Genomic DNA, 60,948 nt, shown 5'->3' with positions numbered 1-60,948 from the left:
TACATACAATAAACTTGCACAGCCATTCACAATTTAGTGCACTCCACTAGTACCCACAGCCGTTTTCTCCTTATATGAGAACCTTGAGACGAGACAGCTATGATGCCAAGCTCACACCATGAGTAAGTTGCGAACATTTTGAACCCCTCTGTAAGTACAGGTTAAAAAGGTTTTATGTAGCTGTTCGAACATTTTGATCCCCTCAGCCATGGGTTTTACTTTACTCCTAAATAGGTTTGCTTACATGGACATGCACATCCCACGTCACTGAGGCTTGGTCTCACTTGTCAAATGACTCCTTCCACGTCTGACATCATCCCTGTCAGAAAAAAACTTGGACACGTTCAAACATTAATAACACCACGAAACCGGCCACTTCTTAGTTGAAAATCACTACGGAAGTAGCCAATCTTTACTTTTGTCATCTTCCAATGGTATTTAATTATTCCCATTATTAATTTCCATTGACTTGCTCTCCTTCAAGTATTTCAATGTCCTCCCCCCTATGTTCCCCTTATAATTTACAGCACAACAATAATGCTTTTGTCCTCCTCCTCCTCCTCAGTACCATCATCCCAATCTCCTTTTGTTCCTTCTTGTTCACCATTCAGGACTCAGCATGGATTCATCAGACTTCCCTATCAGTAGATCACCAAGAAAAGAATTGCAAGGTCCTAGACCTCCAGCTTTGAAAATCCGCAAAGATTCACACAAGATCAGAAAACCACCTGTAGCACCGCAACCATTCCAACGGCAACCACAGAATCAACCACCAACACAGCCACGCCCTCCCGTGATAATCTATACAGTGTCACCTAAGGTGATTCATACAAACCCTAATGAATTCATGACCCTAGTTCAACGTCTCACAGGCTCCTCATCAACATCAACCTCCTCCAATCCCTTTAATGATGATTGTGGTGCAATATCGCCTGCAGCAAGGTATGCTACAATTGAGAAGGCCAATTCACCCAAAGATCAGCAAAAGCAGCAGCAGCTAGGCGGAGATTTGGGTTATGTTGAAGGGATCATGGAGATTGATCGAGTAATGGAGAGACCAAGTTTGGGTCCTGGAATTCTGTCTCCTGGGCCAGCTTCACTTCCTCCAATACCACCAAACTTCTTCTCTCCTGATCAAAACTCGGTTAGCTTCTTCCATGATTTGAGTCCTATTCTTTATGGTAACAGGAATTTTATTGAGGGTAGTTTCATGCCTAGTCCTTCAACCTTCGTTTCGCCACGCATAAATTCTCCAAGCACTCCATCTATAGACCTTTTCAATAATTTCAATGCTTACAATAATTTCTTTGACTTTTGATAGTTTCAAGGTAGGGAGAGATACAAACGAAGGGAAAGGTTTCGCTCTTTTTTTTTTTTTCTTTTTCTAAAGCTTATTTTGCTTTGATGATAGAAACGTGGGGCAATAGTAGAAATCTGATCTTTCTTTTGGTGGGTTAGCAAGTTGGAGACTTCTTGATGGCTTTATCTATTCACATTTGTAATCTATTCGATGCTGAGCTAGATGGTTTTTTTTTCCTTGGTCGACAGCTAAATCAATACAGTAGTTGAATCAGATTATAAAACCATAAAAATGCATCATGCAATGCAGCACCGGTACCCTTGAAATAGGTGTTAATTAACATCAGATCCAGACACTGATTATAGAGCAAGAGAGTATGTATGATTTTCATTGATTACCATCAAATTACTCTATGTATGATGTTCAAGGGGAAAATAAGAGAGGAAGAAAAGATAAATAATATTCTTCCTTTTCTTTTCTTTTTCCAAATATTTCAGATATGAACGATCACCTTTCTTCTTCCATCCCTTTTCTTGTTTTCAAATTTTCATGACAAAAACTTGTGGCTGATAAATAGATTATAACAAGGAGCACCAACATTTTGTTTTAAATGATGAGGAAAATATATGGTCCCTTTAGATATTTCACTCAAGCGCAGCTTGAAAAAGGGTTGATTTTTAGTCCTTCATTACATCAATCAAAGTCAGGTCAAGCTCCTCTACCAAACCCAACTTCATCCTTTGTGACAATGTCATTCTGAACCTTAGTTACATGAATCGAAGTCAAGTCAAGCTCCTCTACTGAATCCAATATATACCATCCTTTTTGACTAAGTCATTTTGAACCTTACTCTCCTCGTCATGGAAACCCTCTAAACACAGGCGGAGGCATGGCAAAGATTAAGGTAGGCTTTAGCCTAGGTCAAGATTTTATCAATTAACTAATTTTATGTAAAAAAAATTTATAATTCACAATTAAGTTATTAAAAAATTCTGAAAATTTGTGTAGAGCCTTCTAATATGATGCTTTAGCTTGGATTAAAATTTCAGAATTTTTGAAGAAATTTAGAAATTTGATAAAAAATCACAATTTAATTAGTTTTACGTTATTGAACATAATTTTCAATCCGGCCATCAGATCAAGTTGAAATTTTACGAGGGATCTTAAAATATATTAAATAAAATCTAGTTAAGAGTTTAGGATGAACGAAACTTAAAAGCAAAATGACTTATTAAGAGTAAAATGGTTATTTACCATTAAAAAATAAAACAAATCAGCTCCTTCTTTTTTTTATATGTTGCCAACTAAGCAGAAGCAGAATAGAAGAAGAAAGAAAAGAAAAGGCGAGAGAGAAATAGAAAAAAATAAGGGAAAAACATAAAAAAAATTCAAGGAAAAAAATAAGAAGTGAGAGAATAACCCTGTGAACTTACAAAGTCCAACTTATAAAACACTAATTTAGGGAAGAATTAAGCGAAGGAAAAAAGAATTAAAAGAGAGAAAAAATTTAATTACTTTGTTTTGCAGTTGACATGAGATTGTTATTTTATCCCGGTTGAGGGGTTGTTACAATATCGATTCAGATTCGATTATAGATTAATTATATTCCACAAAACATCGAAGGATGTAACTTTAATAGTAAGTTTATTTTTACTTTCGCTTTAATTTTATGTATTTTTAAATTTAATTTTTTATATTCTGGTTAGTATATTTGAATTAAAATTTTACTATTAATTTTAAAAATTCATGTATATGAATTAATAATCGATCTTAAAAAATATTTATATATTTATTTAATAGCCTAAAACAAAAAAAAAACTTCTAGCACGGCCCTTGCCTCTAAAATTTTTATCTCCTTGACTATCTTAAAGTTTGAAGGCGAGCCTCAAGTGAGTTTCAAATTTAAATTCTTTCGGTCTTTACCTGTTGCTTTTCTCTTTAGTACATGATTTACCCTTCCAGTAATCAGCTCAAGGAGTGGTTATCTTGACGCTCAAAAATCCCACAGCAATGCAACCACCTTAAGGAAGTCGCCTGTTTTTCTTCGTGGCGAGGGCATTATTATAAAGAGCAAAAAAAAACCTTCTTTTGTTATTCAACAGACGTCAAAGTTTAGAGCTGGATACCCACAGATCAGTTTATTTGACCCGTGTGAACAAGTTCTAAACCTACCAAAGCAGATAAATTGAGAATAATTTCCAAGTTGAGCTAGCCTGGCTAAGATATTGACTCGACCAAACCCAACTTGGACAGCGGCTTGGCAACCTTCTTACCGTTGACCTTGACTTTCATATGTGACCTTAAGGTTGAGGCTGGAATGCATTGGAAATAAATTGCTAGTATCGCTGAAGTCGTTTGGAAATAAATTTTTGAATATTAAGTGATGTGCTATTGTTAAAGCACCTGGATTCAAGCGCTTCATCGTGTGGCCTATATGACACCAACACCGTGTCAAAATATTATTAATTGAAACATGATGTGCTACCTTTCTCCCCTACTTGCCTTTTTAAAATTGCCAAACCAAGTAAATGTGAAGGCACTTGACATCCATCAAGTATTTTCTGATGCATCCATTCACTGTCTATCAATGTGAAACAAACACTTCCGAAATTGACTATGAGCTAAAGTTTGAATGCTGCCCTGTTTTTTTTTTTAAAATACAAGGATTAGTGCTCTACACCTGGAGTTTTTATCTCATACACTATTAGAAAATTAAAAAAATATCAACAGAAAATTCAATAGATGTTTAGATAAAATTACACCAGTAATAGCATTGCTGATAGAATTATCAATGAAAAGCTATCATAAAAAAATATCTCATCAGAGTTTTTTATTTTGTTAGCATTAAAAGATGTCAATGAAATTTTTTATTAGTAATTCGGTTGGAAATTACATTTTCTTTCTTATTAATGTATCTTATGATCTCCAACCACAACAATCATACTACCTTAAATCCTAATAAACAACAACATGGAATCAATTATATTCACGCCCATAAACTGAACTAGAATATAAAATCTTAACAATTGCATGCTAATAACAAGGTTAAACGTTAATTTCATTCTTCTCAACTAAAATTCAAATGGCATATCTTAGTAAAATTTGTTCACAAAGTTAATATTGTTCATCAAATAGACCTATTTAATATTTCAAGTACAAATACATGCATGAAAAATGATATTGACATAGAGAGACACAAGAAAACGAGAAAAAGTTTTGACAAAAAAAGAAGCATTCCCACATAGCAAGCTGAATTTTAGTATCAATTGGGTCCTCTTCATGCTTTAAATATTAACTTATTAAACCTAAAAAAAAATTTCATAACAGAAATATATCAAATAATTGGTTAAAAAATAATAATAAAAAAACATAAAATAATTGATATATCAAACAGTTGATTGGTCCTGCTAGATTAGCCATGATAAAAGTGATGAATTGCCTACTAGATTTGTTGGGAGGCATGATATCTTTACAAGAAGTAAATTGCCTATTATATTTGCCGAACAAAAATTTCATTAGAAAAATAATATAAAACTAGCTTCACACTAATTTGTCTAGCAATCAAATAAATAAAAAACATTTATCTTCTAGGTTATTTTAAACTACTATAAACAAAATCTTGACATGGCTGAGAAACTTCAAAGAACCCAAATTTTCAACTTAATTATAAAATTAATAAAAAAAATAGTCGATACTTATTAAATTATCCATTATTTCTTTAATTTCAACATATCTAAGTTTTTAAAAAAATCAAACTCAATTTCGTCAAGTCACAAATTAAATTTATTTCTCTTAAATCTCAAACAAACCTCAGAATATAAATCATATATTACTACAACAAATTAATTATTATTATATAACAAGTAAAACACTTAAATATGCTTGCAAATTATAAATTCAACAAACAAATTTTGAATAAATTAACTTCAAACATAAATAGATGTTACAACAAAAATAAATCACTTTTTTTATTTGATGAATTGTAGTTGACAAGAAATAGAACTAAGAGAAGGAGAATGTGTCGGGACCGGCAGGTGGGTGGTTGAATTTTAAAGGGGGGTGTCTGAAATTTAAAGAAATTAGGGTTAGGATTTGAATTAAAAAAGAAGAAAAGAGAGGGGAGATAAAGAACTGTTGAGTTTAATTCCTTTGATCAAAATTATGTCGATAATTTGACACTTTAAAAATGCTAATGGAATTGTTGATGGAAATTTTTCATTACAGTTTTCGTTGGTAAGCAGCAATGGGATATTTTCCATGGGCAATCCTAATGTTTTTTTTTTTCAATTTTTCGGTGGTGATATCTTTTGGTGCCACGAAGTCAAAAAAATCAATATTATACTCTACCACGTGGTTAAGTTCAAAACTTTAAGGTATTTATTTTATCAAATTCGCCTAGTTATGTGGGAGTGGTTAAACAAGAACAGTAATTAAGGAAGAAAAACCAGTCAATAAAGGTTCAGATTAGCATTATTTTTAATATTATACTAATCAATATGGGAAAGTTGTAATTAGTGAAAACAGAAGCTGGCTGGCATGACCTTAACAGGCTGCACTAATTTTAAATTCATAATTGTGCAGACGATTTGTCAGCCCGACAAAAATGGAAACATTCAGGTAAAATCAAACATTTGGAGATTAAATTCCATGTCATGCAGTACTGTTTCAATGGAGAATCTGTCAATTAATTGGACTTGGTAATAACTGTGATATACGTTTTTCACTTGTTTATACCATCATTTATACGGCTTGTAGACATAATCAATACGATTAATGGAATCTTCTAGTAGATCAGTCGTCACCAACATCCCTGGCGTCCCGATTGAATCCTCTGACTCTTCTTTTAGGCATGTGCCTCGACTATTTCCAGGTCTCAGAGGAAAATCACTTGACGTCTCAATTTATGATGATTAGCAGGAGCTCGTTTTAATAATGACTCAAGAGGAAAAGGTCTTCTTTGATTTTTCCTTTCGTATAAGAGGAGCATACGAAAAGTAACCAAGTTGGATGCCTAGGATATTTATAAGTGTTATTATGGTTATTTTTTTGAAGTATTTTTTATTTATAAATATATTAAAATAATATTTTTTTATTTTATAAAAATTATTTTTAATATTAATGTATCAAAATGATTTAAAAACATAAATAAAATATTAATTTAAAATAAATAAAATAATAAAATAAAATTTAAATTTTTTCAAAAAATATTTTTAAAATACAAAAACAAACCGGCTTACATGATACACGTCTTCTATTTTATAGTTAGGTTAGATGATTTGTGTAGATGTTTTTATTAATTGAAAGCAATTTTATATTTGAAAAGAGAAAAGACAATGTGAGTAAAATGATAGAAGAGACTGCAAAAAGAATAATGTTCAATTTAGATGTGGATATATCAACTACATACAAAATCAAAATCTTTCTTTTTTCAATACGATTTACATTAAAAATAAAGAAAAGCATAATGTAACTTAAAGCAACAATATATTTAATAAAATCAATTAATGTTGACACTCAAATACGATTCAATGCTTAACTCATAAGAAAACATAAAGTAATTTATTTATTTTTTATTTTTAATGAGCTCCATAATTTAAAAATTTACATATAGTTTTTAGTTAGATATATATTTTACTATTTTTTAAAATATAAATGATGCATACGATGTCATTTAGATCTTTAATTGAAAGTAGAAAACTTTATCTCAAGATTTTATATATTCAGATTTCAAAGGTCTCGGCACTAAAAAAGAAATTTTTTTTTTTTTTTTTTTATTAGTTGATTCAATATAAAACTTTCGAGGGAACATTGGAATTATTCTTTGTAAAAATCATGTGCAGTTCATGGTGTGGCGTATGAAAATTGACAGCCTACCATGAGAACTCAATTCTTAAATACCATCATTACCATGAAAATTGACAGCCTACTATCACAACTCAATTCTTAAATACCATCATTATAAGTAGCTCAGGAGCACCTGTAAAAGGATAATCCTTGAAAACTCGGAAATGATGTAAAAATACCATCTTCATATTTCCATCCTCCTTTTCCCAGGTTATGGCCTTCGGGATGCGTTGTTCTTCCCCAGGAACAACATCAATTGCCAAAGCGAAGGTTTCTTTGGCCTGAACACACCCCACGGAAAGAATTTTTGACTGGAATCCTCATGCAAATCAATATAGAGACAAGAAAGATTAAAAAACTGTGAGTTGCAAAAATGATGAATAATGTTCATGTTGCACTCATAATTAAATAAAAAGAAAAGGAGAAACAGGTTATCCGGAAGCAAATATTACTGCAGCAAACCTTTTCTTCAATAAGGAATGCTTGATAGGGAAAGAAAAAAAAAGGTGAAAATGCAGAAAACAAACACCAATAATACATGAACAAATTTCGGAAGACGAGCAACCAAATATATATATATATATATATATATATATATATATATATATATATATAGAAGAAACTTAAAAATAAATTAACATATGGCCTCAATTAAACATAATCTTTCTGTTTAAACCTGAATTTATGACAATTTGCAAAACAACATAGAAATCATAAAAGAAGAAGAGCTAGCTAGTCACAGACGCAGCAATTAATTTCACTGACATCCCAAGATCTAAATTTTCATTATAAGATCATTTCAACAATGTCACAAAAAATATGCCAGAAAAGCTTCGATGCGGCAATCGAGACACTGTTTTACGTAGTTGCTTTTGCATTTATGACCACATGCATCAAACAAATTAAAGATTGAATGTAATCTAATGCTATACAAAAAAAGAAAGATTAAAGTACGGTTCAGTTCAGAAAATTTAAGACTTGTTCACAATTGCAACAAAAACCCTAACATCAAATCATTCAAAATTTATATTAACTAATTAAAAAACAAAAGCCAAGAACAGCCCAACTTCAATCTTAAATTTATGTCTTTTTAAATTGATATTTATCAATATCACTTGAAACCCATTAAATTTGTGTCTTTTTATGTGCTCTTAAATAATTTTAATATGTTATATTAAATATTTTAAAAAATATTGTTTTAATATAGTTTTAATTATAAAAATATTTTTATAAACCTCATGTGCCTTCTCTTCTTTGATTACTTTTGTGATGAGGAAGAATTTCATCTATATATTTGATTTAATTCTCTCCTCCTTGTCAACCTCTATTACTCCTTATGATACTTTCTATGATGCTGTGATAAAATCAAGTTTTGAGTTGAATTAATTATTTATTTTTATGCGTAGTCCTCTATTATCGCTTATAATTTCTTATGTAGGTGTTGTATTTGCCCATCCACCTTTCTATTGTGCTCCTCAAAGTTCTTAATTGATGATGTCCCAAAATATAACATAGATAAATAATGACTTATTTAGTGTTTGAGATAGTAGTTAATTAATTTATTCAGATAATTGGATTTCTTCTCTTTAGACTAAGGAATTCTACGCTAATATTAAAAGTTTGAATACCTACAAAAATAATCTCAATTAAGGGGATTTAAAGACCATCCAATGATAAAGTCAATATGTTTACATGAAAGACAATAAATAACTTAAAAGAACCTTAAATTCAAGGATAAAAAATATTTGTTCCCGAGTTTTAAGATGATTAATGATCTAAAATCTATATAAATTTATTTATAAGAGATAAAAAGTTATTAATTCTTACTCGGATGGCTCAAGAGGTATTTATACTCTCTAAACCTTGTCATTTTCATAGAAGTGAAAGACTGAAAAAGTCCTCTGCTTTTCATGACATTAATAAGAACAAATATATTTTACATATCATAGTAAATATGGTAGGCCCCTTAAAAGATTTTATGTACACTCACAAGTATAAGAAAATCATTATATCAAATATGAATAACTCACGTAATTATCTTAGATGCAGAGATATGGTAGTTTATCATGCTTTCAATACTTTTAATTTAAGGGATCATCTAGAATTAGATATATAGCTTTAAAACTTGATAATGGTTGAAATCAAATGTTTTAGATTTGATATATTTGTCAGACCTACATTATCTTAGGCTTGACTGATTGTCAGGCCCAAATCCTCTGGGCCTAGCAAATTTGTTAAACACGTGTTATATTGAACTTGACTGATTGTAAAAATCAAGTTTCTTAGATTTGACATATTTGCTATATTCATTTTATTTTAAAGATTCTTTTTATTTATAAAAATCTATAACAAAAAATATTGACTCTTCTTGTTATTCTCTATTATTTTAGCTATGTATCAATGCCTGATACCAAGTTGTTAAGTTTACTCCTCATCAGCAGTGAGAAAAGATTGAGAATGAGAAAACAAGAAAATTAAAAGAAAGAGAGGCATAACAGTATTAACTGTCAAAATAGTGATTTCTTATTCCTTACTCGTCACGTTTCTTGCGCATGATTATTTACAACTTCAACCTGCTAACCATAGCAATTATTAGCTAACAGCTAAACAAATAACTCTGCTAACTGACTAACTGCTCCTCTGCTGTCATATTTCTCATGTGGAGAACTCTTCTTCAACTGTTGCTTCTTTCTTGAATTCAATGCTTGCTTAATGGCTAATGGCTGAACGTAACAGTATTTCATTTTCTTCTTTTATTTTTCTCCATGATAGAACTCACCAGCTGCACTTGGACTCTACCATTCAGGGCTGATAGCAAATCGATCTTAGGAAAGGAATCAATGGCGTTGCCGCTTCTTTACTGAGATGTCACTAAAAAGGATCATTGATGAACTGTATGTATCTTGCACAAAAAGAAAGTTAAAACTTCTTTTTATATTTTGCATAAAACAACATTTGAATCCGACTACATATTTCGCGTACAAAAATTGGAAACTAAAACAAGGAAACCAGTGTATTGTCTGGCTTTGCCTGAGAGCATTTCCCCCTTTTTTTCTGCTTCAGCGTTACCTTTTCATCAGACGCACATCAATTAGTCTCTTAGATCTGCTGCTGTATCATCCTGGCATGGTTGATCATCAGGCAATTTGCTGGCTGCTTGTAATTTTGGTATTCAGGATTGCATATTTTAGGAATTCAGGATCATTCTCGAATACTTCCATTCTTTTTCCATCTAAAGTGATCCCTTTACTCCCCTTTGTTTCACTCAAAATAGTGAAATTCATAAACGCAGCTCCAACTTTCCCAAAAGCCCCAATCCTCCCAGGCTCCAAGACTAATAACATCATCAACACCGATAATAATTAGTCCAACTTGTGATGGAGAGAGCCTATCTGATTTTTCCGCACTAAGCATGCCTTCTAGCATGTCTATGCTTTTCAAAACACCTTAAATTCCTTCCTCTCCTTGGTAGACTTTTCACAATCATCGTCAAGTTTTGCAATAGCTTCACTTAATATGTTGGTCAATTTATGCAACCCTATGAACATCTCTGCAGTAGCAAATAGCACCATCCAACAAGCTTGACAGTGTCCGCTGCTGCATGTTCATTGCTAGCCGTAAAATGGATGGCCTTGAGGAGCCTGATGCAGCTCCAGAAGCACACATGAAATATTTTCAGATGAAACCAGACAAATACTGTTGAATTTCGTTTGTAAAGAAGAAGAGTTTGTGGCAGAGGTCTGTATTTTTGAGAAGAAGAGAAGAAGAACTTGTATATTTCTTGTTAGTTTCTGATGCAGGAATCCTGCTTTTATACACGTTACATAATCAGTTCATCTCAACCATTCATCAATTGATGGCTAAGATTTTTACACATGCAGGAAACGGCTGTAACAGAATTGAAAACAGAAATAACAACTTTTAACTGCTTTAACTGTTTTAACTGCTTTAACTGATTTCAACAGAATCTTCTTCCTTTACTTCCTTCTTCACGTTATAACTTCAGGATTAGCATCTGAAGCTTTAAAACCAAGTAACCAGCTTAACTTTCAACAGCCTCTCCTAAGCTGCTTACTGGTTTAACTCCTAGATTCAATCTTAGTTGTTTGAATCTGTCCTTAGGCAATGCTTTCGTGAAGATGTCTGCAAGCTGTTCTTCACTTCTGTAGAATTTCACATCTATTACTCCCTCTTGCAGAGCCTCTCTTATGAAATGATACTTCATGTTTATATGTCTAGTTCTTTGATGAAAAACAGGATTTTTGGCCATTGAAATTGCTGACGTATTATCACAGAACAAGGGTGTTGCCTCAGCTTGCATTTCACCAAAATCATCAAGAACAAACCGTAACCAAATGGCTTGAGCAGTTGCTTCAGATGCTGAGACATACTCAACTTCTGCAGTTGATAATGCAACTGTGTTCTGCTTCACAGATGCCCAGGAGAATGCTCCACTTCCAAAACTGAATGCATACCCAAAGGTGCTCCTGCTGTCATCTTCACTTCCTGCCCAATCTGCATCACAGAATCCAATAAGTGTTGCTGACTGATTTCTAACATATTCGATGCCATAGCTGAGAGTTCCTTGCACATATCTTAGAACCCTTTTTGCAACTCCCATATGAATTTTGGTAGGTCCATTCATGAACCGTGACAACAAACTGGTTGCATACATCAGATCAGGTCTTGTTGCAGTTAAATATAGTAAACTTCCTACTATTTTCCTGTAAAGACCTTCATCAGCCAATTCACTTCCATCTGCCTTCTTCAGTTTCTCACTAGTGGCCAAAGGAATAGTTACTGGTTTGCAGTCCTCAAGACCAAACTTGCTAAGCAAGGATTTGGCATACTTGCTTTGATGAATGAATACTCCTTGATCAGTTTGTAATATTCCCATGCCAAGAAAATGATGAAGAAGTCCAAGATCAGTCATCTCATATCTCTACATCATTTCCCTTTTGAACTCACACAGCATCTTCTCACTACTGCCAGTGTATATAATGTCATCAACATAAATTGAGACAATGATCAAATTACCTTCACGATCTGACCTTGTATATAGAGTAGCTTCACTTGTACTCCTTTTGAATTTACACATGGAGAGATACGCATCAATCTCACTGTACCAGGCCCTTGGTGCCTGCTTTAATCCATATAAAGCCTTCCTGAGTTTGTAGATTTTATGTCCTGCATTCTTCACTTCAAATCCCTTAGGTTGTTCTACATATACATCTTCTTCAAGCACACCATTTAGGAATGCGGATTTAACATCCAACTGGAACAACTTCCATCTCTTTTGTGCTGCAAGTGCAATGAGAGTTCGGATTGTGTCTAACCTTGCTACTGGTGCAAAGGTTTCATTGTAATCAATTCCAGATTTCTGTGCATATCCTTTAGCCACAAGTCGTGCCTTGTGTTTCTGTATTGTTCCATCAAGATGAAGTTTGGTTTTGTACACCCATTTCACTCCTATAACAGGTTTGTTAGTCGGTCTCTCCACCAATTCCCAGGTGTTGTTCTTCTCTATCATTTCCAGTTCCTCCTTCATAGCCTCCTGCCAGGCTTTATCTCCAGCTGCTTCTAGATAATTCTCAGGTTCTATGATGCACATATGGCACCTTGCATATATCTCTTCCAAGGATTTCAACTTTACTGGAGTAGAACTAGGTGTTGATTGTTGATTGTGATTACTGTCAGTATCTTGTTGAATTTCAGCAGAATGTCCTTCAGGATTTTCATCTTCAGCTTCATCTCCCTTAAGATTGAGAGGCATTTGCATTTGATTCATCTGACTTCTTCCCCAATCCCATGACTCATTCTCACTGAAAATCACACTTCTTGAAAGTATAATCTTCTCAGATTTCAGATCATACACTCTATATCCCTTTTCACAACTTCCATATCCAACAAATACTCCTTTTGCAGCTTTGCAATCCCATTTCTGCCTTAGAGATGATGAGATATGTGTGTAGCATAAACACCCGAACACTTTCAGGTGCTTGACTCCTGGCTTTCTCCCTGTAAAGGCTTCAAATGGTGTTTTTCCCATAACTGATGTTGTATAGCATCTGTTCTGAAGATAAACAGCTGTACTTACAGCTTCTGCCCAGAATCTCACTGGTATTTCTTTCTCAATCAACATGGACCTTGCCATCTCACAGATTTTCCTGTTTTTCCTCTCCGCAACTCCATTTTGTTGAGGAGAATGTGCAATTGTCAGCTGCCTCTCCATTCCTTGTTTTACACAGAATTCTTGAAACTCGGTTGAAGTATATTCACCACCTCTGTCACTTCTCAACTTCTTCAATTTGTATCCACTTTGTAGCTCAACAAATGCTTTGAATTTTGTGAATATATTGAGTGCATTTGATTTGTTTCTGAGAAAGTATACCCAGCACATTCTTAAATAATCATCAATGAATGTGATGAAGTATCTGTTCCCTCCCACAGAATCATTCTGCATTGGTCCACACAGATCAGTGTGGATCAATTCCAGTGGATAGCTTGCTCTCCACGTTTGTTCTTTGTTAAATTTCTCCCTGTGATGCTTTCCTGAAGCACAGCCTGCACACACACTTTCCACTTCTGTCAATACTGGAAGTCCACATACCATCTCCTTTTGTTGCATCTTTTTCATGCTAGCAAAATTCAAATGTCCCAGTCTTCTATGCCAGATCCAGGAATCTTCAATCACTGATGCTTTCCTTGTTGCAGGTGTCATGGACTCAAGTGAAAGGGGAAAACAACGATTTCCTCCCATGATCATTTTTGCTACAATATTGTTGAGGCTTTCATCATCAAATATCACTGCTTTGTTTCCTCCAAACAGGGTATAATAGCCATGCTCCATCATTTGACCCACACTCAATAGGTTTTCATCCAATCCTGGAACAAGCAGCACCTCTTGTATGTATCTTATTCCATGCTGAGTCTTCACAACCAATGTACCTTTTCCAGTAGCTTGCACAAGGTCTCATGAGCCCATCTTGACTTTGCATGTTACTGATCTATCAATGTTGATTAGTTCAGATTCTTGAGATGTCATATGGTTGCTGCATGCACTGTCCACGAACCATATATTACTATCTTGCAGACTTGCAGAATGACAAGCATAGAACATGGTTCATGTGGTTACTCCTTCTTCCTTTGCATAGTTGGCTAATTGTTTGTTACTGTAACTATCACCATCTTTTGCAATATGGCCAAAACGATTGCATCTTCCACATCTTGGTTTTCCTTTGTGCCTGCACAATCCAAAATGATGTTTCTGACAGACTTGACACTGTGGTTTTTCTCCAGCTTAACTGCTCCCTCCAACAGTGTTATTCCAGCTTGAATTGCTGTAGCTATTCAGAGTTCTGTTTGGAGTCCAATTTGATCCCCTCATCTCTTGTGGTTGTCACTTCTGAGTAGGTCTACCTTGGAAACTCTTGTAAGAATTGTAACCTTGATTGTTTCCAACTTTTAAACTGCTAAAGGCTTTTTCTGTTCCTCTTAGCTTATCCCTTTCATCATGCAGATCCTCCCTCTTATCATATACCTTAATAGAAGCAATGACTTCTTCTGCTCTTAGAACTTCAAGATCTCGTGTCTCTTCAATGATTGACACAATGGACTTATATCTTCTGCTTAGACTCATTAATAATTTCTGCACAATTCTGTTTTCTGATACATCTTCACCTAATGATTTTAGGTTGTTTATAGTTGCAAAGAATTTAGCTAGATAACCATCTAAGCTTTCACTTTCTGACATTCTCAAATATTCAAAGTCTGCTCTCACTCCTTGAAGTTTCACTGCTCTAACCTTTTTATCTCCTCTGAATTCTCTGCTCAAAATATCCCAAGCTCCTTTTGCATCCTTCTCGTTTCTTATTCGTGGGAAAAGATCGTCTGTTAATGCTCTTTGTATGAGGGTTAATGCCTTAGCATTCTTGATTTTGTTTTCTCTGGAGATAGTGGATGTTTGCAGCGAAGAAATCTCAGCTTCACTCTCTTCATCGCCTGATCCAGTTGCAATCTCAGATGATTGATGAGATTTTATTCCAATTTCTATTACGTCCCATAGATCAAATGCTATGAGGATTGTCTCCATTTTTACAGCCCAAAAATCGTAATTTGTGCCATTGAACTGTGGAGTTCTTAGATCTCCTCCAACAGAGCTTGATCCAACCATTGTTAAGAATAAACAGTTTTAATCCATCTGTTTTCACAGTTTACGCCCCTCTCAGGAATCAAAGATGCTCTGATACCATGTTGAATTTCGTTTGTAAAGAAGAAGAGTTTGTGGCAGAGGTCTGTATTTTTTAGAAGAAGAGAAGAAGAACTTGTATATTTCTTGTTAGTTTCTGATGCAGGAATCCTGCTTTTATACACGTTACATAATCAGTTCATCTCAACCATTCATCAATTAATGGCTAAGATTTTTACACATGCAGGAAACGGTTGTAACAGAATTGAAAACAGAAATAACAACTTTTAACTGCTTTAACTGATTTCAACAGAATCTTCTTCCTTACTTCCTTCTTCACGTTATAACTTCAGGATTAGCATCTGAAGCTTTAAAACCAAGTAACCAGCTTAACTTTCAACAAATACTGCTGCAACACGGCTTGGAGCAGCCTCACGGTTTCATTTCGTCATGTGCTTCGGTGTGGCAAGTGATTTGTGATCAAACAAAGATCTTCTTGTTACGTGCTTGCCTTCCTGGCAGGAGCCACCATCTTTCAACTGTAGAATAACATGTTTTTAGGAAAGGATCTATTGGTGGAAAGATGGACGATGCCCTAGCAAAATCAGGGTGGACTGTTCTATGATGTGCCCCGCGAGTAATGGCAGCCCACGTTCCACAGAAAACGAATGCTGTTACTCCATCCCCAATCTTGCGAGACATACATCCACCGACAACCATTCTGCCACGTGCAAATATGTTCGCTTGAAAAGCTGAAAGGGGTACATGTACATCGTCGTATGATTCCTTAGAGAAGGGAGAGCATGTAAGGAATTTGTCCAACCACTCAATTTCTGGATGTTCAAAAAATTCAGACATGGCACAATTGATTCGGGCTTCCACAAAGGGCACACTTCATAAAAGCGGTCGACGTGGATGTGATCCGTCACCATAACAGAAAATGGATAGGAGATTAAGCGTTTCTGAGAGGGAACCCCTTAGGGGGGGCTAAGGTTTGAAAGATGTCAAGATTATATTGGCTTCAGTCTTGAAGTAGAAAATGTTTGGTACAGCATAAGTAGTGGGGGTGAGCTTATTAGATAGTTTTGTTTGCGCTACTCTGAAAGTTGAGTCAATTGTTTATTTTTAATGTAAAAAATGATATCCATATGATGATAACATGAGTAAAATTAGGTTTATAGTTAGCAGACCTGATCCAACTAATTAACTCAGGATCTTGGTCAGGTCTGAAGTTGTCAAAAACAGGACTTGTTATTGGCTCGGAATAACTTGCTTGGTCTGCTAAGTTTACCTATATAACTCAAATGACTCGGAGAAACTTGATAGTGATTTTTTTTAGGCAACATTTTTCCAAGAAATCCAAAAACTAAATCAATTAATAGGCAAACTCAAACATTAAAACAATAAACTAATGAATATTTAATTGACCTGGGGCTCTGGTCAAGTCTTAAATAACCAAAAATCAAATATATTGTTGGCTTGGTATAGACCGCCTAATCTACTGGGTCAACTTATAACTCCTGTGACCCAGAAAAACACCATGAAGAACTTTTTTTCGGGTAATATTTTATCAAGAAATCCAAAAACTAAATTAATTAACAAGGAAACTGAAATATTAAAGTCATGAACCCATGAGCCCCTTAACCCATATTAGAGAACAGCCAGGTTTACAGTCCATGGACACGAAAAATCCAAATCTTTTATCAACGTACAAAATGCCTATGGTCGACATATATTCCATAGAAGCATACCTTAATATTTTGTTCAAAAGTCTTGCAAATAAATTGATCTTTTCGTGTTTTAATTTGATCACATCACACTCTTATTGTGTTTTGTTAAAATATCAGTCCAATAAAATGCCTATGGTCCAGTCAAATCATATCAACAAGGGAGTTACAACGAAACGCTCAATAATATTTTGGTAAGAGTTAAACAAGAGGGGCAGAGAATGGCATTGAAAGCTCTTTTTTGTTAATTGATTCCGATCTCAAAAGATATATTTGGATGAACTGTGTGGAGGAAATAAACAAAAGGCACATAAATTGAGATAATTCTACAATAATTTTATGTAAATCAGTAATTTTATAGTAATAACCAGTAATATCTTATTTGTTATTTTCTAGATTTTATTTTTAAAAAATAAATATAAAAAAAATTAAAGATATTCTTTTAGTTAATGATTCATGAATTTTATATTCTTTCTTTCTTTGTGTTTATCATTTTTAAAAGTAAATTTTAAAATATAATTAATAAAATATCCCTAATTACTCTCAACATTTTCCATTCATTAAATCTACCAGCACAGATCAGGTAATTACTTCACAAGTCTTCTAAAAAACCGGAGTCAGTTTTGTGTTCTCAACTTCTTTTCACGAGTCTTGTAGGCGAACGGGTCTCGAAAACATCGTGGTCTCATTTTCGTCAAGAGAAACTTTACAGGACGTCCAAATGCCCGTGTTTGCACAGGAAGAAAATGGTTCTGTTAAAATAAAATGGGAAACAACAACCCAATAGGCATCAAGCCCATGGACTTTACAGGATTCTAGCCTATCCGCACAGCCTACAAGGCCCAATGGTGCACCTACAAAAATTAATAAAACTAGCGACAAAAATTTGCAGCCTTGTTTTTTTCTGCCATGGGCCGAAACTGTAATGGCATGTAGCAACAACACCAATGTGATTTTTCCGGCTGTGGCAAAGCTAGCTCTTCCTATAGAACAACCAGAGTGAGTGGACGTAGATGCTGTTTGGTATTTTGACCGTGGATGAAATTCACCTGCAACCATAATTTTTATCGTTTGATAATGTTGTTATCATAGTTTTTTAATAATGAGTCCCACCATTAACTATGGTGCAATCTCAACTATCAAGAAGCAGCTCTTGGCTGCTTCTTGTAACGGGAAAATAAGCATGGCTCCATTGTTCTTCTAAACAATGGAGCCATGCTCCACTATTCACGTGAACAGTGGAGCATGGCTTCATTGTTCATCCATTTTCTTCAATGAATAGTGAAATTGATCCGACTGGACTGGTTCGGTTCAAAGCTAAAAATGCATTGAATCGAGTCCGATCCAACAAAATAATTTTTTTTATTAATTGTGTTTTATTCAAAAAACTAGTGTTAAACATTATTCAATAACTACATAAATTAGACGGAGATCGCTTGATGACACCACATTTACATAATTTGATCACAATTTTAATTTTATTCATGATTATATTTTACTTGATGTTGTTGCGCTCTTACAAAATTTGTGAAAACTATAGTCCTTGTCAGATACATTTCATACGTGATGGAATTGTAGATAATTTAATGAAACAATAAAAAATATTTTATATAAAGTATTATTTATTTCATGATGTAATAACAATAGTTAAATCTACAATATTTAAATTAAAAACCATCAATATTAATATATATATATATATATATATATATATTATTTTATAACTTCAATTTCAAAAGCATTCTTAACCAAACACATTAAACTACTTTTTGTTCAGCCTCAATTTCAACCACAGTTTTAACCAAACATTTATTTTTTCAAACCAACCTCAACTAAAAGTATTTTTTATAAAACAACTTTTTTCAAGCCACAACCATAACAGCTACTACAATATCAAACACGCTCTGAAAATTGGTCCAGTTGAATTATCCGAGGAAGATACAACGAGCCATTCCAATTATATACAATCAAGATGGAGTTCGGCGAGGAAATTATGATAGTACCTAATTTCAATCAATAAATACTTTATTCTTAATCCTAATAAGCTATTATTTTTCTGTGCTACGTGGAAAAGTATAAATATTCAAAAAAAAAAATGTTAACAAAACCCAATATCATCTCATCCAAGTTAACATGTTGAATATGCAATATGATTGCGATACCGACATAACTTTTTTAAAAGTAAACTAAATAAAATTATAAAACTTAATTACTGTTGAAGGATAAAACAACAAAAAAAAATAAAGGCAACAAATTGTTTTTTGAAAAAATTGCGTGAAACAATTCTGGGTTCAATAAAAACAATATTAATTTGTCAAAATATTTATTCGTCAATAAAAACAATATCGATTCTATAATATTGGACACGACTCTCGTGTCCACATTTAGATATAGAGGTTTGATCATGTCAACTTTTATTATTCATTGTAATGTCATCCCAAAATTGACAGCAATGGTGTCAGGGATCACAAACAAGCAACGAACGCCGTGATTAGTGTACAGGCTGGGGAATAAAGAATATGGTATATAAGAAAGTCCTAACAAAAATTGGCCTGAAGAACATTCTGTGCAAAGGAAAGGAAAAAAATAAAAACACAGCATAAAATGATATAATTGTATAAATTTTCATTAGACTGGAAGCTGAGCTTCAAATTCAAAATCCATTCAAGATCAAGAGTAAAACAATTGAGCATTTTCTTCTTTTCATGTGTGTACGTTAATGTTTTTATGTTAAAAAGAAACTAATTTCACATCATCCACAAAAGCATCATCAGATTCAGCGTCTCCAAGAATTTAACAAGGCATGATATGAGTAGTTTTGGTCTCGTAACTCACCGCGCCACCAAGGCCGCCACCATTTTTACAGCCAAGTCTTAAAACCTTGATCAAGTCACCACACATCCTCCTTACATTCCCTTCCCCTACTTCACTTTGCATAATCAACAAGACTTTTGTCACTCCATTGCTCCTCACCACTCTCTCCAGCACCTTCTCATCCCTAAACAGACAACACATGCTCCACAGCACCACCACGGCATCCTCCGTTGCCGTTTTTGAGACCTTCATTAATCTCTCCACTATCGCCCCTGCGCATGTCGGGTCAACGCTTATCGCTGACCGTCCATCCGCACACGTACAAATCATTGACAATACCTTCAGTGACTTTTCCACGACAGAAACGGCAGCGTTTTGGCTCAACAGCATGTTCGATAGAACTCCAACCAGTCCGAGTTGAACTAGCCGAGTCTTGATTGACCGAGTTATAGACACCGAAATCAAAAACGACAGGACCACTTCGTTTAAATCCTGATGGTCGTTTTCAATTTTGAGAAGTTGTAATAGAACCGGCAAGACGTCCTGTGTCCCTGCAACGAGCTGTTTTGATTGGTTGTTTATTGTAATTGACTCCAAAACGGTGACGCATGCGATATTGTACTCCAAACTTCCGTTTCGCAAAACAGAAATAAAGGAAGGCAGGCAATTCAAATTTGATGTGAAGACTAATTCGTGCAATTTCTCATTGACTCCATTTTCAAGCAAAACTGAACTTAAAACCCTGATAACCGACTCCAGAACACGAATTGGCACGCAATTTGTGTTCAAAACACCCACGATCGCCTCCAAAAAACCATCAAAGCTGACCAAAAACCTTCGGCTGACCTCTCCACAACTAACAAACTCTACAATCGAATCCAAACACCTCTCTATCTTTCCGCTCTTAATTTCTTCAATCCAAGCCCTGACTTTCTCTTCGGAAACTGCCGGATCGAGAGCAGAGGATTTGGTGGCGGCTGTGGTGGTCCAGAGGTTGATGAGGCGTTGGAGAGTGAGGTTAGGAACAAAGTCCTTGGAGGAGAGGATTTGCATGGTGGCGGGACAGGTGTCGTGACCGGAGTCGAGCCAATGTTGAATACTGGAGCGATCGTATGTGACGCCGGTGCAGAGACTTACGGGAGACTTCATTACGTCGAGAGAGATTGGACAGCGAAAGAGGCTGGGTACAGTTATGCAGAGTTCGTCTCTCCCCATTCTTCTGAGAAAAAAAAAAAACAGAGAGAGGCAAAGGTTGGGGACAGGAGACGGAGGGGTTTTGTAGGGGAAGGAAGGAAGGAGTCAAAGTGTAACGTCGGGTTTTTTTCTTAGTCAAATTTTCAATTTGTTTTTATATTTTTAATAAAAAGGATGAGCTGGAATTGAACTGTGCGCGGTCCAATTATTTTTTAAAAAGCAATTTAATTTTTATTTTAAAATTTTTTAAAAAATATTATTTTTTAATATATTTATTTTTGAAAAAAAAAACCTCTGTCGCTGTCCCAGCATCCTTTAAAATTAGTATGCACCGCGTTACCGGTGCAGCTCTTCTTCCTTTGGTGGTCCCCTACCCCCCTTCAAGGTATTTTCCGACCCTCTTTTCTTTATTTATTTTCCTTATAAGTAGGGCATAATTTTATTTTTATTCAAAAGTATCTTCAATGTTTGAAAGATTGCTTGGACATGGCAGGATAGAATAACTAGGTCAAGTTTCACTTAGTTTTTCTATTAAAAAAATAAATCATCTTAAAGATATTGAAGTGTGAATCGGTTCACTTATTTAAAATAAATAAAAATACAAAGATGAATCTCTTCTTTCAAGAGAAATAATCCCACCCACCAGAAGAAAACACGGTGAGAGATACATGAACATTTTTCTGGTCCATGAGAGCGTCTGTCACGAAATAAACGAAAGTCAAATTGTGTTACGTATGTACGACTACTCAAGATTTCTTATTTCACGATTAGGAGTAGGGCAGGGCCACGTAGACTTTTTGAACCTTCCATTAGTCCAGTGTGGAGTCCAATTTGGTGTTCCCTTAGCGTTGGGTTTTAATTTATTATTATATTTTTTTAGGTACAAATATGTATTAATTATTTTTTTTTAGTTTAACGTAAGTATCCGGACTAGCTTGCGTGTACCTCGATTAATTCCACGAGCTCTGAAGTTAACGACCATGTAAGCTTTTAGTGAAAATCATATGAACAATCTAAAACTCGAACCTGAAACCACAGAAAAAACAAACCTCTCGATCTCAAGTTTTTATTACTTACATCACTAGATGGTTGTATTAATTATTAGTATTATGAGTAGGTGAGTTTCTTGTACGTGAAGATTTTGAACGCAGAGGATTCAACTCAAAAGAAGAAATTTAATGCAGAAAAGAGGGGTGTTTGAAACTTTCAATATAATGCCTTCCGTTAGACAAGAAAACGCATTCACTCGCGTGCTTTCCTTACTGTTGACCGATCACCTAACTTGTTTTCTTTACATGTGATTTTCTCCGATGATCCAATCTCAAATCCACAATAAATTCATGTAGAAAAATGATTCATGGTCTTGATCCACAAGAAAAATCATTTATCTTACAAAGAAAATACTTTAAAAAGTCAGATACTAATCACATTTCTCTAGATTAATTAAATAATTCTAATATCATAAATATTATAAAGAAAGCTCTTGCATCAATGTTTAGGTTATTCCATATTTTTTTTAAAAAAAAAATAGACAATATAGTCTCGTGTGAAAAAATACAATTAAAGACTATAAACAAGCCATTACATCATACTTCTTTTTAATCTGTAATGTTGTCTTTAGATGGAAATCAAATCCTGTAACGGAATCCATTTGTTTTAATCATTCCACTTAATTTGTTTTAGCTAGTTTGGCATGTTTGAAATTGTGGTGGTTTTTACTGTTGTGATTTATAAAAATTAGTTTAATGAAATTACTTTTAGTTATGGTGTGTTTATTAAAATATACATTTAATTTAAACTGTGGTTAAAATTATTAATGACTAAAAAACAGCTATTCTAGACCATATGCATCCTCTCCAAAGTCCAATTCCAAGCTCTCAAGTCTCAACCTCCTAAAAATCTAAAACTTCCTTACGCTTAGGCCCAAATATGCTTTAAGGTCATATCTCCCTCCTGGACTCCACCTTCCCTTTAGGCTTGCCCAGGCCACACACGGCAACGCAGCCGAAATGGATATGACATGGCAATGCGCAACGGCCCATCCATTTCCTGAGCTCAACATTACAAGTCAATGAAGAAACGACGTGAAGAAATTAGCAAAGTTATGTCTTTTATAAAAAGGAATTGGCAAAGTAAAATGTCCACAAAAGTTGTGATTCTAATCTTGTGACTTGTTAATCATCGAGCAGCAGGTGTTGAATTGGCACTGAAAAAACAGGCTCTTCAACCCTAAATGGAGTTTTAGATGACACGTTTTGCCTTGAGCTACGCACATATTATTGCTAGACTGCGAGTCTATGGATATAGACATGACGACAATGTTTCGCATCATCGCGAAATTTGAGGAGGATAACTTGGACGGACAACTGTGAAATCGATAAAAGCACATATCAACTTCGAAAAGCCTCGATTCTATTCGCATATTATTATTATAATAACTTCAAAACTATTGGTGGCTTCACTTTCATGTTATAAAAGGGTAAATAAATTGTTTTTGTTTACTTAATTCAAGAGGAAAAGGTCTGTTTTTCTCATATCTCAGAAGAAATTCGAGATTTGAGTCTAAACTTCTAGCCAAAATTGCACGAGAGAAGAAATAAGAGAAGGGATGTTCGCCTACCTGGCCTACTCCTTCCTCTGAAATATTTTATCAATGGAGGAATAATATCATTTTTTTAATAAAAAAAAAATGAATCTGATCTAGGATGTGATAACTTTAATTCATCGAAGAAAAACCCCAACCTTATCTAGTGTTCAGAAATGACTCCACATGCAGAGACTAGTCACTTGAACTTTCAATCCAGAGAAAACCCACAAGCTCCACAAGAATGCTAGTCACTTCTGTCCCTCGATCTTAAAATCGGCCTCTTCGACTCAGCCTCTCTCTTTTTAGCGCACCCATTTATTAACCCTATTTATTGAGCATCCGTACCCTCCCTGTTACAGCAATTGAGATAAAATTAAGAACAATCCAATAAAGTTAGTAAAAAAAAAAAGTGGAAATCAATGAAAGAGAGCTAAAGATCTCGTCTTGCTCACACCTCCGACAGTGCGGATTGGGAGACACTCCTTTAAATTAGGGGAAAGGGGAGATGACACCATGTACTCGAAAGGTCTTTAAAGGGTCCTAAGCGGATTAGCAAAGGGACAAATTTCCCTGAGGAACCTGACACAACAGTTCAAGCCTGTAGCCGGCCATTAAGTATGGTATGGACCCATGTAGACACCTAACCATGCTACACAGCTCCCTCTTTTTCTCCAAATCTTTTATCCTTTTTCTTCCATTTTGTAAATATACTTTTGGCCTTGATGTCTCATGAGTACATGTTCACTCAAGACACTCTTCCTAGAGACCCGTTCAATCCACGGGTCTCTCGGTACAAATTTAAATGCGCAGACTATTTCTTAGGGCAATTAATTAATTTTACTTGGTCTTGTACGTTAATTAGTCATCGCATGTTATTAATTTCCAAACACGATAAACAGAACACAACCCACAATAGGTCAATGTAAAGGCACATGCCGGCCCAGCATTTACTTCCCCATGTTTCCACATTTCCTCCTTGTTCGAATTTTGTTTAGCACTTCATCCATGCATTTCCTTTGCAAACAAGCCACCTCCAATACCACCATCATACCGAACTCACTATTTATTACTGGTGTGTGTGTGTGTCTGTATATACATATCCTATGCATGAGTTTTTGTAGCTATCAGTCATTTCCTTTGTAAACCTTCTGGCTTACTACACCCTCCCTCTCCTGTCGGACTCTCTCTCTCTCTCTCTCTCTCCTCCTCCCTCCTTACACAGTCATCGTTTGTTTTTGGGTTGCTTATATGGGTAGGAGTCATCTGGTTCTAGTTCTATGGTTACTCTTGCTCGCACCATTTGTTAGTCATACTTATGGCTCGAGGCAGACTAAGATTTTCAAGATGATTGAACCGAATTCTCAGAATTCTTCACCGGGTACTTTCTCGGGGTTCTTCCCAAAGGGAATGCCGATCCCCCCATCTGGTCCTTCGAAGAAGCACAATGACATCGGTTTACGAAGTTCCGATCCATTGCCATGAATAAGAGTCCACGACTCGAGTGATTACTTGTGTCTTTCAATTATTTCACCACTCGTAGAAGCAGGGTATGTATATCACTAGATGGGGACTGGCTATTAGGTTATTTGTTCAACTTCTTGGCATTTCTCTTTTTTTTGCTCCATCTCATGAGAGAACTTTTTATTTTTGTTAAAGATCTCATGATCATGAGGAAGCAAAGATTAGTTACTCGAGCTTACAGAGAAACATCGTCTAGTATGGACTTTCCTTCTCTTGAAGGATATTCTAAGATAGTTTTAGCATTTGCTTATCTCGTTCCTGGTTGGAATAGAATGACAGAGACAAAACTGGAAGGAAAATATTTTTTTTGTAAACACATGCTATAAATATTTGTAACAAACTTGCAGTATTCTTTTCGTCCTGCCTGCCTGCCTATATAGCTTCGAATCTTGCCAAGTCTAGAATTGCTGAGGCATTCTTGGATTTTAGACGTTGTTGAATTTCATTATTTTGTTACTTCATCATTCGTGACATGTAATTGTTCTTCCGAAATACATGATCCAACCCTTTTTACAAAGTCGATGCTGCTGTTATTCTACTCGTACTGTCTAATTAATGGGCTCGGCGGATTCTCATGATTAATCTTAGCTTTTTGCTGACCTGAACTGTGAATGCGTGCAAGAAATAAACAGTTGATCAAAGTGACCTTACACACTCATGAGCTATGCAAAGGAGGGACAATGGTGGTACCCTGTTCCTTTCCTTTTGATTGATCTGATATAACATTTAGTACTCGATTGGGTGCTGGTGGTGGTATTTGTTGTTGTTTTTTATAAAATTTTATTTTTTAAAAAATTAATATATTTTAGTATTTTTAGTTAATATTAAAATAAATTTTTAAAAATAAAAAAATATATTATTTAAGTATAAGTTATACCATAACTCCATGGTTTATATTTGTAAGATATGGTGGTGATTAAACGACCAGTATCTCAACCTCCACCATGCATATTTCACTGCATAAACTTTTAGCTTTATCTCAAGGCCGGCTGCTAGTGTTACGGCTGCTAGGTAGACATGAAGCTACAAGTAAAGACTTTGAAGGAAGTAACCTTGTTACAGTGATGACGGAAGCGACAACATAGGATGTACAAAGGTCTGCTCTGAGCATTTATGATACTCGTTCAGTGCTGGAACCCACACGTAACTTTATAGGTGTTTTATAATTCTTCTCACAGTTTAAAAAAAAGTTTCGAGAGAAATCATACGTTTTGGAAATACTAAAAGTATTTGTAAAATATAATAGTTTAAATACAAATGCTATTCTTTTTTTTATTTATTACCAATAATTTTATTTTTTCTTACTTTATTTCTCTTTAGGACCACATTACTTTACCTTCTTATCTCCTTATCCATATTAAATCTTATCTTTTAATCATTATTTTTTTTATAAAATTTTAAATTAACTTTTGATGAAATTAATTTTTTTTTTTTTTTAAAGAAAACATCACCACACAAACACTTCAACCAATTCCCATTAGCGATTCTACACCATTAATATAGGAAATTATGCTCACGCTATATTATTTTTTAAATATTTTTTTAATCTATATTATTCTCACAATTTTTAACAATTTACGTTATTTTCAAAAAAAAAAAAATCCCTAACTATTCAAAAGGTTTTCCGCAGTACCCGACGATTCTACGAACTTCGATCTGAGACGATATTATTACAACCATGTGAGATCAGGCTAGGATGCGAGATGTAGTCGAGACAACAGATCCAGAAATTGAAAGTATAAAATGGCTGCTACATCCAGGGTGATACAGGAAAGGAAGTAATATTACTTCATTGATTATTTTAACTACCAAATGCTCAGTATTTCATGGCCAAATCGTAATTTTAAAACCCAATCTAACCTGACAGGTTAACCTGAAACCCAAAATTGAAACCGAACTAGGTTTATGAAAAAATAAAAGTACTTAAAAACCTAGTTGAGCTGGTAAATTCACCGATAACCCGGTCAAAACCCGTAACTCAAGTTTTGAGTGAAATCTGCCACCGGACGGGTTTAAAAACACCGGACAACCACACAATTCAAAACCCTTCTACGGCGCAGCCACAGCTGACTGGCATTTGCTGTGTTGTCTATGATCTGATTTAAACTTGTCTAAAACAATGAAATGCAGGTCAAGGTATTCGGGGAAAATCCGGGAAATAAACCTACCCATAACAAAGAGGATTGATATAAAAGGGACCCAAAAACTCAGTATGGATGGCTGGAGAGCCAGGAACAAAAACTTTCTTGCCTGGATTGTCGCAATTGATGCTTTTTTATATACACTACAATACAATAGATATAAAAGGGTTAGATACCCCAGCAGAATTAAATGGAAGAAATAAATTAAGGGGATGAGAGGAGGAGAACATCAATCAAAAGAAAAGAGGACAGAGAGAGGGCAATTGGCTTTCCTTCATCTTTGCTTAACCTTAAAACCGTTTGTTTTCGAAGGTGCAAGATATGCTAACAGCCTCCCCCCTCCAGCATTCTGTTGCTAAGGTAGAGAAGCAGAGGACATGCCTCCCTCTGATCTGCGAGCTGCCTGGCCACTAACTGATGATTTGTCTGAACCTCTAACATTGTACTTCTCATACACTTTTTCACGATTCTCCGACCACCAAGTTTCTGCTTGGTGCTCCCCAAATCTTCTCCGACTGCAGATAAATTAATAGTAACAGACATAAATGAAACGATTAAGAGATCAAATCAGCTCTGATTAAGATGATTTCAAACTTTTGCAAGGTGAAACGTTGATGTAATACTATCAAAGCTCATGTTCAGAATGATCTATGACTGTTTATAAAAATGCAATCTTGAATTTATAAAAAAAGCCTATCAGCAACGTCATGTTAACCAATTGTTTAGATTTTTTCTAGCTCTATGCCATACAAAATGAGTGAGTCATTAATATCTAAAATAAAAATGAAATAAAGAAGTACCTGAAGCGCACCCGTTTGAGATCTCTAGTTCCATCACGCAGGGAAACAAGAGTGATATACACTCCAGGCTCATACTGTTCAATCCACTCAGCCTCAACGTGATTACCATTAGCAACCAATGATGAATCCCTCGATTTCATACCATTCTCGCCATCTTGAGGAGACCGAGGTTCCTTCCTGGCAACAGCCTCTGACACAGTATTACAACTTGGCTGATCCCCTCCACCATTGGACAGTCTCACATCTGGATGGTCATCCCTCCCATTGGCTCCAGGTGAATCCCGGACTGACTGAGTGATACCTAGAGTTCCATTTATTGAAATTGAGTCAATCCTTGTCGGGGAAGCCAAGGAAGTTCCACTGATAGAATCAGATCTTGAATGCCATTCTCCATTTGCATCAGGAAAATGAACGCCATTTGTCTCCAAACCATTTGGTACGTAAGCTGGTCTCAGGCTCTCAGTGTCATAGACCCCAGGCGGCAGCCTCTCAGCCATATCCTTGAGCTGGAATTGATAAGTGTAGAAATCATTAGTACAAAACAAGAGTAAGTCAAGAAAACGAGAGGAAAATTTCTAACAACAATATAAAAGACAAGGATATGCTCCAATGGCTATAATGGGAATGTTAGCTACCTAAATTAATCGCAACCAGTGTTTCATTCCTTCAGAAATCTATTCTATCAAATTCATATAGATTTGATGGGGTGGATGCATATCGTGACATACATCATAATCATGGTACAGAGATCAAACAAAAATTTCCAAAATTCATTAACATGGAACCAATGATCAGTGGGCAAAAGCAGACTTACCTGTGCAGTAAGTGACTTTATAACATCTTTTGCAGCTTTGGACTTAGCTGATTCTTCGGCGGCTACTGCCATAGCTTCTTGTACCTTCTTAGCAGATTTCTGGAGCTCTGATTCTTGGAATTCACATCTCTGTCTTAGGCTCTCAACCTAAACAAGATCAATACGCATCAATGATCAAACCCGGCCCAAAACATAAAAACCTGACTTAATTCATTCAGAAACATGTGATTAATTTTTGCGGAAAACTCAGCCAGCATACCTGTGTACGCAGCTTAAGCACTTCTTGATTCAAAAGTTCATTTGTTTTCTTCAAACTATCAGCTATACTTTTGGAAAAGGAAAGTCCTGAAGTTGTTGGGACAGGCGTTGCAGAACGTGGGGGGCTAGGTCTCCTTGAGAAGGGCGACACGGATCTGGAACTTACTCCAGATGGTGTAAGAACAGGTTTGGGAACCTTTGGTCGCAGATCAATAGTGGTAGACAAAACAACATCTTTCAGCTGCAACAAAGAAGGTGCTTGAGAAGACCGAACAAGAGAAAACGTATCAGCTTTCTTTCCTTGTTTGGCTGCTTTGCTATCTAATTGCTTAATCAAATCCAAATTTGAAGGCGTTGTTAATTTCGACAACCTTAAATCAGCCTTGTCCAGCCTGTCCTTGTTTTCACCTGAAAGGCGAGGTCCAGCATTTCTTCTGTTGGTGTTACTAGCATCCGACACCTTATTTAGTTTGGTAAAACAGGAATCACAGACACGATATGGTTTGCTGGGATTAGGAGCTAAGGCTGCTCTTGTTGCTTTTCTGGAACTGCATGAATGGCAGTGAACAAGTCCACAGTTATAGCAGTTATGCCTTTTACGTGTGAACCCAAAAGCCTGTCTGCAGGATGAACATTGAGATTGCTCAGAACCAGATACCCATTTATGGAGGCATATAGCTGCAGAATAGTTTGCACCGCATGCAATATATTTTACATGTTTATCCTTCAAAGCTTCAACTAGAGTAGGTGTTTTTCGATCTTCAACATCTCCATGACCCAACCTGCCATTGGCACCCTTTCCCCAGGTATAAACCTCATTTCTGGATGTCAAAACCGCTACATGATATGCACCACAAGCAATTTCTTCAACAGATTCTCCAGAAAGCTTATCTTCTACCAAGCAGGGTGCCTTTCCATCAGCATAAGGATTTCCAAGTTGACCATAAACAGTACTGCCCATTGTGAATACATGTCCTGATGTGGTCAAGCCAACAGTTAAACTATGTCCACAAGCAATTTTGTGAAAATTGTAATCAATTAATGCTGGCACACATGTGGGTTTAAGCTTAGGTTCTTTGTCTCCATGTCCAAGACGATTTTTGTCTCCATCGCCCCAGGTAAATAATTTTCCAGATGACACGCTGGAACTTGAATGTGTGACAATAACCTCCACCACAGCAGCAGTATGCCACACGCCACAAGCAACAGCAATAGTCCTCAACCCAGCGAGTGATTCAACTTCTCTAGGATAGGCAATATTTTCTCTGTTTCCATGTCCCAAGACACCAAACGTTCCATCACCGAATGTAAAAAGCTGCCCTGTTGATGTCACCAAGGCTGTATGCCACGGACCACATGTTACAGAAGCAACTTGAAGACCCTCAAGAGGACCAGAGATTCTCTTGGGTATCCAGTGACTAATATCAGTGCCATGACCAAGAAGCCCCGCATAGTGCATCCCATCTCCCCATGTATAGATTTCCCCAGCCATTGTAACAGCACAAGTATGGAATTCTCCACATGCTATAAAGTCAACAGTAGTCATTGCCAAAGACTCAACCAGGCGAGGTTGAATAACATCTTTCCCAACGCCATGGCCAAGCCTTCCACCAGATTCTTCACCCCATGTAAAAACTTCACCCTGCCTTGTGACCATTGCAGCATGTCTGAATCCACAGGCAATATGATGTACATCTAAAACTACATTAGATTCTAAGGGCCTGGGAAGAAGCACATCGGCTCTAGTGCTCAAATATGTGGCATTCTTATCAGCCCCGACCTTGACAGCATTATCACATATAATCTCACCCCATACGTATACATCACCTAAGGCATCACAGTCATCTGGTGCAGAGCCATGACTGGAAGTGCTGGGAGCACTAGAAACACTAACTCTAAAAGCATCTGAACCAGAACCTTTGACTTGCATATTTGTGTTTTCTGATGCTACATGTGACCGATCAGAATGTGGAGAACTCTCAAGCTGAAAATTCTTCGGAGAAGTATTTGGGTTGAAACTGACAGAAACCTCTGGAGAGCTAATATCTCGTGAAATACTAACAGAACTGTCACTAGCACTGTTTGGTGTTAAATCTCTGCCATCCTGAAATCAGAAATTTTCATGACAAACAATACACAGCAGCATAATTAGGAAACAACAATGAACTTTGCACTGAAACAAGAATATAGCATCACTAATGTAATGAACAAAGAAAACAAGACAGAACTCCAGAGTCAAGATAGGGTACAGGGAAGGAAGAGAGGAAGAGGAGGAAGTACGAGGTGAAAATTAACTAAAGTTTCATTAGGTATAGAATTACATCAAGATAGAGGCCCCCGTCACTCCATCCATCGATTTTGGAGCGCCCACCTTGACCAGAGATTATTAATGCCTTCAAGCCTGCAATCCACACCTCCGCCTCAACTTTGTCCTTGCAAATCTGAAAACATGACATATAAGATTCACAATTTAAGCAGATAAAGAAGAAAAACACAACTTCATAACTTCATCCCATACCAGATCGAGGGACCGCTTCCCGTTGTTGTATATAAGAGAAAATGATAAATAGTCCTTTTCAGGACGGAGATATCGTTGAAAAACAGCCTGGTAGCACATTAAGAGAAAACAAATAGAACGAGTTTATATAGTATATACAAGAACAGAATCATTAAATATACTATGCTATGCTAAAAACATAAAACAGATATGAAAGTGATGGCAAATCTCACAGTTCTTTGTCCAGGAATAATTTTAGAGACCGAGGCTAACTTCAAACTTCTTTCACCACTGCTTGAAATCCAGATCAAAGTCGTTTCATCCTGTGATTTTTAAACATAAGAAAAGTAGAGTGTTAAAAAGGGAAGGATGGGAGAGAGAAGAGAAGAGCGGGCAATCTGCATGCTGAATGACAAGGCCACAGGTTACATCATATTTACCTAAGAAAGAAACAATCAAACAGTAGAAGACAACACACTAGATGAGCACATGTAGAGCAAATAAGATGACTTGTATTAAAGATGACATGGAATTCTTCACGAAACACACTGACCAGTTCATTAAGTTATTCACTAAAGGCAATATAGATGCTCACTGAAACACCACGTATATAATCTACTGACCGATAACAAACTCCAGTGGACAGGGTACACAGGTTTTGGGCAAAACAATAACGAGCAATTTGATGTGCATCGAAAAATCCCATAAATGATATGTTATATATAATTTTCATAGTTTATTACATATGCATGCCATTGTATGACCATATCTATACATCCTCAGATGATTATAATAATCATTATAAACAACAGTTCGACTGCAAATCACACTGAAGAGGATCATTTGTTTTATGAAAAAGTCATTACCCTAAACATTTAAAACTGAAAATGAGTGCAGTAACAGCTGCGAGTATCCTTGGTCAAATGCACAAGAATCAAACTTACATTAGAAAGTCTAAACGGACAAAACTTAGGCTTTCCCTTGCGACCATATTTAAGAAGTTGAGAACCCTTCTTCAGAGCAATCAATGCCTGCAAGATGCAGAAAGATAATTTACTACCATTGGGATAATACCTTTGGCATGTGGACATTATATTATTCAGTCAATCAAAAAAAGAAAAAGGTGCCAGCTTTGAATTTAGTTCATTATTTTAAACATGTTTTGGCACAGCATGCTTGTTGAGATTATCAAGACATCAAAGATTTCTAAAACGTACAGTTATCAGAGGCACATTATTGCTTGTTATAATCATAACTCGTTATTGGATCTGCTTGAAAGAGATACTATCCCACACCCCATCTTATAAATTGATCTTATCCTTTACAAGTTTGCAAAAAAAAAAAATTCAACCTGCAAGTATTGGCATTGAAAGTATGGCAAATTTGGGTCATTACATATGATGAAAGCTATTGTTGAGTGATCCCATCATAAGTCCAAAAATAATGGTCAATATTGTTCTTGGCATACAATATAGTGTTCTAGTATTAAGTAGAGGCATAAGCACTTGTTCCCTCTAAAATGCACCTTTAAACCCCCACTTCAATTGCTAAAAATAGCCACAGCCAACTAAAAGTTTCAAAAAGAAAAATGGATGAAAATGGTAGTGAAAACATAAGGCATTTTATGGACCGTTAAGACTCTACTCCAGACATAACCAAAAAGAAAGAAGATAAAGAAGAACGATGTATCCTATTTTCACTCGGAGAGTGGATAACTAAAAGCAAGAGAAACAATTTCCTTTAATTTCTCCTCCTTTCAAATAGGCCAACCTGATTCCATGCAAATTTTAAATTGAATTCAAAAACCCAAAAAAAAAAAAAACCCTCAAATTAAGCACTTTTTTCTTTCAAAATTTGTCAAGGTGAAGCAAATTTCCATTTAATTTCTCCACGAATAGAAGAAAATTACAAATAATAATAACAATAAATTCACGCAAAATTCAAAGGCATTTCCCACCTAAATAAATAGATAAAAAAAAAAAGCAACAAAAACTAAACCCAAAAATTTTCAAAAAAAAATCCCAACCTTGACACTAATTAAACGCACGCGTGGGTAGAGAGAGAGGATGGTACCTGCTCGATGTCACGTTCGGCATTACCGTAGCTAACAAGATCTGCCATTCCATGTGAAGATATTTACGAAAACACAACCTCCCTCTCCGATCGCTCACCGGAGCTCCGTTCATCATATACCATCTACTTCCTCTTCACATCAATACCCCTCGCTCTCTCTAGCAAAAAAATCAGCTCTTTACAGATCTATAATTCTCTCGAAAACCACCAAAAAAATCAAGTCAAAGCCGGTGATCGCCACTGTTGACTAAGAAGATTAAAGAGCGAAGAGCGGTTCCTACGGTGAAAGAAGTCGGTTTTGTGGCAGATTGAGAGGATTCCGGCGAGAGAAAGTGGTGGTGTCGGGGAGAGAAACGGAAGGGAAGAGAGACTCTTCGGTTGTTTTTTTGTAAGAATAAAATACAAGTACGGAGAGAGTCGAAGCCAAGATAACAATTGGGAACCTGTGTTAAAAACTAAATTAATATTAAATTACAATGGGGGAGGGGGGAGGTTTTAGTTGTTGTGAGAGCATGAATTCTCCGGAGAGAAAAAAAAATAAGAAAGCTAAGCCACCATTATTGCCCTTCTTATTTTATTTTACTTGGTTATTAGAAAAGGTCTATGATAGTATTCACATATGAAGTATTACTTCTTCTTTTTTTCATTTTTTACTTTTCTAAAGTACTTGTTTGGTGCATCATTTGAATTAGTTCTTAGAAAGATCAATGAGTAGGGGTATGTTGCCAAGATTATTCGTGAAAATGGTTCTCTTCTTCCCTTGATTTCTTTCAAATAAAGTGTGTTCAACGTGGTGGGAGTAGTTTGCTTTGTAATTGGATTAATTTGGGTTAATATTTATGTTGAAATGCTATATTTTATTATTTTTTAAAATGAATTTATAAAATATCAAATTTTATCGATTTTTATTCAGTCAAATAAATTTCACCGAGTTAATATATTTCTTAATTTAATTTAAAACCTGATCCAATTCAAAATCCTGGATTAACCTCTAAAATCGAGCTGAGTTGAACCATGATTTTATATAAAAACTTAATTTTTCTAGAAAATAAAACTTATTATTCATACTATGATTTAAAAATAAGTATAATTTATTTGTTATCATGAGAGAGGGTTTGAAATCTAGGTAATTATTATTATTATTTCAAATCTTGGGTAACATTAAAAGGTTTTTTTTTATTTTTCCATAAATAAAAATTAAAACTTTCTTGGCCCTCCTATCAAAGGTAATGAACTTCCTAATATTTTTTTCTTTAGAAAAAGAAAGAGGGGGGGGGGCATAAAGGAAAAGGCGGGGTAGCCAAACAGGTCCTAGTTATCGGGAGTTGTGAAGAGTTAACGCTCTTGTGTTATGTTGGACTTTCTGCTTTCAGGCTGAGGGAGGAGGGAGGAGGGGGGCCGCACGTAGAGGTAGTGGGGTGTAAGGTAACGGACACGTAACACATTGAGAAGCTTAACGTTTGCCTTGGTACATTTAAGTGACGAAAATGCCTATGATGGAGAGTGACGTGGTGGTAAAAAAGCGGCGGTGTGTACCTGAGTCCAACGCAAGCGCAGGGGTAGGGTAGGTAACTTCCGTTTCGATGAAAAAGAGAGCAAGGATATTGTCGAGCCATTAAAAGAGAAGTCCTGCATGGGTCCCCGGATACGGTGCCGTTTATGACGCTCGGATTTTTGGAGACCAACGAGGAGAATGTATTGTATGGCTTAGGCGAAACCAGATGCCTAGATGTAATATCTTGGGGTTTTTAGTGAATTTGATATCTCTCATGAAATCTAGGGAATTAGGATAATACACGATATTTAGGTTGTATCTAAAATCCGAGGTCTTATAGATATGTCCCATGAGTAGAGAGTTAACGATTCTTTGTCAGGTGTTGAGAGGGAATCCATTTGGTAGTTAGGTTAACAGTGTGTAATGGCTCGGGTCATTTGAGGCTTTTGCTTTTAGATATTGCCACTGGTTCGATGTCCGTGCTACGCCGCAATTTTACATTTTATTTTTATAAAAATTATTGTAAAAATTTATAATATAAAAGTAATATTTTTTAATATTAATAATAATTTTTTTAATTTTTTAATTATTTTATTAATAATATTAATTATAATAGAAATAATAATATTTATAGCACAAATAATACTATTTTTTATATGAATATTTAGATTTATAATAAAAATAATAATATTTATTGCATAAATAAATTATATTAAAAATTTCAAGATGATTACAACATATAATGATATTTTCTATATCGATACTTTGAGTTATAATAGAAATAATAATATTTATAACACAGACAATACTGTTTTTTATCTGAATACTTTGAATTGTAAAAAAAAAATAATATTTTATAAAACATATTATTATATTAACTCGTGTGATTCGATATGGACTCGTCCAGACCCAACTTGGAATACGGATGTGGATGCGTCCAAACCTAACTTGGGTTTCTAGCCACGCTTAGGGATGAGTGTAGATTCGCCCAATCCCAACTTCAAGTTGAGCATAGATGCATCTATACTTTTTAATTATAATAAAAATAAAAATAATTATAACATAAATAATACTTGTCTAATACTTACTAATCACCTAACTTATCAAGTATCACTTATTACAAATTATCAACTCTCTAAGCTTTTTGTATAAAATCACCAAATACTTTAATTATATAAAATAAATCAAATTATTTGAATTAAAAATCAAGTTTCAAATTATTTTAGATTTTAAAACTCATCAATATTCTTGTTTATTTTTTCCATTATAAGTCCTATTTATGAGTATGCAAAACTACAAACAATTGACTTCTATTTTCATTGTCAAAGATCTAAAAACAGCTTAAAAGCTATCAACAACTATGAAGAAAGAAAAAACACGTACACAGGAATAACAACAAGAAAATCACATTACAATTCATCAAATAATTAAATCGTATACCTGGTTTTTGCTCCATGCCACTCTTTTTGAGTCACTCATTAATGCTTCTGATATCTCTTGCTGATAATGAAAAGTGGCAACTTAATTATTCATGAAACTTTATAAATTATTTTTATATCTCTGAGAGGCAATTTAATAAAAATTATTCGTAAAACTTTATTGTCATCACGTATATGAGAGAATATTTTGAAGAATATTATTTCAATCCTTGAACATGCCTACAAAAGAGGCTAACACAGTTTTGTTTTGTAAAATTATTTTTAAAGAAGCTTTTATGACATACATACATGTCAATATGTTACTAAGCTCTAAAAAAATACCTAGATGTATATCATTCACACATTCTTGATTCAGTATAGTGATTTTAAATTTATTTTGAGAGAATTACATTTAGTGTATAAATTGCAATTATCCACTATAATTTGAAAATTACAAGGTTAAGAAAAAAAATTTAGGTGAGATAAAATAACTAAATTATATCCTATATATATTATATCAAAAGAACCTCGAATTAAAGCCTAGGAAGAACCCTAAATTTTATTCTAATCTCTCTCTCTCTTTTTTCTTCACTTCCATTTGAGTGATGGAAAATCAGAATTGAAGTGTCTCATCAACTGCTTTCCAAGGTTTGCTTATACCGTGGTTATTTATTTATTTTAGTTTATTTCCTCTATTTTTTTTTTTAATCACAATCTTCTACTCTCCAAGAAACGATGGCATATTATTTGACAATTGGGACAACAAAAATTGTCAGCGACAATACGTTAACCGAGACATGGATGGAAAAGTTGGGTTAATTTTTTTGGCCTACCAAGTGAAACTTTTCACGGAAAAAGCGAGCGAGTAGAGAAAATGCCGAAGAGATGGTATTATGTGGAGAAACATTGACTGGTCTCCTGCGTTTCTTTTCCCTATAGAATTTACTGGTGTATTTATGGCTTTTAGCGTGAATTGCTTCTTCTTTTTTTAAGTTTTTTTAATTTAAAAATATATTAAAATAATATTATTTTTTATTTTTAAAAAGTTATTTTTCAATATCAGCACATTAAAATAATTTAAAAATACTAAAAAATATTAAAATAAAAAAATTTCAAAAACATATTTGACAAACACAAAAACAAAGATCTTCTACTTGGAGTTTAAATGGCAGAAATCTCTTTTCAGGTAACCAAATACCGTCAATCTGCACTCTATACCCTCAATCATCTAATGAAACTGACGAATGAATTTAAGTTCTTTGATGGTTGCTTAACTTTATAACATCTTTACTTAGTCCTTCTGAGATCATCCTCAGACCAATCCGCCGGGATGGAACCAAAGTTCTTCATCAACTCTCTCTTTTAGGTGAGATTCATACCAACATGTGGGATTGTATAGTGAAAAGGAGTCGGGTTGCAGCACTGTTAATGGCTTTTTTAGGTCCCATCGAGCTGAACTGTGACACCACTATTCTTTTTTTTTTTTTTTTTTTTTTCAGTTTCAAAATACCTTGTTTAAGAAATAAAGATATTAAAATACTATAAACCATACATTCCTGTATGGTGATGTTAAAAGTTATTTATACTATAAACAATTAAATGTAACAATTTAATGATAGTTAATCAATCATTCACTTGGAAATTGGGATCGTTCAAAAAATTTAAACATGGAAAACTTAATTCAGTAAACAAATAAATTTTATTTATGTTATTTAAAATATTTTTTATATTTTTAAAAATGATTAAATAATATATGAGCTAAGAAAACTAATAAAAACACACATAAACAAGCCTACACCCTTGCGTAGCTATAGCTCACATGTAATTGAAGTCGAAAAAGAAATCTCCAGGTATAAAGTATAAACCCTTCTCCTAAAAATAAAATAAAATACATCCACACAATTTGAAAAAAGATTTGAAACAATGAGATTTGAATCTTTATTGGATGTTAACTCGAGGTTTTTGACAAATTGTTTTATATTGACGTGAGTTTAATTTCAAGAAAAAGAAAAAGAAAATCACGTCAGATTGGGTGATCTACCAGAGTCCAATCAGCACTTGATTATAAGGAGACGAGGAGGCTTGGCAGTCAAGGGAACACCAGAACGGAACAAAAAGTGACAAAACCCGTGTGTGGATGGATCGTCTGATTCCTGGTCATCTCAAAGCTTTTCGGAAATCGAGGGATGGTGACATTTTTAATTTATTTTTAAAAAGCTTAGTGAAGTATTCCCATCACTGATGAAAAGGATTGGCATTGCTGTGTGTGCATTTTCTTTGCTTTTGAGGAGTGGCCATTTTTAAAATGACAAGAAACACCCTCTCACTTCTGGTGGGGCTTCTCCCTGTCCGAAGCCGTGTCTTTTTTTTGATTTGGTAGGTGAGCGACCATGTTTATTTGATGATGTCTTTGCTGCATTCTCACAGGACCCACTGTCTGATTACCGGAGATTGCCTTTTTAATTTCTAAGTGGGAATAGTATTTGTTTTAAAATAATATAATTTTATATTTTTAACATCAACAAATTAAAATTAATTTAAAAAAATAATTTCAAGTAGAAAAATTTCAAATTCAAACACACGGTAATTAAAAGGAGATCACCTATTTCTTTCCCTCTTCTTTTTCTTTTTTTCTTTGCGGCGATTATTAATCTTTTTTTCTTAAAAAAAGGGCGGATTATTTGACGACTATCTTAGCCGCCTATTTCGTAGACTCGTTCAAGTTTCCATCATTCAAATTTCTGTCACGTGATGGGAAGGGATGCACAATGAAAATCGGCCATGGAACGTCGGTCGGTCTCCGTTGGCGTTCCCGTTTCAAGAACAATCAACTTCTGGTTGTATTTTACTCACGGCTTGATATTGTTGATGAGATATTTTAAAGATATATATTTTTAGATATTTTATGATATTTGAAGAGTAATTAGTATTATTTTATTACTTATTTTCTAGATTTATTTTAAGAAATAGATACAATAAAAAAATAATAGGTATAAATATTCTTATTTTTTTGGGTTATAATTTTAAAAAAATAAATTTAGAAAATAATTAATAGAATATCACTAATTATTTATTCTCATATAAAAAAATTTGTATTTCTACTATAATTTTATGATAATATCAAAATCATGAAATTAAAATATATGTTTTTTCAATCAGTATTATCAATCACATCTTGTCGTCTTTCTATGAAATAGATTATATTGAACTGTGAAATGATAAATCACGGTGATGCATTGTGCATAAATTTATTTGAATTAAAACACCAAAAAATACATAAATTGATTGTTAGATTTTTAGTAGTAAAATTAACAGCAATAAAAATTGACAGATTGAAATATTTTATTGATTTAATATAATGTTTATAGTAATATTTATTTTATTTTAGAAGTATAAAAAAATTGCTCCAGGTTTTTTTAAAAAAGAACATATTTACTGCAAAAAATAAATAAAAAGTAAGTTTGGACTTTCCATCAAGTAACGGGACACCAAAAAACATCTAATATATATAGGAAGACTTGTTTTGTGAGTTATCACTAATCGCTTTGAAAAAGAGTGATGGTAAGTATATAAGGATTCTAATACTTCTTTGCCAACTATTGACAACATTTGGCAAGTTGAAAGACGGGAAGGTATTGTTTATTTGTGTGTTTTAAAAATATTTAAATTTTTTTTTTATTTATTTTATTTTAAATTAATATATTTTTAGTATTTTTTAAATCATTTTAATATATTAAATTAAAAATAATTTTTTAAAAATTAAAAAATACTATTTTAATATATTTTTAAATAAAAAATATTTTAAAAAGTAATTACAAGAATTCACCTCATGACAATCCGTTCTATCTTCTTCGCCGATCTCTACCATGTAGAGTACAAGCTGCCTACGGCTATTACTGATGAACTTGAGAAAATTTATAGCTTATGGTTTATTGCTAGTATCTATAAAAGATCTTATTTGATGGAGATGTAGACTCTTCAATGCTTATAAATATTTTTTTAGAGAAAAAAAATTCAATAATATTCTAGAAAAAGATACTCTGCAAATATATATACATTAAGGAATAAAGATTGTGAACCTTTTGTTCTAAAAATCTCGTGATGTATTTATATCCCATAAATTTTGTTTTTTTATAGAGAAAATGAGCTCGAGTATAATTTTATTTTTATGATATTTTAAGTTATATTATGAGCTGTACTCCACTCATTTTATCTGACTAAAAAATAAAAAAATCACAAACCATGATTGATTTAAGCCTATTTAAGGCGAGATTTGACATACTATCAAGTCTAATCGTAACCAAATTATATTAAATTTGAATGTTTTTTTAACCTCAGCCGGTTCCAACGAGTCAACCTTTTTAATCATATATAATTAGGTAAAATTACGAGTGTTTTCGCCCACAAGAAACCGATTGGAATGGGAAAGTGTCAAATCTGCGCAGCAAAGTTTCAATCTTCCCACCTTGAGACAGTGCATGAGAAATATTGTTCCAATGTCCAGGTCGCCTTTACTCCAATTAAGGACGAAAGTAGTTGATCAAAGCACAGTAAGGGGCAACTTGGGATGCCATCAGCATTGTTCCTCTCAGTATCCTATTGCAAATTTGACTCTGGCCTCACGAGCATACACTATACACACTGCCCATCGCTAAATAATCTGAACTAGCCTTTTCTCTTGGTGGTTGGAAATTCGGCTTTCATGTCGGAGGAAGTGCTCATATGTAGCAGGAAAACCCTTTGTTACGCCACACACAAAATGTCAAAATTAGGAGGTTGATTACTCTCACTTTTGAGAAGTGATTAGCGTGGGTAAAACATCGAATTGAAATCTCACTACATTTTCAATTCGATCATCTCCTTTGCCCTACAATTAATATTTTAACTAATTTACTCCACCAGTCTAAATATAAGCATATTTGTGTGTGTTGATCTCTTGAGTTTCCATGGCAGTTTACCAAATCTAACCTTTAAAATAAAGTTTTTCATTCAATCATGGCCCGTTAAAATGAAAGAATTATCTCGCATCAAGAGGTTGGTTTCATAGCTCGGGAATCATCAATAAATTATGAAAATAAATTTCATCAATCCCACCTGTGCTTGCATTGTAATCTTTGACGTGGTTGGGAATTAACCACCACTAGCACGTTCGCATTCAGTTGTTAACCTAATTTTATGGCCCTCCATCAACTAAGTATGGTTCCAGGACAAAACAGCTTAACAATATGTAGTTAGCCCAGTTAATCAATCCACTTTATGTTTTGTTTTTAAGCCACCTGTTGCTTTGTTCTGTATCAGAAGAAAGCAGGTTTTGCCATGGAAGCGATCCCATTTCACCCTCTTTCTCTGTGTCCTGTCACTTACATTCACAAGCTGCTAAGATTTTCAGCACCAAATTCTGTACTGCTAAATTCTTTCCAAAAGCTTGAATAACAAGACATGGCACCTTAGGCCCTGTTTGGTTGCCATCATTTTCTTTTTTTCATTAGTTTGTAAACATTTCTGTTCTGAGACGACATTTTGAGACGAAATGTAAATATGATTGTGAATCCAATTCCTCCATTTCCATACAAGGGTTATATACGGCGACATCAAATTTTAGAAAAAATGTCAAAAGTTGAGAAAGTATCTCGGTAATGATGGGTTGGATTAGTGATTAGAATAATGGTGCTAAACTACTAATGATGCGATTATTATAGTATCACTATCAACGTGATAAAGACCTTGAAAGCCGCCTTATTGCAATAATTTTGATGGGGGCAGTGAGAATCTTGAGGCGAGTGAGATGAAGCATAAATGATGAGAAAGGGGAAGTTGAACGAGAGAAGGCTAACTTTGGGGACAAGAAGCCAAAATTGTAAAGCGAGGGACCGCTCGATTTCATACAATTACACAGCCCCCATAGCCTGGTCGGCCTCTTGTTTTGCATATGGGGCCATTTGCATTTTAAGGTACAGTAGAGGGGTTTGATATATTTATATAAAAATATATATATAAAATGAGAACAGGAAACACTCGCGATTTGACTGTTAATTCTCATAATGAAATGAATATTTTGCTCTTCATAGTAACAGCCAATGAAGTGTGAGATTTGGAAGGTAAAATAGTTTTTTTACTGGATTTATTTGACACTATAAAATTAATTTGGGGTAAATCGGTTTGTTCAACTAGCTATCCTTGAAAGCAAAAAACCTAAACTGACGTATTGAAACCTTTTAGTCTTCTCGTTGTTTTCAAAATACTAAAATGTTTTTTTTATTTTTTTGCAGTGAAATCCCTCCTCATCTTGAAGTTATGAAATTTAATATAAAAAATTGTTAAATTACATGGCGACCTAATGTTTCCAATTAATTCAATTCATACCCCTGCATTTATTACGTTCACGCGCACACAGATATAAAGTAACGTTTTGTGGAAAAGAAGTCACAGAACGGATTCCATTGCTCCCCCCGCTGGATGGCAAATGCTGCTAGAGCTTTTTCTACGTGACTGGATCTCCTTTGCGATATCTTTTTCTTCCCCGTGCGAAAGAAGTGCCTGATTAATCAACTTTCATGAAAACAAATTATTTTATTTTATTTATCCTTTCTTTTGTTTTTTATTTATCCTCCTTCCTTCCTTCCGGTACTTCCGTTTTAGCCGATCGAGTTTCCTCTCCTTCCATTGTAGCCTGAACCCACACTCGAGTTTCTCTACAGTTGATAGCTAATCCTGCATGGTACTTTAGGAGCACGCAGGCGAGGAGCATGTTGCAATCATAGGCAGAGAAGACAAAATATATTTTCCAGCAGATTGAACAAAAAAAAATTAAAAATTAAAGGGGTCATCATCCTACATGTTATCAAAGCATTATCCAGGGCCCGGAAATTTGTCATGTCTACATCATTCGAAGCATGAATACCTTTTCTACTCACTAATGGAGACCAAAGGGTGTTTTTCTTGCGCTTTTAAGAAGAACACGGCGCTACCAGTGCCACCCGTCACAGTTATGGATAATGCTTGTAATCATTAATGATGACAGTGTGACTCGTTATTCCATTGTCGAAAAACTTGAACAATATCAAGCTAAAACTAACACACTCGCAGTCATTTTTCCCTTCATAGGAAATTAGTGGAAAAGGTAAATACAAGTTATCTCACCAACCCAGTTTGTGGAAACTGTTACTTGAATCAAATCTAATCACAATAACTTACAGCTCTTTTCTCAAATCACAAGGGAAATAACATAGTTTTCATTTCTCAAATGCCATACCTTTTAAAGTACGTAGACAGATTTATATATATTATCTGTGGAGATAATTCTCTCTTCCAATTCTGTCTCATTTATTCTATTATAAGGTAAAATATTTTATTAACGCAGCCGAACCATTGCAGAATTCGGATTTTGGAGTTGGGTCGTGGTTACAGGCTTGGCGTTTCCCGTGTCCTCCTTGCGTTTTTTTTTTTCTAAATAAAAAAAAATGCTGGAAATATGCATTCATGGAATATACACTACACAACACATGCATATAGGTGAAGTGATCACTCAAACTTGTACGAATTATAGGAGCCGAGGTGTTCACGTGGGAATAGTAATTAAATTGTGCACTCACTACTGCAAAGACGAAGGGGAAAATCTAATTTCGAAAGTATCCAAAAGTCTTCTCTCCTAGCTACATCAATGGAGATTCAAGGACCCGTGAAGAAACTACTAGTGGACGGGCCTGGATAACTTAAGTTCTTGCGTGAGATGCTGGACATGCGCAAGTAAATTGGGTATCGTGAATTAAGGCATTAGTTTTAATTTCATATTTCTTTCCTTCTTTCTCTTCCTTCTCTTTTTATTTCTTAAATGAATTTGCCAATTCTCATACTTCAAAAAACAATTTCACCTGTTTTGTTTTGGATCTGTTGACTTAGCTTTTTTTTATGTTTCCAAATTAAACGATTTAATGATATGCCTAAAATTAATAACAAGTACACCCAACACACTCTTTAAGCTATCTATCAAATTGACAATGTATGCTCTTAAAACTTGTGTGGCGCATGATATTGTGTTAATTTCTGCCTTTTATATAGTTTTTTGTCTAAAAAAATATTAAATTAATGATTTTTAGATGTTTTTCTTGTTAATTTTTATATATTGATATAAAAATATTAATATATTTTTAATTAAAAAATATTATATATCACAATATCAAACACACATTAATCAATCTCCTTTGAAATTTTTCAAGCCATGGATTCTCTTGCCCTTCCACAAATAACATCAAAGTCCCACTTGAATTACCTCCATCCAGTCGGCTTCCCACCTTCGTTTTTAAACCGAGAATTGGGATATGACCATAAAATCATCCCTGGATTTTTGTCACTTTACGATATTCATCGAAAAAAATTCAAACACACCAACATACTCTCATAAGATCATAGTTGAAACCTGGTGGTTGCCTATCGGTTGAACTGATATCAAAATAGGGGGGAATGAAGTCAAAATTGACATTTAATATTAAACTGGGATTTTTTTTTTAAACAATGTTAATACCTCTGCTCATAGGGGACGGACGACATGTCATTTCTTTGCCAAAGTGTCACATGATCCTCCTCCATGAAGGACCAGTAAAATTATGAGTGTGGCAAGTGATATTCTCTTCTATCCATGTCAACCTATTACCTGCTTGAAACATGACACGTGTGATTCTAAAGTCAAAATTAACCTTCATTATCATTGACCACGACCTCTAACAAAAGGATTTTTAACGTGTAACAGTGCAGATTAAAAAAAAAAAAAAAAAACAATACTCAATTGCCGAAATTGATAAGTGTTATCGCCAAAAATCAGAAAATACATAATAAACAAGTTGTCCTTTAGCGTGAACAAATGGTTGCATGTCAAATTAAATTAAATTAAATCTATATAATTTGGGAAACCACATGTTATGTTTCCTGATGAAAAAAATGCTTTAAATTTTTTTTTATTATTATTTCAAAATTAATTATTGTTAGTGTTTTTAATTTTTTTTAAACATGCTGAAGTTAAAAAATAATTTAAAAAAATAAAAAATATATTATTTTAACGTATTTCTAAAAAAACATTTTAAAAATCAATTATTAACTATTATTCTACCAAACACCATCTCAAAATGAATGTGAGATAGCCACACCTTGTATGCAATGCCATTTTCCTGTTATTTTACCTATAGAGGAAAACTACATTTTCCTGGTTATATTAACTTTTCTCCAAGTTTCTTTAATTAGTTATAGATCTCAAATTATTATTTCTTTACGTCTTAAGATTCAATTTAATTTTAAAAACAACATCAATGATAATACATTACAGTATAAAATACTAAATTGAAGACTTGAAATCAATAAATTAAAGAAGGAAAAACTTTCCCAGATATGAAATAAACTCTGACATGCATGCATGGCAGGAGACTCAGATTCCACAACATGGATAAAGTGGAAAAAGAAATGAAGAAAAGAAAAGGCAAGTTCAGTGTTTGTTTGTGGGATCGTCTATGTCGTGTCTACATCATATCCCGACATGCAGAGGCTAGGTTTCTTGTTCCGACGAGTAAAATGGTAGCAGAGTAGCAGCGAGTCTCTCACACTGTAAAATACCAAAAGAAACTTGTTAGCTTTGAGCTGGCAACATCAATAGGGGGCTTACATATCACTGCTCATTGCTAGCTTCCATTTTGTCTCTCATGGCGAACAAGATCCAGTGATGGAATTATTATCAGTGGCAGACCCATTTTCAGACTTCACTGTAACATGGAGATCCTCGTGATTAACTTAATAAAAATAGGGTGTTTAACCGACATCAATATTGTGTGGGTGCTATTATAGATTACCCTTTCTTGACAAATGAAAGATTTTTATCCATATTGGTTCTTTTAATGTGTTTTTTAACATAAAAAAATTTAAAATGTCAATTGATCAAAAATCCATGATAACGTCTAGTTAAATAAACTAATAACTAATGTATAAATAAATAAAATCATTAATAATAAGCAAATAAAAAAATAAAAATAAATAAAAAATAAATACGGATTAAGATATTCAGTCATGCAAAATGAAACATTTATCCAATTGTGTTTATTAAATTTGTTTACTTAAATCAATAAAAGATAAATATACACCTTAAAAAACTCATAACATAATAGATAAACATAAATAAAATTGACTGGATAAACCCGCCTTCAAAAACATTACACATGGCCAAACACATCATCAATATTATTTACAAATAAATATTTTTTTATTTTTAAAAATAAGTTTTATTTGTAAAACAAAAAAAAATGAATTAGAGTAATATCTTGAAAAATCAGCAAACAAACAATTCTAAAATTAATTATATTAAAAAATGGCATGCAAAACTTGTTACTTGAATCACGAGACTGGAACAAATCTATAGAAAAAAATTGAAAATCATCACAAAACCAATATTTTCTTTAAAAAAAAAACAAATACAAAATTATAAGATCATATCAAGCCAAATATCCAACAAATCAAATGTTAAAAGATGAAATCATGAAAAAAAAATTCAATTACATAAAAAGCATCCAACAAAAATTAAATGCGAAAAAACAATTCATTAGAGGGCAAATAAAGATTTTATTTGTCCAGTTCTCTGCAGCAGGCTGTAAATTTAGTTTTAAGAAAAAAACTCGAGTATAAAGACTATTTTGATATGTTTTTTTACTTAATAAAAATTTAAGTGTAAATCAAAAAGTCTATCCAAATATCTAATAATTATCTATGTAGATAAAAAAAAATCATTAATAATAACTAAAATAGAAAGTGAAAAAAAAATAAAAAATAGATGTAGATTAAGATATTTGATCTCGCAAATTGAGACATTTACCCACTTGTATCGACTGAACTAGTTTAGTGAAATCAATAAAAGATAATGAAAATAAAAACACATATGAAATCATGTGAATAAAATAAAAAATACAAAAAAAAATAAATAACAATTAAAAGAATTGTGACTGAATTCAACATAAAAATTACCTGAAATTAAATGTTCAGAGATAAAATTTTTTAAAAAAAAAAATTAATTAAGAAAATGAATAAAAAATAGAAATTAAAAGAATTATCAGGGATGAGATGAAAAAAAAATCAATATAATTGAAATAATTGCAACCGAGAGAAAATGGACTGGATAAAAAGAAAAAGGGAATTGGGGGCTGGTTTAATTTTTGCATGGTCGGCATGCAACCCGAATAACAAAAAAAAGGAAAATAAAAAAGAAAAAAAAATTAGAATCAAACCCAACCCAGCCAACCACAATATATGCGTTGCTAAGAGAGGAAGAGGATATCAAGACCAATCAAATGATGTGATGGGAGAACAATTAAAACCATTGAAGTCAGTCACACACGCTGCCCGAAGATGACGAAGCGTCTAATACATCTAGGGTACATATTAACAGCTATATTTTTTTTTTCAAAAAATAAAAAATACTTCTAGAACTAAATAATAATAACAAAAAATAAACTATTGTGAAATTACAACCAGGCCTAAAGCCAAGTCTAAAAACATTGGTTGTGAATGGTAATGGAATGGTTATATTGTAAAATAATTAAAAGGCCCTGAACCAAAAGTTATGACTATTTACTTTTCAAGGTCAATATCATAATCTTATTGTTAAAATAAATGTAAAATTACTACAATGCCTCTCTTTACCTTATAAAATAACAAATAAATTAATAGAAAAAAACAACACACCCCATCTTAAACCTTAAAGCTGCAAAATTCTACCTTGCAAGTCGTTTTATCAAAATTTGAGATTTTTTTTTTGTAAAAAATTATTATTTATTATTTTTTTTAATATTTTTTAATTTTTTTGATATTAAAAATAATTTTTAATATTTTTTTTTTAAAAAAATATTTTGATACATTTTTTAAAAAGAAAACATTTTAATCCGTACAAGTAATACTTGATAATCTTTGGACAAGCAAGGCCCGGCCATAACACATGCAGCGGGCTATTGGGATAGTCGGCCCGAATTTACAATCGTTGGGCCCGTAGGTAAGATTCCCCCACCAGACAGAGAAACCTAGTGAATAATAAAAAAACAAAAACAAAAACAAAACAAAAAGAAAGACAGACGAAGTTAATTCTGTTTCTTTTTTCTCTCCCCCTTGAGACCAATTGTAGGGTTTTGCCAAAAATCTCAAAACTCCAAAGAAATCCAAGCCAAAACCTACCCTGTCTGATTAAGAAAACCACAAGAGCTCTTCTCTTTCTTACTTTCTGCCCATTAACAATGACAGACGGTTACTGGAATCGGCAACAGCCTTCCAATGTCCCTTCCAGCGGCATGCTAAAACGACCTCGTTCCGACTACGGTACGTTCTGCTCTCCCTTCCTTTTGTTATATGCAAAATTTAGATGCCAGATTAGGATTACTGTATCTTTTTGTTGGAATTAGATCCATAAATTACTGTTACAATGAAGCATGTTGGAACTATTGGTCGAATTTAAAAAAAAATTAATAGAGGCGGTGCCTGCTGTTGCTACTGCTTGGTTGTCTGGTTCGATAATTTGTATGTTTTTGAGAAGTAAGATGTGGATAGAAGTCTCAACGGATTTGATTTTGGGGGTCTTGCAGATATGCCTTCAAGCTATGAGATGCAGAACTATTATCCGCGAGATGTTGATGATGATCGCACTAGGTATGAAACTGTCAAGGACAGTAAGACTATAGGATCAGCATATGATCGCTACCTTCAGAATGCGGTATGCTTCTTTTCAAACCCTATATATTGCTGTTTTGTTACCCCCCTGTGTATTTGCTGATCTACTCGTCCTTTTTTGTGAAGCAAGCTCCTACTTTTGCTTCTAGAGAAGCCAGTGCATTGGGAGGAGCTGGGTTTGGAAGGGGTATTGGTGGTGGAATGAGCGGTCTTCCGATAGCTGATTCTGCTGTAATGACTCGCCCTCGGTCTGCTGGTCTAGACCTGGCATCGAATGGTAGAGATGTTGGTTTTGTTCGTCAGCGAACAGAGGATAGAATTGCTAGGTCAGATCGTGAAATGGCACATCTACCTCCAGATGCTTCCAACACTTTATATGTTGAAGGATTTCCTCCTGACTGCTCAAGGAGGGAAGTAGCTCGTATCCTTTTAATGTCGTAGTGATGTTGCACAATAATGATACTCTTTGTCTTGCTCTTTTTATTAGTTACCAAGGCTTTCTTTCCAACTATGATTTATGTTCCTTTACTGGATGTGATAGATATATTTCGACCTTTTGTGGGATATAAAGAAGTTAGACTTGTGAGCAAAGAAGCTAGACAAGTAAGTAGATGAGTTAGAGTATGTTCTCATACTTGGTTTAGTAATCTGATGCTCAAACTGGCTTTTTGGAAAGTGTGACTCGTCTTTCATTGAATGCAGCGTGGTGGAGATCCTATCATCCTTTGTTTTGTCGATTTTGTAAATCCAGAATGTGCAGCAACTGCGATGAGTGCCTTGCAAGGTGATGATTTTGCATTTTTATCTATCTATAGTGAAACCAATGCTAGGGGTTGGAGGTTTTCTTAATACAATGATGTTGGCTGCTATTCTACTTTACACTGTTGTATATGGGTTTGCGTGTGTAAGACTCACCTTATTAACATTTTTTTTCTGCTGCTCACCAATTTACATATTCCTATTACTAAGTTGGTTCTGAAGAAATTCTTGCATGAGAATGATATGTACCATGGCTTTGCTTTTTTTCTCCTTCCTGTAGATGGGTTGGGGGGGGGGGGTGCGCTTTTCATCATCCATCTTGCCACAATAAGAATTGAAATTGCAAATAAAAGTCATCCCATGATAGCAATTTACTCATACTTGTTTGAAATGTCTGGAGATGCTAATTACATGGATCTAATCTGCAGGTTATAAAGTTGATGAACATGATCCTGATTCTAGGTATTTGAGGCTGCAGTTTTCTCGACACCCAGGCCCAAGATCTGGCCCTATAAGCCGTGGAAGGAGGTGAAAATACTTGTTGCAGGAACACCTAGCTTTCAATGCAAAACAGTTCCTTAGTTTGCATTCATCCACCTTTTCAGAGTGTTTATTTAACAATCTATAATCTAGAACTTGCAAGCTAGATTGCTCATCCTGGCTGTACTAGTTATGTATAATCTTGATCTACCAAAATAACGAGGGTTCAATTAATTGCAGGAAATGACTTGGTAGTTTACCGATTTTATTTAGCAGAAAATGTTGTGTGATGATTGTTGAATCTCAAGTCATTTACCTTTGGTGCTGGGAGTTATTTTCTAGCATTTTGTTTCTAATATTTGGAATGTTTAAATACTTGGCTTTCGCTTTATGATTCCATGTAATCCTTGTGTGGTGCCATTGATTGAAGATCCTTCTGGGGATAATTTAAGCATGCTACTCGTGTGACAAAAGATGACGACTAGTATTCAATTAGGAATACTAGTCATCTTTTTTTAAAAAAAAAAATAATTGTTGAACTTTAGAACTTCAAGAGACTTGCATGAATGTGGTTTCCGGTTTCATGGTTGCTAATTTGCTGTGTTTTTACAATAAATGCACTGTTTGCTGGGAAGTTGCAGCCATTAAATAGCTACCCTATCTTATTGGTGCAGTCGTTTGGGTAAGTTTAAGCATCTTTTTTTTTTTTTGGGTAAAGCTATTTGCTGTTTGTACTCTTCTTTTTATGTTTGTTGATCTGCTGCCCCTTGCTTTGGAGAAGCTCGTCTAGCAAGTTGTGGAAGAGAGATCTTTTCTGTTTGTGTTTCATCTTTCTTTGTGTTTATCTGCATGACAGACTGATGAACTTTGTTCATCTGTTCGTTTGGAACTGCATCGATCGGCATTGCATTATAGGTTCGCTATCTTTCCTTGGACAGTTAAGCACACGCTTTTTCGCCTTCCTGTCTACACTGTCACTTCGCTTCATTGATTAGCATTTTGCATCCGGCACTCATGGAATGATTCCGAACTGATACCTTGTGATGCTCGGACTCCTATGGCTTTCCCCAAGTACCTTTGGTGTCTACGTGGGTACGACTAAGAAATAAAGTCCGACTCCTCCAGAACTCTGAACACGGCAGTTTTGGTTTTCAGATACCTGTTCCGTCGTGGCATTGTGTGTGTGTTTTAATGTCCACGCCGTAGATGAAAAAAGGAGGAACGAGAAGAAGAAACAACTGGCCGCAAAATTTTTAACGCCATCCATTGGATTAATACATCTAAAACCTTATTGAAATGAATTTGGGCTTACTTGTAGAATTAATTGGGTCATGAGTTAATGATATTTGGAGTGGGAATTGTGGGCTAGCTAAATAGCTTAGTATCAAGAAAAAGTATTTTTTTATATTTTTGTGTGAAGTGAAATAATCTCGCTCCCGCATCCAAAATTTAAATAATTCCAAGCTGTGTCTCTCTTCTAAAATCTTAAATTTGACAAGTCCAAATATCTGATATCCGTATATGAGTCCGAGCAATATAACTTACACAGCCAACGCCCTCATCAGGATTATTGAACACTTGCTCGTTAGCAAAAACCGCAAGACATGTTTTTACGAGTCCCATAGCACTTTGGATATGGTTTGCAATGGTGCTCTGTTTTTATTTCTTCCCCGAACTTTATTTTTTATTTCATCCTTTACAGGAACAAATTGATGGCCGATTTAATTCAATTTGTTTAGAGAGGGTAAAATTCAAAGATAGAGGATTAAAGTGGAGACAAAAAAACATAGAAAATGCACGGCTTTTCCAATTGAATTTTTTTTTGGTTCCTTTGGTTTTTAAAAATTTTAATTTTGATCCAAGACTTAATTTTTATTATTCTTCAGTCCTCCATTTGAGAGTGGAAAGATAGTCTCTAGATTTCAATTAAAAAAAAATCTCAATTAACATTGATTTTGACCATGAAAAAGCTTTAATCTTTGTGTTTGCGAATTCTATTTGACAAGATAAATTCCACTATGGTTTTTTTTAGAATTCACATCACTTGAGATGGTAGATATGCTTGAAAAGGTTTTTGAATTTAGATTGATTTTGAAAATTTAAACCAATTTTAAGGTTATTTAAAATCATAAATTGATTTATCAAGGTATATCATGTATTTTGGTTAAAAATCAAATTTTTAAATAAAAAAAATATTCATGGTCTACTTTCCAATAATCCTTCAATAATTGAAAATTAGACCAACAAATAATACATTATGGACATCCATTTTTAAAAAAAATCAATTTAAGGGCGCGTGGCGCGCCTTTTGCCCTTTAGTATAAGAAAATTAAAAGGCTTGGCACACAAGCCATGCTATTTTATATATATATATATAGGCCATGCATGTAGGGCCACACCCCCTTCTTGGCCTATTTTGTTTGTTTTTTTTTTTTTTTTTTATTCTCTCCTTTAAATTTTACATTTTGATCAATTCAAATAGATTGACGAAAAAATAATTTAATTTTTTTTTTATTAAATATCCATTGAAATTCTATTTTTTTAATGAATAAATTTTTATTTTATTTTATTAGCAAGCGTTTATTTTTACAACTCTTCATGATTATTCTCTTCATAGATTTTATTCTATCACTATATTCTTTCTTGCTCTATTTGACTCAAATGAAAATTATTTCTTTTATAACATTATTTTTTTTAATATTATCCCATGTTTTTGCAGCCCTTCATAATGCTTTTGGCTCCCAATAATTTTTTTTACTCATAATGAAAAATTAAAAATTATTGCTAAAGAAATACGTTGCTAATGGTTATATTTCTTTTTAGCTATCCGATCTACGAACCGAGCCGATGTACTGGACTATCCATCTCTATTTCATGTTTGTAAATTCCAAAATTTCAACTCAATTGCAAGTCCTGGTCCCCACTCAGGGCCTGTGTTCAACCAAGCAATGGAACCCATTACCCAGATATTGCCGATTATGCCTCCCAGGCCCATCCTCGTTTATTGGGATCCAATAAACCGACGTACAAAATACAGAGGTCTGCATGCTGGAAGGAGAGGCCAGGAAGGAAAAAAAAATAAAAATGGTTTGCGTTTTTTTTTCTGAGCCGACAATTAATTATCACCCTCGGGTTTGTATTAGTGTATGCAAGGAGACATAATCCACTTTCCAGATAACGTTAATGTGGTTTAGGATTTGGGTATGTTGGGAATTTAGTTAATTAATCAAATTAATCCATCTAGTGAAGGTGTATTCCCAGCTATTTGTCTAGCCAGGCATTATCTAAACCTTCCAATTAATCCTCGGCCCCCGAAGCATATTTGGTAAGAGTATTACAAATACAATATGTTAGGAATGAAGTTTTTTTTTTTTTTTTTTGTCTTTGAATATGAATAATGAATAATTATATTATCATGTCAATATTTTATTCTCCAGATTTAAGAGGGTGGGTGGATGATTGGCAGTAGTTTGGTGGGGTTTAGAGATCTTTAAATAAAAAAACCAGTACAATAAATAAAAGAAAAAATCTTAAAATCCAAATGGATATAGATACAATCAATCCCTTCCCAGTTCCCACCGATTAAAGGTTTATCACCCTTGCCTTTACAATGAATAATGCTCAAAAAGCGCCAAAATACGTATCCATCAGTAACAAAACAAAGACACGTTTCCATGTACGTATGCATTGAATCTTCATTTTTCAAAAGCATATGCCTAACCAGGTGTTAAATCTGTTGATTAATCAAAAATATTATCTTAAATGTGTTACATCAACGGATAAGTTTTCTTTCCTTGCGAGATAAAAACGAGAGCGATTAAATTGGTTTCATGTCATGACATTACTGCATCTCTGTTCGACCTCTGGTGGTTAAACCTAAACGGGGGAATGAAAATGCTCTCTCTCTATCCCAAGGGGTCGACATGGCAATCAGATAAAGAGATCTAATCAATCCATTAATTGTTCTTTCGTTATCACTTTACGTGTCTGCCTACAAGGCGACGTACGTCTCTATGCGAAGAAGAAATTACAAAGAAGGAGAAACAGTATGCTTAATTATTTGTTCGTTTCTTATTCTATTTTTAGAGGGTACAGTAGCAACCTGGTTCCATCATGCAGTCTATTTTTGCAGAAGAAGAAGAGTCTCGTTATAGAAGATGATAGCTCTTTCCATTGGTAAAAGTTCTTTTAAGAGCTTATAAAGGAAAATAATTTTCTCAAAAACACTAGATTTTTTTCGCCTTCTGTGGTGCTTATCTACGCTTGATTCTATGCATGCCCTTTTCTTCTTCTTGTTTTTCTTTTTGGGAGCAATCTATGGGCAAGTGGTTGTATTATTTCACTGGTTTAGAACAATGTAATTGGAATATCAAGTCCTGTATCGAGGAGTTTGAACTGCTATGTCTATCAGCAATAAAAAGGAGCCTCACTGGCAAATTATGGCGAACCAGGCCAGAAACTGATCCCCCTTAAGTTACGTTATGGACTCAATTGCTCACGAAGTCACAATCGATCGCTTTCATGTCACCATTTTCATGTTGAACTACAGGGTGATCCAAGGACAGAGCTAGGAAATTTTTTTATCCTGAGCTATTAAATAAATATATATAAATATTTTTTAAAATTAATTATTAACTAATGTACATGAATTTTTAAAATTAATAGTAAAGTTTTTAATTCAAATATATTATCCAAAATATTAAAAAATAAATTTAAAAGTACATAAAATTCAAGCGAAAGTAAAAATAAACTCACTATTAAAATTACATTCTTCGATGTTTTGTGGAATATAATTCATCTATAATCGAATCTGAATTAATATTGTAATAACCCCTCAACCGGGATAAAATAACAATCTCATGTCAACTAGAAAATAAAGTAATTAATTTTTTTTCCTCTTTTAATTCCTTCTTCCTTCACTTAATTCTTCCCTAGATTAGTGTTTTATAAGTTTACAAGGTTATTCTTTCACTTTTTTTTTTTTTTGAAATTGTTTTAATTATGTTTTTCCCTTACTTTTTACTATTTCTGTCTCGCCTTTTCTTTTCTTTCTTCTTCTATTCTGCTTCTGCTCAGTCAGCAACATATAAAAGGAAGGAGGAGCTGATTTGTTTTATTTTTAATTGCAAATAATCATTTTACTCTTCATGAGTCATTTTGTTTTTATTTGACGGTTTTTTTTTTTTGTTAGCACTACCAAGTTTCATTCATCCTAAAATCTTAATTAGATTTTATTCAATATATTTTAAGATCCCTCATAAAATTTCAACTCGATCTGATGGTCGGATTGAAAAATTACATCCAATAACGTAAAACTGATCAAATTAATTATGATTTTTCATCAAATTTCTAAATTTATCAAAAAATTCTGAAATTTTAACCCAAGATAAAGCATCATATTAGAAGACTCCACGCAAATTTTCAGAATTTTTTAATATTTTAATTGAGAATTATAATTTTTTTTACATAAAATTAATTAAAAAATATTGATAAAATCTTCACCTAGATTAAAGCCTACCCCAGTCCTTTGCCATGCCTCCGCCTATGGGGTGATCGTAATTATTACTATTATAACTATATTATGACGATGAACGCATTAGTTGAAATAATTCAAGGTATTTGATTAATTAATTGGCAATCAACACTTTCATAGAGTTTAATTTCCACGACCCTTTGGTGCGAATCTGGAATTTTGGAGTCTGAACATAATTAGGTTTCAAGATAGACTCCAGGCTGTTTTGATTAGGTTCAGCGAACAATAGACAATGATTAGGTTAATGAATTGGTATAGTTTTTCTTTTTTTTTCACGGTCATAATGGCCTCGATAACGAGATAGTCATGGTTTAGGTAATGTGCTGTGAATCATTAACAATTTCGATATATTTACAAGCTGCAGGGATAAGATCAAATTGCTTTCTTTGAAAATGAATATTGACTCGTTCAATAACCCGTTAAAGTCTCGACTTTGTCCTCAAGAGAAAGAAAATAGGAGAAGAAGAAAAACTCTTCGCATAGAAGGCATTTATCATACTATGAACACAAGAAACGTGCTCTGTTGGTATTTTAAAATAAAAAAGACAGGAAGACATTTAATTGCAGGGGTAGTAGAGATAAAAATATCAAAATAAATATTTTTTTGAAATAATTTTATAGTATATATCCCTTTCATCTTAATTGTCTTTATCTCTTTTATATAAAAATAATAATAACTAAACACAATTTAAACATGATTATTGTTTTTTTATAAGCCAATAATCATATTATGATACAGCTGCTGGAAACAAGAGCATAGAGGCAGATAAGAAAACCCCTGCGTCCTGTACAATGAAGATCCCAGGTTGTGCAGAAATGGAGAAATGTACAATCATTTTAGCTTCAGGAAAAATAAATTGGGTGTTTTATAATATATAGATGTATCACGATACAATGACAGTTATTTTTTGAAGTATTTTTTTATTTAAAAATATATTTTAATAATATTTTTTTATTTTAAAAAATTGTTTTTGATAGTAATATATTAAAATTTTACTTAACTATTTGAAAATGTACTACAAAAAATTAACTTATTTAGAAATGTAGTTATGGTTTTTTTTTTAAATGTTTTCTATTTAGAAATGTATTAAAATAAAATTTTTTATTTTTTAAAAATAATTTTTGACATTAACGCATTAAAATGATCCAAAACACTTAAAACTTATTAATTTAAAATTAAAAAAAAATTAATTTTTTAAAAATATTTTTAAAATAAAAAATAAACATGGCTTTTCGTCTTCCCATAACACGAACGTACATTTCGAAATTTTATTTATTTTTTTATTCACAAAACGTCTTGCGCTCCATTTCTCCTCCACAGGCGTTAGTTCTGTCTTTCACCAACTCTTCCGTACAGATCTGTTGTTTACTTGCTCAAAGGCACGTGAGATGAAGTCGTGGAGATTGATAACTTTCTTCGCAAAGAGCCATCACACATGTATCCGCCCCCCTCTAATTCACGCATCTTTTAAACGTAAACAAAATATATTTTCTGCATTTATTCTTTTAAAATATTTTAGTCAATTTATTTCGCATAAAAAATTTTATATTTGCTTATAAAAAGTATTTTTTTATATTGATTTCTCTTAAAATATTTTACCAGAAAAAAATAATCAATAAAAAATTATTTTATAATCTGCTTTCAAAACATGATTTATTTTCGCAAAAATAATTTTAGTTTATAAAATATTTTACAAATAATATTTTACTTATAATATCATTTAATTATTCTTATCACCATCAACACCACTATCTCTTCCTTCTCCACAGCCTTCCCATTCATCATTATTATCACTTTTTTTTTTTCCACCATTACTATTATTTCATCACCACAATCACTATCTTCTTTTCCTTTACTATCATTAAAAAAAATATTTTATAAAATATTATTTTTGAAAAATAAATATTGAAAAATATTTTATGCTGAAGGGTGTTATGGATATAGAAGAACAATAATATTGCATCTTGTTATTATCTGAGACATAAAAGTTAATTGAAAGGAGTCTTTATCATTCATTTTGTCTCCAGTTAAAAGTGTCATAATTACGAATTAATCTAATCCGAAGTTAATACTTTTTTTTTCTTGATTAGTTAGCATTGCTTAAGTATATATTTCGAGTGGTATATTTAAGAGTCGGTGATTAAAATAATTCAACTAGCTAGGGAACTGAACATGACTAATCAAATCTAGAACTTGGTCATAGCAAGAATTTTAAATTGGGTTACAGTTTGGTAGCACATTAATCCAAAAGGGATTTTACCTTTGCATATATATATATATATATATATATATATATATATATATATATATATATAGAAAGCAATGGTATTATAAATGACTTTGGTGAATTGAAATTAAAAGTGTGTTTTGGAAGTGAGATTGTGGTTATTTTTTAAAATTTTTTTATTTAAAAATATATTACAATAATATATATTTTTTTAAAAATTATTTTTGATATCAGTATACTAAAATGATATAAAAATATCAAAAAAATAAATATTAAATTGAAGTAAATAAAAAATAATTTTTTTTAAATTTTTTTAAAAGTATTTTTAAAATAAAAAAAAAACAAGACCTTAGCATAAATATAAAACCTGATAAATACCATACACCAAGACATGGATTACAAAAATAAAATGATTATGTTTTTTCTTTTTTTTAAAGAAACCAACAACATTGCTATAAGATGTAATAAGGTATTTTTTGCTTTTGGTAAGATTATACTGGTATCATATTCAAATTGTATATTTAATATGTTAATTAGGGTGGATTTGGGTTGAGTTTTTTTGGTTATCATTGTTTTTCACTTTATTTACCATTGTTATTTTTTATATATATTATTAAATTAATTGAATCGATTAAATACGTTAATAATTCAAATTCAATTTTTTGTTTTTGCTTTTTCTAAAACGATTGCATCACCTTAATATTTTTTTTAGGCTAAAAAAAACTGAGGCGGCAAACGATACAGCGTGAAATATCTAGTAATTTCAAAGCTCATTAAAGGCATGCAAAAATCAAAATGTGGAGACAGATTAGACTGGAGAAAGTACTTTTTTTTTTTACTTCCAATTATGAGAGAGAGGGAGAGAGAGATAACGTAGCCGCCTGGTCCCTCACCGAGAAGAAAAAAAAAGTCAGAGAAGTTAGGCCATTTTTTTTTTTCTTTTTTATAGCTAGCTTCTGGCTGAGAAATTGATTTAGAAGTTACATTGGCTAAAAAACAAAGGACATATGGATATAGTACAATTATAAGACTATATTCAAGATTAATTTGGTTCTAGATCTGAGTCACGTATCAGTGGTGACACTCTGTCTTTTTTTTTTTTTTTTTTAAATAAAAAAAACTAAAACTACATTGTTTTGGTAAATAAAAACATGTCTTTCCGTTTACTCATGAATTAGGTGAAGTCCCGAGCTAGCTAGTCATCATGAATTAGGTGGTAAATTATCTGGTTGGCCGCAGACCAAGCCAATGTACGTATTCTTCACAATAATTAAACAAGATCTATTCATAGTAACATTGTTTCAAGTGAACACATATAGTACTTGAATTAGCTATTCAATTTCCATACCTTTCACTAAGGTTATAAACTTCTCCAAAGTATATTTTACCATGATTGGTTTGCTACGTGTTCAAGGGTAAAAGCCAAATCTATATAAAGAGAAGCGAGGGTTGCCTAAGAAGCAGAACAAGATCTATTCTTAAGTGAAGTTTGCAAAAATGGGGTCTCCAATGGCCTCTCTCCTTGCCACTCTTTTAGTGGCAACAATCTCTCTCAGCTTGCCATCAGAAAGCACAGCAGACTACAAGTACTCCTCTCCTCCACCTCCTAAGAAATCCCCTCCACCACCACCTCCTCCTTATCACTACAAATCCCCACCACCTCCTCCTCCAGTGCATTCTCCGCCACCACCAGTGCACCCTTACAAGTACAAGTCACCACCACCTCCTCCACCAGTGCACAAGCCTCCACCAGTGCACCCTTACAAGTACAAGTCTCCACCGCCTCCTCCAGTGCATTCTCCACCACCACCAGTGCACCCTTACAAGTACAAGTCACCACCACCTCCTCCACCAGTGCACCCTTACAAGTACAAGTCACCACCGCCTCCTCCAGTGCATTCTCCACCACCACCAGTGCACCCTTACAAGTACAAGTCACCACCGCCTCCTCCAGTGCATTCTCCACCACCACCAGTGCACCCTTACAAGTACAAGTCACCACCACCTCCTCCACCAGTGCATAAGCCTCCACCAACGCACCCTTACAACTACAAGTCCCCACCACCTCCTCCACCAGTGCATAAACCTCCACCTTCACCACCAACGCACCCTTACAAGTACAAGTCCCCACCACCTCCACCAGTGCACAAGCCTCCACCTTCACCAACGCACCCTTACAAGTACAAGTCTCCACCGCCTCCTCCAGTGCATTCTCCACCACCACCAGTGCACCCTTACAAGTACAAGTCACCACCACCTCCTCCACCAGTGCATAAGCCTCCACCAACGCACCCTTACAAATACAAGTCCCCACCACCTCCTCCACCAGTGCATAAGCCTCCACCAACGCACCCTTACAAATACAAGTCCCCACCACCTCCTCCACCAATGCATAAACCTCCACCTCCACCAACGCACCCTTACAAGTACAAGTCCCCACCACCTCCACCAGTGCACAAGCCTCCACCTTCACCAACGCACCCTTACAAGTACAAGTCTCCTCCACCACCACCTCATTACATTTACGCATCACCCCCTCCACTACACAAGTCTCCACCACCACCTCATTACATTTACGCATCACCCCCTCCAC

At 34.0% G+C, this 60,948-nt stretch overlaps 5 protein-coding genes across 13 annotated transcripts in view; 3 read left to right on the top strand and 2 right to left on the bottom strand.

Moving 5' to 3' along the window:
* The first annotated feature begins 451 nt into the window (after positions 1-451).
* Positions 452-1,800, top strand: LOC118031386 (nuclear speckle RNA-binding protein B). The gene has a single exon (XM_035035816.2). The coding sequence runs from the start codon at positions 620-622 to the stop codon at positions 1,316-1,318; it is 699 nt and encodes a 232-aa protein (XP_034891707.1). The 5' UTR covers positions 452-619; the 3' UTR covers positions 1,319-1,800.
* Positions 1,801-19,664: 17,864 nt separating this feature from the next.
* LOC118031220 (U-box domain-containing protein 27) lies at positions 19,665-21,167 on the bottom strand. Its single transcript, XM_035035596.2, has one exon. The coding sequence runs from the start codon at positions 21,086-21,088 to the stop codon at positions 19,853-19,855; it is 1,236 nt and encodes a 411-aa protein (XP_034891487.1). The 5' UTR covers positions 21,089-21,167; the 3' UTR covers positions 19,665-19,852.
* Positions 21,168-27,334: 6,167 nt separating this feature from the next.
* On the bottom strand, positions 27,335-34,422 carry LOC118031092 (PH, RCC1 and FYVE domains-containing protein 1). Of its 2 annotated transcripts, none has more exons than XM_035035497.2 (9): positions 33,759-34,422; positions 32,630-32,716; positions 31,919-32,008; positions 31,707-31,793; positions 31,510-31,629; positions 29,190-31,292; positions 28,931-29,077; positions 28,128-28,622; positions 27,335-27,831 (listed from the first exon to the last, which is right to left on the bottom strand). In XM_035035497.2, exons 1-9 carry the CDS (start codon positions 33,804-33,806, stop codon positions 27,778-27,780), a joined length of 3,231 nt encoding a protein of 1,076 aa, XP_034891388.1. In that variant the 5' UTR covers positions 33,807-34,422; the 3' UTR covers positions 27,335-27,777. The 2 variants fall into 2 exon arrangements, with proteins under 2 accessions (XP_034891388.1, XP_034891308.1); XM_035035417.2 differs by having other exon boundaries at positions 28,117-28,622; positions 33,759-34,411.
* A 14,324-nt stretch (positions 34,423-48,746) lies between these two features.
* On the top strand, positions 48,747-50,967 carry LOC118031299 (RNA-binding protein 1). Its single transcript, XM_035035698.2, has 6 exons — positions 48,747-49,007; positions 49,271-49,398; positions 49,482-49,776; positions 49,897-49,958; positions 50,058-50,139; positions 50,543-50,967. The coding sequence occupies exons 1-6, from the start codon at positions 48,926-48,928 to the stop codon at positions 50,644-50,646; spliced, it is 753 nt and encodes a 250-aa protein (XP_034891589.1). The 5' UTR covers positions 48,747-48,925; the 3' UTR covers positions 50,647-50,967.
* Positions 50,968-59,852: 8,885 nt separating this feature from the next.
* Positions 59,853-60,948, top strand: part of LOC118031887 (uncharacterized) — a 1,691-nt gene continuing 595 nt past the window's right edge. Inside the window, exons 1-2 of one of the 8 annotated variants that reach the window (XM_073404484.1) lie at positions 59,853-60,015; positions 60,079-60,948. The exon at positions 60,079-60,948 is cut by the window's right edge and continues 37 nt beyond it. In XM_073404484.1, the coding sequence (XP_073260585.1) occupies positions 59,853-60,015; positions 60,079-60,948 (1,033 nt within the window). The other 7 variants (XM_073404488.1, XM_073404483.1, XM_073404486.1 and 4 more) reach the window with 7 other exon arrangements.

The sequence above is a fragment of the Populus alba genome, chromosome 14 (genome assembly GCF_005239225.2).
Source record: "Populus alba chromosome 14, ASM523922v2, whole genome shotgun sequence".
Taxonomy (NCBI): domain Eukaryota; kingdom Viridiplantae; phylum Streptophyta; class Magnoliopsida; order Malpighiales; family Salicaceae; genus Populus; species Populus alba.
The sequence above is the reverse complement of the archived record's forward strand: the minus strand, read 5'-3'. Positions and strand labels throughout refer to the sequence as shown.

Bases quoted from the DNA above. Each gene is read 5' to 3' on its own strand.
- LOC118031386 (XM_035035816.2), top strand. From the start codon at position 620: ATGGATTCATCAGACTTCCCTATCAGTAGATCACCAAGAAAAGAATTG.
- LOC118031220 (XM_035035596.2), bottom strand. From the start codon at position 21,088: ATGGGGAGAGACGAACTCTGCATAACTGTACCCAGCCTCTTTCGCTGT.
- LOC118031092 (XM_035035417.2), bottom strand. From the start codon at position 33,806: ATGGCAGATCTTGTTAGCTACGGTAATGCCGAACGTGACATCGAGCAG. The intron at 31,794-31,918 runs GTGAGATTTGCC...ATGTGCTACCAG, and splicing joins TTATTCCTGGACAAAGAACT to GCTGTTTTTCAACGATATCT. The intron at 31,630-31,706 runs GTATGGGATGAA...TCATGTTTTCAG, and splicing joins GGAAGCGGTCCCTCGATCTG to ATTTGCAAGGACAAAGTTGA.
- LOC118031299 (XM_035035698.2), top strand. From the start codon at position 48,926: ATGACAGACGGTTACTGGAATCGGCAACAGCCTTCCAATGTCCCTTCC. The intron at 49,008-49,270 runs GTACGTTCTGCT...GGGGTCTTGCAG, and splicing joins ACGACCTCGTTCCGACTACG to ATATGCCTTCAAGCTATGAG. The intron at 49,777-49,896 runs GTATCCTTTTAA...TGGATGTGATAG, and splicing joins CTCAAGGAGGGAAGTAGCTC to ATATATTTCGACCTTTTGTG.